The following is a 71,535-nucleotide window of genomic DNA, read 5'->3' as shown; positions in this document are numbered from 1 at the left end:
AGCCCATTTCATATTACTTTCAAGATTTGCAGGCGTCTTGAAAGAGTTGCAGCCCATCAGGGCGTAGAAAAATAAGTAGGCCTGGATTGGGTATTCTTCAGAAAAAATAAACTAGGCTCATTTTCACAAAAGAAAATAGCTGGGCTGGTCATCTGGTGAACATAAAATATAAGCCTAGGCTAGACGGGCCACAGCCTAGTTGAAACCCTGCTCCGTCTCAACAATAACAAAAAAATACTGCTCGAGCAGCTACGTCCCAGGTGTCAGCCGATCTTGTGCTATTCTCTTGTGTATTGACTATATACGCTGACAATGGCGTGGGTCCTAGATGTCAGGAAACCACTAGCAGGAAGCATTTTCTTTTTCCATACGCTGACAATGGAGTATATATATAACAAAAAGGGAGGAACTTCCTTGCGTCCGGCCATGGACATGGTGGGCCCCTACTGTCATCCTCTCCACATACAGTCCTCTGCCGATTCCTCTTGTTTGTTGACCATGTTGAAACCGCGAGAGGGCGGCGCCGCGGCGAGCGCAGCAAAGCGTGCGGAGGACGACGGCGAGGCCTCGGAGGTCGGCGTTAACGATTTAGGAGACGGTGGAGCGGCGATGTGTGCGCTGAGGCGCAGCCAGCCGTGGGAGGCGGAAGCAGGCGGCCCCACCGGCGCTGGTTTGGTTTTGGCGGCTGGAGGAAGACAGGACTGAAGAAACACGACAGACTGTAAAAGCAGCAAGACTACTTAACAACCTTAACTAAAACCAGCAGGGGCAACTAACAACCATAGCTGAAAGCAGTATGAGTACTTATACAGGTTCAACCGTACAAAGCATGCCTCGAACAGTGCTACTTTTCCTACAGTTAACCAAAGGGTGAGGCCGCCAAGCCCCAGGACAGGGCCTAGGCGCCACCCCGCGCATCCACAACCTTCTGAAAGCGGCTTCATCTCGCAATGTGGTCAATAAACAGGGTATTCACTTTAGAGACATGCAAAAGCAGGAACATAATCTTCTGTCCTATTCTCCAAGATGGACGGGCCTTCATTATTTGAGACCACCCATGAATAAGTATCTTTTCACCTCCAAGGGGAATGGAGTAGGTCGACATAAACATCATGTTGTGACCAAGCGCAAATCTAACCCGACCATGGTCAGGCATCTGTATAGGAACAATAGAACTGGGCAGTTCCTGTTTCAAGAAGATCACAACTGTAAAACTGTGCGTAAGCAAGAGTTTGTGAACAACATATATAACAGAAAACAGCTCATACCATAAGTTTCTCAACACAGTTGGACCTGTTCAAGGAGTGCATCAGTAGCACACATATCCCGCGTGGCCTTCCACCATTGAAACGCCCCACAAGGACCTCAAGACGATCAATAAAGTGTAGGAACTTGTGGATGTCGTCCAGGTCAACTTCAGTGCCATGAGTAACAGCCGATTTCTTATAGAATAACAAACGAGTAGCCTGCTTAACTCTGAAAAAACCTACACGTGCCACTAATTATAAGAAAATATTAGTTAGAAGTAGCATCTTCGTGAGAGATTCGTTGCTACTTCTAAAGTTAAATTGTGATTAGTTAGACATAATAGGTGGATTAAGAAGTAATCGAGGCAAGAAGCAAGAACCAGATACAAAACTAACATGGAAGAACAATTGGAACGACGTCGGGGTGGAAGATCACAGTGAAGATGAGACCAGGTTCTGCTATTTCCATCAACATTCGTGCGCCAACTTTCAGTCCGTAACACTTGAGAAAGTTTATCCAAGTTCGGCCATAAAAAAAAGCAGCGATCTTCTTGGTCCATGAACCCAACTCGAAACTTATATCCATGGCTTGTCTTCGCTGTTACCATTAAACTAGTGTATTCAGTTATGGCAAGGCCGAGCATCTTGAGTACATGTGTTCTGGCAGAGCAAGGAATGCACTGCAGGAAAAATAATATGAGAACACAATGTATTCCCTATATCCAAATCTAGAAATAATTTCCTCCTTCACGTGAGTGTTGACCATGGTACTAGTACCTTTTATCCAAATATAGCAATCCAAATTTCCAAATTAGTCGACAACATGTTCAAAAAACCCCACCCTCCCGGATAGAAAAGAGGATTCTAGGAACATACTGTGCGCGTTTTAAAATCCTATGTTAGGATGAGAAGGAGCAAGTGTGGCGTCTCGCCGAGGGCGCAGAAACCTGTAGGGTCCTCGCACTTTGGGCACTGTAAATGAAGCACACTAGATTCAGTAGGAAGGAAAATGCATCAACGGCGGCGGCTGCCATCCTAGGAGTACCCGCGACCAAGGTACTTGGATTTATCGGGGATGGATGAAGAATTCGTACCAGGTTCTCCATGAGAAAACCCTATGCAATCGCCAAGCGGGGGGTTTCCTCTGAACAAGCAGACGAGGGAGAAGGGATTCAGGCCCAGTAAAATATTGCCGCTTCGTCCATCCAGCTTACTGCTAAAGCTGGAAAGGTGGGGGTTTTTGTGATCTGACGGCTCATTGGGCATTAATGCGGCGCTACGACCGGGGTGTGTCTACCATGCAGTTGTGCACTCTAATTTCGTGCATATGGCACGTGGACCCCTTTGCCGGATGCCCCACATATCAGCGCAAGGAAGTAGAAAGACAGGAGTAACTAGTTATTACACATAAATATATGTTTGACAAAGAGATATTCCCTCTGTAAAGAAATATAAAGATCTTTTATATCACAACTTTATACATAAGAAAAATCAAGGGGAATATATATAACATATATAATTATAAAAAATAGAGTTTTTTTAACACGGTATAGACGAGTTGGTGATGATGGTGTGCCTGTCATCCTGCAATATAGGCCGTCCGATTTATATCTGACGGATCGAAAGGAAACTATGGCAATTTTGCAAAAAGGTACCCACACACCTCTCCACATTTGCAATAAGGCCTTCCCTCGTTCATCCTTTTCTCTCACAGGATAAAATACTCATACAAATGCATATTAATGTTACGTGCAACACACGGGCATTATGGGGGTTTAGCTGAGAAATACTCAGACAGGCTCACGGTTCTAGACTTTAGGCCACGGGCCGGTGGGCCTACATGTGTGGGGGCCCATGTGTTCTACCTCAGCACTTTTCATATTGCAAGCGGTCGGTACGGCGCTGGTTTTAGATGTTGTCGCAAGGCGAATACACAAAATTGAATAAAGCACGGCAGCTGTTGGAATGAAATCAAACGACAGTTCCTAACCAGCAATCAGAGTTGCAATTCTATCAACGATACTGTCGTACTACTTATACACACAGGACACTTGTTTCACCATGCCAGAGTATTACATCAAAATCTCTCGGCGGATAGATCAGTTCGGCAGTATTGAAGAATTTCAAAGTTGATTTGGACCAGCTCTCCTTGCCGAGAAAGTTCGATTTTGACATCATCGCCTACCGCAAGATATGATTTAGATTTGAACCTTGGCCATCCTTTAGCATCAATCATCATGCGACCATCCTTTGTACTTACGGTATATTGAGCAGGTTCATTCACACTAAGGTTGCGCATGGTAAGAGAAACTTGGCCACGGTCGCCCGGATTGTTGAACAACTCCCTCGTTGCTCTAGGAATTATCTGTTTGCAAACAAGAAGACATACACAAACAGTTAGATCAACATAGTGAATCATGTGGAACAACATGGAAAGAAAAAAGAACGAAGCACTTGGACGGCCAATGCTTACCAAGAAGGTGGACATGTCAGTTTTTGTAAGGACTTTGGTATATGAAGTGTGAACTGCAGCCCAGTCTATTGCAGGTGCAACTGCTGGTTCCGTTGCCGCTGCATGGGCCGGAGCAGATACAAGTGCAAGTGTTGGTGTAGGTGCCGAAGCCATTGCTGGTGCCTGTGCCGGGGCGACTGGTAGTGCCGCTGCTACTGCCGGAGATGGTGCTCCTTGTAGAGCTGGTGCCGGTGTCGGAGCAGGTGCCGATGTCGATGCCAGATCCTCCGGTAGATCAGCCTAATCCGCTGATGCGGTCGGTGCCTGATACGTCTCTGTCGTATCTATAATTTTTTATTGTTCCATGCCAATATTCTACAACTTTCATATACTTTTGGCAACTTTTTATACTATTTTTGGGACTAACATATTGATCCAGTGCCCAGTGCCAGTTCCTGTTTGTTGCACGTTTTATGTTTCGCAGAAACCCCATATCAAATGGAGTCCAAATGGGATAAAAACGGACAGAGAATTATTTTGGAATATTTGTGATTTTTGGGAAGTAAAATCAACGCGAGACGGTGCCCGAGGTGGCCACGAGGGTGGGGCCCACCCCCACTCCAGGCAGGCGCGCCCCTGACCCTCGTGGGCCACCCGTAAGGCGGTTGATGCCCTTCTTCGGCCGCAAGAAAGCTAATTTTTGGAAAAAGATCTGGGCGAAGGTTTCAATCCAATCGGAGTTACGGATCTCCATATATACACGAAACGGTGAAAGGGCAGCAGACCATAACGCAGAAACAGAGAGAGACAGGGAGACAGATCCAATCTCGGAGGGGCTCTCGCCCCTCCCACGCCATGGAGGCCAAGGACCAGAGGGGAAACCCTTCTCCCATCTAGGGAGAAGGTCAAGGAAGAAGAAGACGAAGGGGCCCCCTCTCCCCTTCTCTTCCGGTGGCGCCGGAACGCTGCCGTGGCCATCATCATCACCGCGATCTTCACCAACACCTACGCCATCTTCACCAACATCTCCCTCACCTTCCTCCATCTATCTACAGCGGTCCACTCTCCCGCAACACGCTGTACCCTCTACTTGAACATGGTGCTTTATGCTTCATATTATTATCCAATGATGTGTTGCCATCCTATGATGTCTGAGTAGATTTTTGTTGTCCTATCAGTGGTTGATGAATTGCTATGATTGATTTAATTTGCTTGTTGTTATGTTGTTGTCCTTTGGTGCCCATCATATGAGTGCGCGCGTGGATCACACCATAGGGTTAGTTGTATGTTGATAGGACTATGTATTGGAGGGCAAGAGTGACAGAAGCTTCAGCCTAGCACAGAAATTGATGCATACGGGATTGAAGGGGGGCCAATATATCTTAATGCTATGGTTGGGTTTTACCTTAATGAACGTTAGTAGTTGCGGATGCTTGCTAATAGTTCCAATCATAAGTGCATGGAATTCCAAGTCAGGGATGACATGCTAGCAGTGGCCTCTCCCACATGAAACTTGCTATCGGTCTAGTAAAGTAGTCAATTGCTTAGGGACAATTTCGCAACTCCTACCACCACTTTTCCACACTCGCTATATTTACTTTAGTTGTTTTTTTATCTAAGCAGCCCCTAGTTTTTATTTACGCGCTCTTTATTATCTTGCAAACCATCCCGTTACACCTACAAAGTACTTCTAGTTTCATACTTGTTTTAGGTAAAGCGAATGTTAAGCGTGCGTAGAGTTGTATCGGTGGTCGATAGAACTTGAGGGAATATTTGTTCTACCTTTAGCTCCTCGTTGGGTTCGACACTCTTACTTGTCGAAAGAGGCTACAATTGATCCCCTATACTTGTGGGTTATCAAGACCTTTTTCTGGCGCCGTTGCCGGGGAGCAATAGCGTGGGGTGAATATTCTCGTGTGTGCTTGTTTGCTTTATCACTAAGTAATTTTTATTTGCTATTCTTAGTTGTTCTTTATCTTTAGTTATGGATATGGAACACGAAATACCAAAAAAATTAGGTGTACTTTCTGCTCATGGAGATGGGGAACCTCCTAAAACCCTCGATGCTGGTTATGTGAAAGATATTATGTACTACTTTAATAATCCTGAGAAAACCCCATTCAATTATGACTGGGGGCATAGATGGAATAATCCCTCACTTTTCCCCATGTGGGGAAAACTGAGCACAACTAAGGAATTGGGGGCACAGATGGAATAATCCCATTATGTAATGGGAGTAACATTGGATCAATGTGAATACTTTAGGGATTACCGCTTGACACAAAAAGGGAAACTATTATGGGATCAAATTCATATATTGAAGTGGTATGCTAGGCAACTATGCTTGAGATATGATTATACTTGTTGCTCTAGGATGAAGGCTCCACACCTTCCCTTTTTATGCGAATTTAATGATAATAAAACATTAGCTTCTTATGCTAATGGTATATTTGTTGCTTTTATGGGTGCTTATGAAATTGAATCTATGTTTAAAGAGTTTGAAGATTTTGATGATTCGGTTTATAGACCTGAAAATTTAGCTATCCTTAAATATTGCTATGGGAATTATGAATACAATTCCGATATTAATGCACTTATTGAGAAAGTCCCCGCTGTCCAAGAAGAGACTAATATTTTGCAGGAATCTATGGAAGAAGAAGTTGATGAAACTGTGAGCTCATTGGATGAAAAAGATGAGGAATAGAGCGAAGAACAAAAGGAGGAAGAGCGTATTGATCACCCGTGCCCACCTTCTAATGAGAGTAACTCTTCAACTCATACATTGTTTAATTCCCCTTCATGCTTACCGAAGGATGGTTGCTATGATGACTGTTATGATCCCTTTGATTCTTTTGAAATATCCCTTTTTGATGATGCTTGCTATGCTTGTGGCCAAGATGCCAATATGAATTATGCTTATGGAGATGAACTTGATATAGTTCCTTATGTTATGAATGAAATTGTTGCTATTGCACCCACGCATGATAGTCCTATTATCTTTTTGAATTCTCCCGACTACACTATATCGGAGAAGCTTGCACTTATTAAGGATTATATTGATGGGTTGCCTTTTTCCATCGCACATGATGATTTTGATGAATATAATATGCATGTGCTTGCTGCTCCTACTTGCAATTATTCTGAGAGAGGAACTATATCTCCACCTCTCTATGTTTCCAACACGATAAAATTGCAAGAAACTGTTTATACTATGCATTGGCCTTTACTATGTGTGCATGAATTGTTCTTTTATGACATGCCGATGCATAGGAAGAGAGTTAGACTTCGTTGTTGCATTTTATATGTTACTTTGTGCTCACTACTAAATTACAAATCATTGTTAATTAAAATTGGCTTTGATATACCTTGGGATCCGGGTGGATCCATTACTTGAGCACAATATGCCTAGCTTAATGGCTTTAAAGAAAGCGCTGCCAGGGAGACAACCCGGAAGTTTTAGAAAGTCATTTATTTCTGTTGTGTGCTTTTATAAAGTTTAAAAACAAAACAAAAATTAAGAGGGGAACCTAAAACTTTTCAAAAAGGATAGTGAAAGTGAGAAAGACAAGCATTGTTGAAGTGGGAGTGCTCCATGAACTTTGTTCATGCTCACGGAAACTTTGTGAATATTAATTACAGAAAATTTTCAATAAAAATAATTATCCCCTTGTACAATTCCATTGTATTATAAAAATAATGTGCCAAGGTTTGCCTTTAGGATGTTTACGATGCTTGTTGGTTTGTACGGTGCAGGACAGAAACTTTGGCTGTAGTGCGCGATTTTTACTTTTTTACTGGAACGTCAAATGGTTCTGATTCTTTTTGCACTGTCTTTCTATACAAATTGTTTATTTTTCCTAATTTTGGCAGAATTTTCAAGTACCAGAAGTATGGTTAATGTTCAGATTATTACAGACTGTTCTGTTTTAGACAGATTCTGTTTTTGATGCATAGTTTGCTAGTTTTGATGAAACTATCGATTTATATCAGTGGATTAAGCCATGGAAAAGCTATATTACAGTAGACACAATGCAAAAACAAAATATGAATTGGTTTGCAACAGTACTTAGAGTAGTGATTTGCTTTATTATACTAACGGATCTTACCAAGTTTTCTGTTGAAGTTTTGTGTGGATGAAGTGTTCGATGATCGAGGAGGTCTTGATGTGAGAAGAAGGAAGAGAGGCAAGAGCTCAAGCTTGGGGATGCCCAAGGCACCCCAAGTAAATATTCAAGGAGACTCAAGCGTCTAAGCTTGGGGATGCCCCGGAAGGCATCCCTTCTTTCTTCAACAAGTATCGGTATGTTTTCGGATTCGTTTTGTTCATGTGATATGTGCAAATCTTGGAGCGTCTTTTGCCTTTAGTTTTCATTTTACTTCTATGCACCATGCTGGTATGAGATAGTCCTTGGTTGATTTATAGAATGCTCTTTGCACTTCACTTATATTCTTTGAGTATGGTTTTATAGAATGCTTCATTTGCTTCACTTATATCATTTGAAGTTTGGATTGCCTGTTTCTCTTCACTTAGACAACCGCCATTTGTAGAATGCTCTTTTGCTTCACTTATATTTGTTAGAGCGTGGGTATATCTTTTGTAGAAAGAATTCAACTCTCTTGCTTCACTTATATCTGTTTAGAGAGATGACAGGAATTGGTCATTCACATGGTTAGTCATAAAATCCTACATAAAACTTGTAGATCACTGAATATGATATGTTTGATTCCTTGCAATAGTTTTGCGATATAAAGGTGGTGATATTAGAGTCGTGCTAGTTGAGTAATTGTGAAATTGGGGAATACTTGCATTGAGGTTTGCAAGTCCCGTAGCATGCACGTATGGTGAACCGTTATGTAACAAAGTCGGAGCATGAGGTGTTCTTTCATTGCTTTCCTTATGAGTGGCGGTCGGGGACGAGCGATGGTCTTTTCCTACCAATCTATCCCCCTAGGGGCAGGCGTAGTAGTACTTTGCTTCGAGGGCTAATAAACTTTTGCAATAAGTATATGAGTTCTATATGACTAATGTGAGTCCATGGATTATACGCACTCTCACCCTTCCATCATTGCTAGCCTCTTCGGTACCGTGCATTGCCCTTTCTCACCTCGAGAGTTGGTGCAAACTTCGCCGGTGCATCCAAACCCCGTGATACGATATGCTCTATCACACATAAGCCCCATTATATCTTCCTCAAAACAGCCACCATACCTACCTATCATGGCATTTCCATATCCATTCCGAGATATATTGCCATGCAACTTCCATCATCATCATATACATGACTTGACCATTTATTGTCATATTGCTTTGCATGATCGTAAGATAGCTAGCATGATGTTTTCATGGCTTGTCCCTTTTTTGATGTCATTGCTACGCTAGATCATTGCACATCCCGGTACACCGCCGGAGGCATTCATATAGAGTCATATCTTTGTTCTAGTATCGAGTTGTAATATTGAGTTGTAAGTAAATAAAAGTGTGATGATCAACATTATTAGAGCATTGCCCCAGTGAGGAAAGGATGATGGAGACTATGATTCCCCCACAAGTCGGGATGAGACTCCGGACGAAAAAAATGCCAAAAAAAGAGAAGGCCCCAAAAAAGAGAGAAAAGAAAGAAAAAAAGAAAAAATGAGAGAAAAAGAGAGAAGGGGCAATGTTACTATCCTTTTACCACACTTGTGCTTCAAAGTAGCACCATGTTCTTCATATAGAGAGTCTCTTGAGTTATCACTTTCATATACTAGTGGGAATTTTCATTATAGAACTGGGCTTGTATATTCCAACGATGGGCTTCTTCAAATGCCCTAGGTCTTCATGAGCAAGCAAGTTGGATGCACACCCACTTAGTTCCAGTTTGAGCTTTCATACACTTATAGCTCTAGTGCATCCGTTGCATGGCAATCCCTACTCCTCACATTGACATCAATTGATGGGCATCTCCATAGCCCGTTGATTAGCCGCGTCGATGTGGGACTTTCTCCTTTTTTGTCTTCTCCACATAACCCTCATCATCATATTCTATTCCACCTATAGTGCTATGTCCATGGCTTGCGCTCATGTATTGTGTGAGGGTTGAAAAAGCTGAAGCGCGTTAAAAAGTATGAACCAATTGCTCGGCTTGTCATCGGGGTTGTGCATGATTTGAATGCTTTGTGTGGTGAAGATGGAGCATAGCCAGACTATATGATTTTGTAGGGATGAGCTTTATTTGGCTATGTTATTTCGATAAGACATAATTGCTTGGTTAGTATGCTTGAAGTATTATTGTTTTTATGTCAAATGATAGACTATTGCTTTGAATCACTCGTGTCTTAATATTCATGCCATGATTAGATACATGATCAAGATTATGCTAGGTAGCATTCCACATCAAAAATTATCTTTTTTTATCATTTACGTACTCGAGGACGAGCAGGAATTAAGCTTGGGGATGCTGATACGTCTCCGTCGTATCTATAATTTTTTATTGTTCCATGCCAATATTCTACAACTTTCATATACTTTTGGCAACTTTTTATACTATTTTTGGGACTAACATATTGATCCAGTGCCCAGTGCCAGTTCATGTTTGTTGCATGTTTTATGATTCACAGAAACCCAACGGAGTCCAAACGGGATAAAAACGGACGGAGAATTATTTTGGAATATTTGTGACTTTTGGGAAGTAAAATCAACGCGAGACGGTGCGTGAGGTGGCCACGAGGGTGGGGCCCACGCCCACTCCAGGCAGGCGCACCCCTGACCCTCGTGGGCCACCCGTAAGGCGGTTGATGCCCTTCTTCGGCCGCAAGAAAGCTAATTTTTGGAAAAAGATCTGGGCGAAGGTTTCAATCCAATCGGAGTTACGGATCTCCACAAATACACGAAACGGTGAAAGGGCAGCAGACCAGAACGCAGAAACAGAGAGAGACAGAGAGACAGATCCAATCTCGGAGGGGCTCTCGCCCCTCCCACGCCATAGAGGCCAAGGACCAGAGGGGAAACCCTTCTCCCATCTAGGAAGGAGGTCAAGGAAGAAGAAGACGAAGGGGCCCCCTCTCCCCTTCTCTTCTGGTGGCGCCGGAACGCTGCCGTGGCCATCATCATCACCGCGATCTTCACCAACACCTACGCCATCTTCACCAACATCTCCATCACCTTCCCCCCTCTATCTACAGCGGTCCACTCTCCCACAAACCGCTCTACCCTCTACTTGAACATGGTGCTTTATGCTTCATATTATTATCCAATGATGTGTTGCCATCCTATGATGTCTGAGTAGATTTTCGTTGTCCTATCAGTGGTTGATGAATTGCTATGATTGATTTAATTTGCTTGTGCTTATGTTGTTGTCCTTTGGTGCCCATCATATGAGTGCGCGCGTGGATCACACCATAGGGTTAGTTGTATGTTGATAGGACTATGTATTGGAGGGCAAGAGTGACAGAAGCTTCAGCCTAGCATAGAAATTGATGCATACGGGATTGAAGGGGACCAATATATCTTAATGCTATGGTTGGGTTTTACCTTAATGAACGTTAGTAGTTGCGGATGCTTGCTAATAGTTCCAATCATAAGTGCATAGAATTCCAAGTCAAGGATGACATGCTAGCAGTGGCCTCTCCCACATGAAACTTGCTATCGGTCTAGTAAAGTAGTCAATTGCTTAGGGACAATTTCGCAACTCCTACCACCACTTTTCCACACTCGCTATATTTACTTTAGTTGTGTTTTTATCTAAGCAGCCCCTACTTTTTATTTATGCGCTCTTTATTATCTTGCAAACCATCCCGTTACACCTACAAAGTACTTCTAGTTTCATACTTGTTTTAGGTAAAGCGAACGTTAAGCGTGCGTAGAGTTGTATCGGTGGTCGATAGAACTTGAGGGAATATTTATTCTACCTTTAGCTCCTCGTTGGGTTCGACACTCTTACTTATCGAAAGAGGCTACAATTGATCCCCTATACTTGTGGGTTATCAGTGCCCAATGCTCAGTTGGATCAGACTAAGCTGCTGCCGCTGTCAGTGCAAGAGCAACTGCCGGTGCTCGATCTATTGCTGAAGGTGGTACCAATGTGCGAGACAGCGGTGATCGTGTCTCGTCTGCTATGATCAGCTTTCTAAAGTGACTAGGCTCCGTGACCATGATCCAGTCTTTTTCTTCATTTCTTCTAAACGCGAGAAGGACTAATTGTGGCGTGTTTGTTAAACCAAACTGCAGTTCATCATAGGGATTCAGCTTGTACTCAGACAACAGACTGATCCAATTTTTTCCAGTAATATAAGTTATGGACAGTGCCTTCGTTACTAACATGACATAAGAAGTGAAACCTGCAAAAATATCCATCGTAGAGCAAACCAAACAGTTTATTCTGTGACGAATGTCACATGGGAAAACCTGCATCGTAAAATTGCAGCAAAAGAAAGAAAACATGACACTAATCAATAAGGTTTAGACAGTAAATCAATAAGATTTACTTGAGGTGACACGAGTGAATCCTTACCAGGAAATCACTATGTTGAAGTACTAAATAGAAGATTGGTCGTCCAACTACGCATGGCATGCAGGGCCCCCGCCTACTCCCACAAGCAGGATAGTCCAAAGGTCGTGACAAATCGTATGGACCGAACATCCATGGGACTGGAAATCCTGGTGGGTGCGATAAACCCTGCAATGCCTACAGATATTGGAGTGTGACCATAATTGATAAACCGTCCTCACAAAAAATTTGATCTGGATACTTCAAAATTTACAGACTAAATTGAGTGGACAGACATTAACATAGACTGTTCTCAGGACTCAGCACACACCAAAAGCGGCAGTACTAAACAATAGATGGTTCACAAACACAAATCAAGTTCTGAACAATAGTACTTACTATAGACAAGCAAAGTTGCACTAATTAAACTCTACAGACTATTTCTTGCCACTGACCTACGGGATGAACCCCGCATAACAGACTAGGCTATGGACTTCGTTAGAGATGTCTACCGGCACCATCACCATCTCCTCAACCTTGGAGAACCTAACAGAGTGGTCTTTCCACTCATAAACATGACGATGAAGACAGGCCGCATCAGATTTGTCGGGAAGCTTTACAAGAACCACACCCTTTGTAATCGAAGGCACAGCCAGGAAATTGTTGTGGTCAAGTACAGCCTCGAGAACACGCCTGACAACAATGCTACAGGAAAACACTAGTTCAGGACACGTGGCGACAAGGACACAATAGCTGGATAGTTTAGCAATAGAACTCATCCTCAGGTCTTCCAGTTCACATGGCATGACTTTGAGAACTTCATCTCCACCGCGGACCTGGTTCTAATTTAAACAGAAACCAAATATTTTATTACTACCTCCGTTCAGAAATATAAGATGATATTCGATATTTTACTCCATATATGACTACATATACGCACAGAAATGAGTGAACAAAGACACTAGAACATGTCTTCAAAGGCATGAGAGCGGAGGGGTTACTTGCAATATCCATAACACAAGTTACTGATGCAAATATACCATCTTCAAAGGTAGCATTGATGTTCATAAAGTATTTGAAAGTAATCTATAAGAAATCAGTGTCAACCTCTAGCATGTTTTGGTCAAAAGAGGAATTTAGAACCGTCATTTGGCACACAAAAATCACATGCAAGGTCACCCAGAAAGTTGTACTACTAGTACTAGTACTGCATGTTAGATGAAAAAACCACACGATCAAGATCGAGAAAAAGATCTTCAAGAAGAGATATTACCTGGACTTGCTTAATGAGGGATCCCGGAGAGGGGGGCTTGGACAGGGCGATGGCTTTGAGCTTGTTTGCGGTAGTCTCGGCGGGGTGCTTGCGCTTCTTCGTACCATGAGCCTCGACGGTTTTGGCCAGAGCCATAGACATCACTTCGGCCGGTGCTCCAGCATCCATCAAGAAACTATCAAATAGAAATAAAAGAAAAGAAACCATAATCACAAACCCAAAAGAAGAACAGAGAGGGAGTTATAGGATCAGTCTCGGGGTTGCAAGACCGGGCCTTGGTCAGAATCAACACCATTGATGCGCTCACCTTTCCTTCTTTGGGAGAGAAGAATAATGGCAGAAGCAGGTCGGGGTTTTCTTGAAGAAATGAGGAACAAGATGAGGGAGAAGCGAGTGGGTGTTTTCTTCAAGACAGGAAGCTGAGAGAGAAGAGTCAAATGATGGTTGCTTCGTCCATCCAACTTACTGCTGGAAAGGAGGGGGTTTTGTGATTTGATGGCTCATTGGGCATTACTGCGGCGCTTCGATCGGGGTAGTCTACCGTGCAGTTGGGTACTCTACTACGGAATAATTTAGTGCATGGCTGGTGGACCCCGATGCTGGTTGTCCCACACGTCGGCGAAAGTGAGTAGCAAGGTTCCCGACGACCGTGGAGGAGGATCCGCATGGTAGAGCGTGTCCACTGTTTTTCTGAAGAAAAAAATGATTACAGCAAGCGTTTCCACTCTTACGACGGAGGAGTGCGAAACACGGCAGCCACTTGAACATACATAGTGCTCCTACTACTAGGATGTGCACTAGTTCATACGTCAGTACTACATAATCTTGTTGCTAGTGTAGTAAGATATGACGATAAAAAATGATGTTGTGCGCATGTCAACTATATGAACAGTAATGTAGTAGCATAGTACCGCTTTTTCGACTATCCGGTCGACAATGAACGGTGAGATCAATGATAACAGAACTAGGTCTACAGCGCACGGAGAGTACGGTGCTACAGTACTCCATGAAACATGAACCATATGGAGCACGAATCAGTGTTAGGCAAGGTGTATGAAGGGTGCACACGATGGGAGCAAAAGTTCCCTTCTCGACCCACTTTTGGGTGATTGGCAGAGTGCATGAAGGGTGCATGAGTCCACACTAGTAGGTTAACACAAATACATGAAGAGGGAACAACTATATTGAGATGAGAATGCAACCAAACACACACACATGCTTTGTGCTACAGTGACTGGTCTGCACCGTCTGAGTTTGATCCAACGGTCATGTTGCGCCGAGACATGGACATACCCATGCAGAGGGCGCCTAAACACCACGGTAGTCCCTCTGCTTCTCGAAGCGCACGACGTTGGTGATGCAGGGTGCAACCGCCCGCAGAGCCCTCTCCCGGTCAACGGGAGTCAGCTCGTCAAAGACGGCGTCCAATGGCACGAATGGATTCCGGTGACGGAGCCCGGAGAGGATTCGCCCGGCAACGGCGACGGCAGCCCGCAACCCCTCCTTGTCCAGCTCCGCCCCCACCATCGCGCGGAGACGGATCAGCTCCTCGGATATATAGGTGAAGAGGAGACCAGGTCAGGAAGCCGCAGCTCGTTGAAGTCGACGGGGTGGTCGAACGGGTTTAGCCCGACGGCCGGCATGATCGCGCTGGCACGACGGTAGGCATCGCGCAGCCGCAACACGTGCGTGGAAACTTGGTCCACCAAGTGGCTGAGGCGATCCTGGACCTCGTCACGATCGGCCCGCTCGCGCTCCAGCCGGCTCCCCTGATGGCCTATCGTATCTCCCACTTTCTGCAGCAACACCGCCGACGCCTCAAGCATCTTTGTGGTGGACGCCTGCCGCTTTTGAAGCTCCATGAACTCCCGCACATAACGGAGGAGCATGGCACTCCTCTCCTCCTTGAGCTCACGGAGCTCCACGTCCTTGACCCTGAGCTCCGCATCCTTGGTCTGGAGCTCCTGTATCAGGCGTCTCACCTCAGACTCCGTGATCTGTTGCGCCGCCATGGCACTAGGTAGAAGCAACGGGGAGAGGAAGCAAAGGGGGCGAAACGGCTGAAAGGCAATGCAATCTATGGGAAGGTGGAGGGAGCCAGCCGAGGAGCAGGGAATCTTTTGGTTTTCACCATGGGAAAACACCAGTCGACGACTTCTCACATCAGGGAGCAGTGGATTTTACAGACGGAGTCATCGTGACTAATTCCTGCCGCGCCTGCTCCCGTCAATCAAAAAATTAAAGTTCCTGCCGCGCCTGCTCCCGTCAATCAAAATATTAAAACTCCTGCCGCACCCAAACACCAGAGCAACACCGCGGTGGATATTTAAATTTACCTTCCGGCAAGGAGATAAAAAAAGGCTGAAAAAACAAATGTGGCGGCGGCCTAGCTAATCGGTCGCACTAGCCCAACTAGCTAGCCACCGTGCTTCACTGATGTACTCGGCGGAAAAGGTGGTCTTTCGTGATTTGACGACTCATTTACTTGCTTCGGCGCTACGACCGAGGAGGACCCAGAAAACGCATGGTAGGGCGTCCCATGTCTCGGCAAGGAAGAATATATGCGTGCACCACCCGGGAGGACCCCGAAACCGCACGGTAGGGTGTGCCACGTCTCGGCACGGAGGAAAAATGTGCGTGTAAAAATATATTGTATCAGACGTAGTACCTATGGTTCAACCTCGGGACCCAGCCAGTCGGTCAAAAACACCCCACTAGCCACACAGCTTCATCATGCTAACGTGGAACGAAGGATAGGTGTGGTTAGCTCCGTCTCGACCAGCCACAACGTCTCTTGTTCTAGGCGGTTCTTCTATTTTCCAAGCTTTTTTTAGTTATAATAACACCACGGCAAGCTAGCGCCGCTCTTCGTTTGTGCCCGTGCGTCTAAAGGTTAGACTATGGAGAGGAGAGAGAGATCGCAGACCTGGGACCCACCAGGAAGTGAGTCAACAGTCATGCACGTGTTGACGAGGCACTCCCTCTACTCTACTCAACGTAATACTATATAAAATCAAGTTATGGGACAAAGCCAACAACCGTTGTTGTTTCAGGCTATCGACTTACGCTCTGTAGTCCAGGTTGCCAGTTCGAATCTCGTCTTTCAGATCTTTTAGTTTTAGGTCCAAATTTGATCAATGACAAGTGGGACCCCCGTGTGTTGTTCCGATACTTCAATGTAGGATGGTTTTTTTGAACAAACACTTTGCGCGGTTAGACAAGTAACGGCACGAGTTACACGTATTTTGCAAGTTTACGAACAAAAATGACAACAACATAGAATATCACATCCACCCCGCAGCTTAGATGATATGGTGATACGAGTTTTTACATCGTTGGAAGTGAGATCCAATGGCTTGGGAGTAGTCTTTGTAATTATGCGCAATTTCCAAACTCTCCAAAGGTTTTTTTGCAAATAAAACATTCAGGCCTAGTGTGTGCCACTGCATCTTGGATCCAACGGCTCCCCATTGCTCATATTAGGTGCTCCCCGTAGCTTAATTAGCCGCCATGGTGATACCAGCATCTAGGTCGTATGATCTGTGATCAGATGGCACATGTGTAGTACTTGTACTTTCTGCGTCCCAAACTCTCCCAGTCGTATATTGCAAAAACATTCAAACTCCTACTGTGGGCCGTTAGATCTTCGTGAACTCGTATCACCATAGAATCTACGGTGCGGGAGCAGCTCATATTCTCCCGTGCGAGAAAACATCAGGTGCTCTTGCAGCTTGGATGCTACGGTGATACGAGCTTCGAGGTTGTTTGATCTGAGATCCAATGGCATCTGAGCAGTCTTTGTGCTTGTAAGCAGTGGTCGAACTCTTTGGGGGCTTTTCTGCAAAAAACCATTCGAACCACCGAGGAGTTGTTGGGTCACAAATCCAACGGCTTCGAAGAGCTTGTATCACCAAAGCATCTAAGGTGTGGTAGCACATGACACTACTGGAATTAGCTTATTTGCTGTCAGCCAAGTCTTTGTCGTCTGCTGGCTGACGGCAAAGAAGGTCTTTGTCGTCCGCTTACAGAAAACGGACGGCAAATTAGCTGATTCCTGTAGTGTGATATTCTTACATACAGGAGAATATGATGTCCTCCTTCATCTTAGATGCTACGGTGATACGAGCTTCGAGGTCGTTGGATATGGGATCCAAGGGCATCTGAGTACTTTTTGTACAAATTGTGTGCAATTCTCAAACTCATTAAGGTTTCCTATAAAAATATTAAGACATCATGTGAGCTGCTATATCTCAGATCTACAAGCTCCAAGCAACTCGTATCAGCATATAGCATCTAAGGTGTGGGGCACATGATATTATCTCGGGGAGGAGGGATGCACAACCAATCGGTGTTTGGGAGCTAGGGTGGGGACAAATATAATCTAAACAATCCTACACAGAGCTTCACAAATTTATCTAAGGTCGAGGGGTTAACCCCCGACAATCTACATAGCTTCGCCTAAACACAACATTTACATATACTGTAGTACTAGACTTAACATTCATGTTTCAGTTTCCTGTTCATTTTAAATATTGAATTGAGGACCATGCATGTCTTACATTTTACTCCCTTCGTTCCTAAATATTAGTCTTTTTAGAGATTTCAAATGGACTGGCACATACGGATGTATATAGACATATTTTAGAGTGTAGATTCACTCATTTTGCTCCGTATGTTGTCACTTGTTGAAATCTCTAAAAGACTAATATTTAGGAACAGAAGGAGTATTTTTGAATTCGTGTCATACATGCATGGTTTGGAAAAATAGATGCACTATACTTATTGGATTGTTGTTGTTGTTGTTGGGTGTGTGTGTGTGCGTGTGTGGATTATTGTTGTTGTTGTTGTTGTTGTGTGTGTGTGTGTGTGTTCATCTTTTAAATTTGAATTTGCAATGAAAAACTTACTAGCGATACCATGAAATGTGAAATCCACGTTGAGATCACTATATCACAAACTCACTCTAATTCAAGAACTCGTCATAAATCAATTACCACGTCGAGATTACTATTTGCAAGGAAAATACGGGCATTGTAATACACATAGATTCGTTCGGCAATTTAAAAGATTCCTTTCGTATTCTCGAATGGTACCCAACAGCGTACCAGCCAGACCTTGGCTCGTGTTGATCCTCAAAAAAAATCGGGCTCGTGTCCTTCTGGTGGTGTGCGTGGTACACACATTAGCCAACCCCAACCAGTCGAGCCTCCACGTTTCGAGTCGAAATATCTGGCGGCCAGAATTCCAGCCCTAGGAAATTCCCCTCATGTCCCCGGTCCATAATGACTACCGATGAACAATGGAGGGATGATTTAGTAACTAGAAAACATTACCTACCGTGCCGAGCACGGTTCAATTCCCTCGGTCGCCGCTCCCCAAGATCACCCGTCAACTGCATTGCCTAGTACTCCCTCCTTTCCGGTTTATAGGGCTTAATTAAAAAATGTCACGAACCAAGGTAGATGGTGAGTGGTGGAATAATTTTTGTAATTTGCAAAAGCACCCAATTAATGCTCTTGTTTTCCTCAAAAATTTATGTTTACGAATGTATTAATTGCAATGCATGCATAAAGTACATGCATTGGTCAATTTTCTCTTAATACTTGCATGCAATTATTTAATGCACCTTGGAATCTGAAATTGTGATGGGGAACAACCAAATTGAGCCTTATAAAATGGAAAAACTAAGATTTTGAGATAAGCCCTATAAACCGGAAAGGAGGGAGTACTACTACTACTACACCAGGATGAGCACAGAATTGAGCCCGTTTGTTCGTGCCTAATACTTGAGTTAATATATCAAGGAGTCCTAAAAAAAAGAGTTAATATATCAGGCAATGCACTGCTACGGACGGATTATCCTTTTACTCTGCATATATAACTTTTCTGAAGTCTAACTAAGCAAAATGTTTGACCAAATCCTTTCTTAAGAAATACAACAGGACAGATGTATCGCTTGAAAATTTATTGCATGATGCAGGTTATGATATTGTTTCGAATCCTAGATTTTAAATTTCAGAAAATCCAAAAGTGACCAGAAATTCATGAAACTGAGCATGGTCACGTGATATGGCACAAATATTCCTTCGTAATTTTTTTCTTCAATTTGAGACAAGCTGCTTATGACAAGTTGCACAAATGAAGAGCCAAGGTATTCTGGAACAAAGACCTGTCACATTAAGGCGAACGCTTTCACTATTGAAACCGTGGGCGTTTACGTGCCGCCACGAGTCCCGCTTCTCATCGGCAGGTGCCGTCCGAGAAAGCGTGTGAGTCGACGAGAGGCGTGCGAGCAGACCGCTGCGCCGGCTGACAGGGAGGCGTGCTTTGCTTGCAACTGCACCAGCTGACTGCCCCACCATTCAAAATATACACGTATCCGGTTTGTGACTTAGAGTCATCCAGATCTGTGTCGAAGCTAGCATCGACGTAACCCTTTACGACGAGCTCTTCGTCACCTCCATAAACGAGAAACATATCCTTAGTCCTTTTCAGGTACTTCAGGATGTTCTTGACCGCTGTCCAGTGTTCCATGTCGGGATTACTTTGGTACCTTCCTACCAAACTTACGGCAAGGTTTACATCAGGTCTGGTACACAGTATGGCATACATAATAGACCCTATGGCCGATGCATAGGGGACGACACCCATCTTTTCTCTATCTTCTGCCGTGGTCGGGCATTGAGCCGTGCTCAATCTCACACCTTGAAATACAGGCAAGAACCCCTTCTTGGACTAATCCATATTGAACTTCTTCAATATCTTGTCAAGGTATGTGCTTTGTGAAAGACCTATGAGGCGTCTCGATCTATCTCTATAGACCTTGATGCCTAATATGTAAGCAGCTTCCCCAAGGTCCTTCATTGAAAAACACTTATTCAAGTAGGCCTTTATACTTTCCAAGAATTCTATATCATTTCCCATCAATAGTATGTCATCCACATATAATAAGAGAAATGCTACAGAGCTCCCACTCACTTTCTTGTAAACACAGGCTTCTCCATAAGTCTGCGTAAACCCAAACGCTTTGATCATCTCATCAAAGCGAATGTTCCAACTCCGAGATGCTTGCACCAGCCCATAGATTGAGCGCTGGAGCTTGCATACTTTGTCAGCATTCTTAGGATCGACAAAACCTTCCGGCTGCATCATATACAATTCTTCCTTAAGGAATGCCGTTTTGACGTCCATTTGCCATATTTCATAATCGTAGAATGCGGCAATTGCTAACATGATTTAGATGGACTTCAGCTTCTCTACGGGTGAGAAGGTCTCATCGTAGTCAACTCCTTGAACTTGTCGATAACCCTTAGCGACAAGTTGAGCTTTATAGATGGTAACATTTCCATCCGCGTCCGTCTTCTTCTTAAAGATCCATTTATTTTCTATCGCTCGCCGATCATCGGGCAAGTCTGTCAAAGTCCATACTTTGTTTTCATACATGGATCCTATCTCGGATTGCATGTCTTCAAGCCATTTGTTGGAATCTGGACCCGCCATTGCTTCTTCATAGTTCGAAGGTTCACCGTTGTCCAACAACATGATTTCCAGGACAGGGTTGCCGTACCACTCTGGTGCGGAACGTGTCCTTGTGGACCTACGAAGTTCAGTGGTAACTTGATCATGATCGTCATCATTAACTTCCTCTCTAGTCGGTGCAGGCACCACAGAAACATTTTCTTGTGCTGCGCTACTTTCTGGTTCGAGAGGGGTCATCTCATCAAGTTCCACTTTCCTCCCACTTACTTCTTTCGAGAGAAACTCTTTCTCCAGAAAGGACCCGTTCTTGGCAACGAAGATCTTGCCTTCGGATCTGAGGTAGAAGGTATACCCAATGGTTTCCTTAGGGTATCCTATGAAGACGCATTTTTCCGACTTGGGTTCGAGCTTTTCAGGTTGAAGTTTCTTGACATAAGCATCGCATCCCCAAACTTTAAGAAACGACAGCTTAGGTTTCTTTCCAAACCATAATTCATACGGTGTCGTCTCAACGGATTTCAACGGAGCCCTATTTAAAGTGAATGCAGCAGTCTCTAAAGCATAACCCCAGAATGATAGCGGTAGATCGGTAAGAGACATCATAGATCGCACCATATCCAATAGAGTGCGATTACGACGTTCGGACACACCATTACGCTGAGGTGTTCCAGGCGGCGTGAGTTGTGAAACAATTCCACATTTCCTTAAGTGTGTGCCAAATTCGTGACTCAAATATTCCCCTCCACGATCTGATCGTAAGAACTTTATTTTCCTGTCACGTTGATTCTCAACCTCACTCTGAAATTCCTTGAACTTTTCAAAGGTCTTAGACGTGTGTTTCATTAAGTAGACATACCCATATCTACTCAAGTCATCAGTGAGGGTGAGAACATAACGATAGACACCGCGAGCCTCAACGCTCATTGGACCGCACACATCAGTATGTATGATTTCCAATAAGTTGGTTGCTCGCTCAACTGTTCCAGAGAACGGAGTCTTGGTCATTTTTCCCATGAGGCATGGTTCGCACGTGTCAAATGATTCATAATCAAGAGACTCCAAAAGTCCATCTGCATGGAGTTTCTTCATGCGTTTGACACCAATGTGACCAAGGCGGCAGTGCCACAAGTATGTGGGACTATCATTATCAACCTTACATTTCTTGGCATTCACACTATGAATATGTGTAACATCACGTTCGAGATTCATTAAGAATAAACCATTGACCAGCGGGGCATGACCATAAAACATATCTCTCATATAAATAGAACAACCATTATTCTCGGATTTAAATGAGTAGCCATCTCGCATTAAACGAGATCCAGATACAATTTCATGCTCAAAGCTGGCACTAAATAACAATTATTGAGGTTTAAAACTAGTCCCGTAGGTAAATGTAGAGGTAGCGTGCCGACGGCGATCACATCGACCTTGGAACCATTCCTGACGTGCATCGTCACCTCGTCCTTCGCCAGTCTCCGCTTATTCCGCAGCTCCTGCTTTGAGTTACAAATATGAGCAACCGCACCGGTATCAAATACCCAGGAGCTACTACGAGCGCTGGTCAGGTACACATCTATAACATGTATATCACATATACCTTTGGTATTGCCGGCCTTCTTATCCGCTAAGTACTTGGGGCAGTTCCGCTTCCAGTGACTGTTTCCCTTACAATAAAAGCACTCAGTCTCAGGCTTGGGTCCATTCTTTGTCTTCTTCCCGGCAGCTTGCTTACCGGGCGCGGCAACTCCCTTGCTGTCTTTCTTGACGTTCTTCTTACCCTTGCCTTTCTTGAACTTAGTGGTTTTATTCACCATCAACACTTGATGTTCCTTTTTGATCTCCACCTCCGCTGATTTCAGCATTGAATATACCTCAGGAATGGTCTTTTCCATCCCCTGCATATTGAAGTTCATCACAAAACTCTTGTAGCTAGGTGGGAGCGACTGAAGGATTTTGTCAACGACCGCGTCATCCGGGAGATTAACTCCCAGCTGAGACAAGCGGTTGTGCAACCCAGACATTTTGAGTATGTGTTCGCTGACGGAACTATTCTCCTCCATCTTACAACTGTAGAACTTGTCAGAGACTTCATATCTCTCGACCCGGGCATGAGCTTGAAAACCATTTTCAGCTCTTGGAACATCTCATATGCTCCGTGCTGCTCAAAACGCTTTTGGAGCCCCGGTTCTAAGCTGTAAAGCATGCCGCACTGAACCAGGGAGTAATCATCACTGCATGACTGCCAGGCGTTCAGAACGTCTTGAGTTGCTGGGAAAACAGGTGCATCACCTAGCGGTGCTTCAAGGACATATGCTTTCTTGGCAGCTATGAGGATAATCCTCAGGTTATGGACCCAGTCCGTGTAGTTGCTACCATCATCTTTCAGCTTGGTTTTCTCTAGGAATGCATTGAAGTTGAGGGCAACATTAGCGTGGGCCATTTGATCTACAAGACATATTGTAAAGGTTTTTTTAGACTAAGTTCATGATAATTAAGTTCATCTAATCAAATTATTAACAAACTCCCACTCAGACAGACATCCCTCTAGTCATCTAAGTGATACATGATCCGAGTCAACTAGGCCGTGTCCGATCATCACGTGAGACGGACTAGTCATCATCGGTGAACATCTTCATGTTGATCGTATCTGCTATACGACTCATGTTTGACCTTTCGGTCTCTTGTGTTCCGAGGCCATGTCTGTACATGCTAGGCTCGTCAAGTCAACCTAAGTGTATTGCGTGTGTAAATCTGGCTTACACCCGTTGTATGCGAACGTTAGAACCTATCACACCCGATCATCACGTGGTGCTTCGGAACAACGAACCTTCGCAACGGTGCATAGTTAGGGGGAACACTTTCTTGAAATTTTAGCCAGGGATCATCTTATTTATGCTACCGTCGTTCTAAGCAAATAAGATGTAAAACATGATAAACATCACATGCAATCAAATAGTGACATGATATGGCCAATATCATTTTGCTCCTTTTGATCTCCATCTTCGGGGCGCCATGTTCATCATCGTCACCGGCATGACACCATGATCTCCATCATCATGATCTCCATCATCGTGTCTTCATGATGTTGTCTCGCCAACTATTACTTCTACTACTATGGCTAACGGTTAGCAATAAAGTAAAGTAATTACATGACGTTCCAGTTGACACGCATGTCATAAATAAATTAAGACAACTCCTATGGCTCCTGCCGGTTGTCATACTCATCGACATGCAAGTCGTGATTCCTATTACAAGAACATGATCAATCTCATACATCACATATATCATTCATCACATCCTTCTGGCCATATCACATCACATGACACTTGCTGCAAAAAAAAGTTAGACGTCCTCTAATTGTTGTTGCAAACTTTTACGTGGCTGCTATAGGTTTCTAGCAAGAACGATTCTTACCTACGCCAAAACCACAATGTGATATGCCAATTTCTATTTACCCTTCATAAGGACCCTTTTCATCGAATCCGATCCAACTAAAGTGGGAGAGACAGACACCCGCTAGCCACCTTATGCAACTAGTGCATGTCAGTCGGTGGAACCTGTCTCACGTAAGCATACGTGTAAGGTCGGTCCGGGCCGCTTCATCCCACGATGCCGCCGAATCAAGATAAGACTAGTAACGGCAAGTAAATTGACAAAATCGACGCCCACAACAACTTGTGTTCTACTCGTGCATAGAAACTACGCATAGACATAGCTCATGATGCCACTGTTGGGGATCGTAGCAGAAATTAAAATTTTCTACGCATCACCAAGATCAATCTATGGAGTTTACTAGCAACGAGAGGGGAGGAGTGCATCTACATACCCTTGTAGATCGTGAGCGGAAGCGTTCAAGAGAACGGGGTTGATGGAGTCGTACTCGTCGTGATCCAAATCACCGATGATCCAAGCGCCAAACGGACGGCACCTCCGCGTTCAACACACGTACGGAGCGGTGACGTCTCCCACGCCTTGATCCAGCAAGGAGGAGGGAGAGGTTGAGGAAGAAGGCTCCAACAGCAGCACGACGGCGTGGTGGTGGTGGAGTGACAGTTCTCCGGCAGGGCTTCGCCAAGCACACGCGGAGGAGGAGAGGTGTTGGGGAGGGGAGGGGCTGCGCCTTGGATGTGGTACTGCAGCCCTCCCCTCACCCCTCTATTTATAGGGAGAAGGGGGAAGGGGGCCGGCCCCTCTAGATGAGATCTAGAGGGGGGGCCAAGGGGGGAGGGAGCTTGCTCCCCAAGCAAGGGGGGCGCCCCCCCTTTAGGGTTCCCCCCAAACCCTAGGCGCATGGGCCCTAGGGGGGTTGGCGCCCAGCCCACTAAGGGCTGGTTCCCTTCCACCTACAGCCCATAAGGCCCTCCGGGGCAGGTGGACCCTCCCGGTGGACCCCCGGAACCCCTCCGGTGGTCCCGGTACAATACATGTATACCCCCGAATATTTCCGGTGACCGTATGGTGACTTCCCATATATAAATCTTTACCTCCGGACCATTCCGGAACTCCTCGTGACGTCCGGGATCTCATCCGGGACTCCGAACAACATTCGGTAATCACATACAAACCTTCCTTATAACCCTAGCGTCATCGAACCTTAAGTGTGTAGACCCTACGGGTTCGGGAATCATGCAGACATGACCGAGACACCTCTCTAGCCAATAACCAACAGCGGGATCTGGATACCCATGTTGGCTCCCACATGTTCCACGATGATCTCATCGGATGAACCACGATGTCGAGGATTCAAGCAATCCCGCATACAATTCCCTTTGTCAATCGGTACTTTACTTGCCCGAGATTCGATCGTCGGTATCCCAATACCTCGTTCAATCTCGTTACCGGCAAGTCACTTTACTCGTTCCGTAATGCATGATCCCGTGACTAACTACTTAGTCACATTGAGCTCATTATGATGATGCAATACCGAGTGGGCCCAGAGATACCTCTCCGTCATACGGAGTGACAAATCCCAGTCTCGATCCGAGCCAACCCAACAGACACTTTCGGAGATACCTGTAGTGCACCTTTATAGCCACCCAGTTACGTTGTGATGTTTGGTACACCCAAAGCATTCCTACGGTATCCGGGAGTTGCACGATCTCATGGTCTAAGGAAATGATACTTGACATTAGAAAAGCTTTATCAAACGAACTACACGATCTAGTGCTATGCTTAGGATTGGGTCTTGTCCATCACATCATTCTCCTAATGATGTGATCCCGTTATCAATGACATCCAATGTCCATGGTCAGGAAACCGTAACCATCTATTGATCAACGAGCTAGTCAACTAGAGGCTCACTAGGGACCACTAGTAGAAAAAGAGGCTTCCATACGCCCCCATTAGTCCCCAAAATAATCGAACCGCGACCAAAGGGGTCTTTAGTCGCGGTTCGAGAGGAGACCCGCGACCAACTATCTGGGCCCAGCGCGCTCGGTCGACAACTGGCGGACGGGAGGGGCTTTAGTCCCGGTTGGCCTGGCCAACCGGGACTAAAGGTCCTCAGGCTGGCCCGAAGGCCTTTAGTCGCGGTTGGCCAGACCAACCGGGACTAAAGGTTTAGACCTTTAGTCCCGGTTCGTCTGGCCAACCGCGACTAAAGGGATTTGAGGCCTCATTTTCAAACTCTACCCCCCCCCTGTGGATCGCCTTTTCAGTTCTAAACAAAAGAAAATGATGGAAATGTCAAAAAAATAAAATAAAATAAGTTTCTCATGTGATATGTGGTCTAGTTGTTTGGAAAATTAACAAATATGAATTTCCACTTTATTTGCAAAATCTCTCTGGAAATTCTTAAAATGGGCATAACTTTTGCATACGAACTCGGATGAAAAAGTTTTTTATATGAAAAATCATCTACTCGAAAAGATACATCCGAATTTAACGGGGGGAACCCCGTTAAACATTTTTAGAATCCTCAAAAACCTAACAGAAAAAAGATACGGGGCTTTTAAGATCTGGAGAGGCAAAAAAATTCAAAAAAATTCAAATTGTGGTCAAACTGTGGTCAAACAATGGTCAAACTAATTATTCTAGAATATTAGTGTTACTAAATAATTATTGTTTTTTAAAAACAATAGTTTCAAACTCAAACAGTGAAATGTGTCACTTCAAAAAATTCAAACTGTGGTCAAACTAATTATTCCAGAAATATTAGTGTTACTAAATAATTATTGTTTTTTAAAACAATAGTTTCAAACTCAAACAGTGAAATGTGTCACTTCATGCTCAAGCTAAATTCCTGAGGGTTAATAGAATTGACATCCTACTATTGTCAGGAAAACAACAAGTGCAGACTTGGAAACGAGGGAGAATAGAACCCGGAAGTTAAGCGTGCTCAGGCTGGAGTAGTGAGAGGATGGGTGACCGTCCGGGAAGTTAGATGATTTGGAATGATGAGGGGTGATTAGAGATTAGAGGATAAATTGAGCAGTGATGAGGGTGGTGATTAGAGATTAGAGGTTAAAATAATTCAGAAATTTGAAAATAAAAAAATAAAAAAAATTCGCAAAAAAACCAGGTTTAAACCTGCGGAGGAGGCCTTTAGTCCCGGTTAGCCACCAGAACCGGGACTAAAGGACGGGCCTTTAGTCCCGGTTAGCCACGAGAACCGGGACTAAAGCCTTTAGTCGCGGTTCGTAAGAGGCACGACTAAAGGGGGGGGGGTCTTTAGTCGCGCATATTTAGTCCCGGTTGCACAGCCGGGACTAAAGGCCTTTGCGAACCGGGACTAAAGGCCTTTTTTCTACCAGTGGACATGTTATGGTCTATGTATTCACACATGTATTATGATTTCCGAATAACACAATTAAAACATGAACAATAGACAATTATCATGAACAAGGAAATATAATAATAACCATTTTATTATTGCCTCTAGGGCATATTTCCAACAGATGTGTGGAGTAATAGTAGTAGATGCAGGCAGGAGTCGGTCTACTAATCTTGGACGTGATGCCTATATAATGATCATTGCCAGGATATCATCATGATTATTTGAAGTTTTATCAATTGCCCAACAGTAATTCATTTACCCACCTTTTGCTATTTTTCTCGAGAGAAGCCATGAGTGAAATCTACGGCCCCCGGGTCTCTTCTTTATTATATTTTCCTTTGCGATCTATTTTTATTTGCCTTTATTTTTAGATATATTAAACCAAAAATACAAAAATACCTTGTTGCACTTTATTTTATTTGAGATCTGTTTATCCCATCTATCAAATTTTTATCCTGTCTACTTGCCAATTTCTGGCGCCGTTGCCCGAAAGGGATTGACAACCCTTTAATACGTCAGGTTGCGAGTATTTGTTATTTGTGTGCAGGTGTCGTTCACGTAGTGTTGCGTGGTTCTCCTACTGGTTCGATAACCTTGGTCTCATCACTGAGGGAAATACCTACCGTTGATGTGCTGCATCATCCCTTCCTCTTTGGGGAAATACCGACGTAGTTCTAGCAGACATCAAAAGGAATTTCTGGCGCCGTTGCCGAGGAGACATCATCAACATCTACCAGGTTCCTAATCACAAATCTCAACTCCTTTCAATTTACATTATTTGTCATTTTCCTCTTGTTTTCTTCTCCCCCACTTCACAAAAATTTTCCGTTTTATTCACCTTCTTTTTCGTTTGCCGTTTTCTCGTCAAATCTATCCTTTGTTTGCAATCATGAGTGACTTTGGTATGGCAGAAACAGATGATGGACTTACTCCTAAAATTGGATGATCTGGCAATCTGGATGCTAAAACTTATGTTTTGGGGCAAGGGAATGTTATGGGAAAAGAACGTATCCAAGAATTTTTCAATTATGTTGGAAATTTAAGTCTTGATGATGCTTCGATACTTAGAAGGACTAGATCCTATGCGGAAGCTATTTCAGCATTAGTTCTGATACTTGAAAGTAAATTTATCCATACTCATCCTACTTTGCAAAGATTGTTTTTTAAGCTACCCGTTATAAACAATCCTATAGCTAAAAAGTTGGCCACTCTCGTTCTTATGAATGAATTTGACTACATAATACGGGAAGCTAGGGAAATCTTTGTTTTTTATGGTATGAATTGTGCAAAGCCCGTGATAGATGAAATTCTTTACAATAGTGATTATGCGTTAAGAAATTTGCTTGGGGATAATAAAATCTTTGATGAGAATCTTAAAAAGGAATTTCCTGTTTTAGATATAATCCAACAAATTTTCAATAATGTTAGTCAACATTATTCTTGGATTGTTGCCGGAAATCAAAGGGGTTATGATGATAAGCAACTTAATAGTGCTAAAGTTTCTATGGATAATATGTTTAACGTTGTTTTTACAAAACCTCCCAAAAAAACAACCTCAAGGAAAATAATAACAAAGATGACAATACTTAGATCCTTGCTATATGCCTAGCTAGGGGCATAAAACGATAGCTCTTGTTGGGAGGCAACCCAATGAATGCAATTCATTTTTTGTCTTTTGCTTTCTGTTATTGAGTGTTTGCACAATTATGCTACTGTTATGATTGTGTTTTTTGTGTTTTAATTAGTGTTTGTGCCAAGCAAAGCCTTTAGGATCATGTTGGGTGATAGTTGATTTGATCTTTCTGAAAAACAGAAACTTTTGTGCTCAGAAAAATAATTCTCATTTTTAACAGAAGCGTGATAAAATACCAATTCTTTTTGCAGAAGATTAATATACAAATTGCTCACGTGGTCCTAATTTTTCAGTATTGTTGGAGTTACATAAGTATTCAAAATATCCAGATTGCTACAGACTATTATGTTTTTGACAGATTCTGTTTTCTTTGTGTTGTGTGCTTGTTTTGATGATTCTATGGTTTTATTTGAAGAGTTTTTGCCATAGAAAAGTTGGAATATAGTAGATATAATTCAATAATAAAGTATTAATGGGTTTGCAACAGTACTTACAGTAGTGATTTGCTTCCTTATACTAATAGATCTCACCAAGGTTTGTTGAGTTTTGTGTGATTGAAGTTTTCAAGTTTTGGGTGATGTTACGATGGATGAAGGAATAAGGAGTAAGAAGAGCCTAAGCTTGGGGATGCCCATGGCATTCCAAGCTAATATCCAAAGAGAAGCAAGCAACTAAGCTTGGGGATGCCCGAGTGGCATCCCCTCTTTCTTCTAACGACCATCGGTATTTTACTTGAAACTATATTTTTATTCGTCACATACTATGAGTTTTGCTTGGAGCGTCTTGTATGATATGAGTATTTGCTTGTTTTGCTTTTTATTTTAAGTCATGAATCCTTGCTGGACACACCTATTTGAGAGAGCCAAAATTATGCCATGACTTGTTAGAATTGCTCTATATGCGTCACTTAAATCTTTATGAGCTATGGAATTGCTCTAGTTCTTCACTTATATCTTTTTGAGCACGGTGTGCTTTAGTATTTTTAAAGAAATTCTCTCATGCTTCACTTAGACTTATTTGAGAGTTCGTAAATTTTTTTGAACAAATTCTCTCTTGCTTCACTTAAATTAATTTGAGAGAAAGAAATATTATGCTCATGATCTTCACTTATATTTGTTTGAGCTTATAAAAAGCAACACATGAAAATTAGTCCCAAAGTGATAGATATCCAAGAAGGATACAATAAAAACTTTCATGAAGATGGACAAAATAAACTTGATCCTTGGTAATAGTTTTGAGACATGATGATGCGATATGTGAGTCATGTTGATGAGTAATTATGCTTTAGTAAGAATTTTGGTATTAAGGTTTGTGATTCCCTATGCAAGCACGAAAGTCAATAGTTATGCAATGAAATTACATCCTACTTGTGGTGCATTATTCGGTGATAGTTATGCTTAATACTCGCTTATGAGATTTTTCGTTTATTGGTTGGTCACTTCTCAATCTTTTGCTAGCCTTCATTTTGCACTAAGTATGATCACTACTTGTGCATCCAAAATCCTTTAAACCAGTTTTGCCACATGAGTCCACTATACCTACCTATATGCGGTATTCTTTCACCGTTCTAAGAAAATTTGTATGTGCCATCTCTAATTTTCAAAATAAATTTTTCTTTTGTGTGCTCGTACCGCTCATGAAACGGTAGGGGGTGGCTAATATATTTCTATGCTAGATATGTTATTCTGAAGATGAGTGTTTATTCACTTGTCATTGCACACGAGTATGGCAAAGGTATTAGGGATGCCCAGTCCCGAAATGAAAAATGAATTTACTTTATGTTGTCAAATAATAAATTGCTTGAAAACTGTTGGTATGGAAGGCGCCCGTGGATACAGCTAGCCATGGAAAGTGAAAGTATGGTTGAAAAAGGAATAAACTTTAATTTTTGTTTGGGAACCGCCTATGATATATCTAGCATGGAAAGTATTGGGAACTACTCTGTCGTTTTCGTTGACAGGAAAAGCATGCCTCCCAAAATGTTTTATCTCTATCTTTTTCGCTTTGAGCTCTGGCACCTCTACAAATCCCTACTTCCCTCCATGAAGGGCCTTTATTTTACTTTATGCAATTTTTACTTTTCATTTGAGTCTCCATCTTCTCTTATAAAGCATTGGGTGTAGGTAATATGCGAGTGTGTTTCATGAATGGATCAATGATTGAGCATAATGGGCTAGGGATAACTTATTTAGCGTTGATATTTTGAAAGACATGGTTGCTTGTTGATATGCTTGAGTATTGAAATCCTCATGTCAAAACTAGACTATTGCTTTGAACCATATAAAAGTCCAATTGTCCATGCTACAAAGAAAGAATATGTGATGAGCATGTTAGGCAGCATTCCACATCAAAAATTCTGTTTTTATCATTTGCCTACTCGAGGACGAGCAGGAATTAAGCTTGGGAATGCTGATACGTCTCCAACGTATCTATAATTTTTTATTGTTCCATGCTATTATATTATCATTCTTGGATGTTTTACAATCATTATATCATTTTTTGGTACTAACCTATTGCCATAGTGCCCAGTGCCAGTTGTTTTTTTCTGCATGTTTTTTACATTGCAGGAAATCAATACCAAACATAGTCCAAACGCAGCGAAACTTTGTGTGGATTTTTTTGGACCAGACATCTAGTGGGCCAAAGAAGTACTGAAGAGGGAGCCCGAGGTGAGCACAAGACACCAGGGCGCGCCTGGAGGCCCAGGCGCGCCCTGGTGGGTTGTACCCGCCTCGGTGGCCTCCCGCACCGCCTCTTTGCTCTATAAATACCCCAATATTCCGGAAACCCAAGCGGACTCAACGAAAATCAATTACAACCGCCACAAGTTCCAGAACCACCAGATCCAATCAAGACACCATCACGGAGGGGTTCATCATGTCCATTGGTGCCCCTCCGATGATGCGTGAGTAGTTCATTGTAGACCTGCGGGTCCATAGTTAGTAGCTAGATGGCTTCCTCTCTCTTTTGATTCTCAATACAATGGTCTCTTGGAGATCCATATGATGTAACTCTTTTTGCGATGTGTTTATTGGGATCCGATGAACTTTGAGTTTATGATCAGATCTATCTTTTTATCCATGAAAGTTATTTGAGTCTTCTTTGATCTCTTATATGCATGATTGCTTATAGCATCGTATTTCTTCTTCGATATTTGGGTTTTGTTTTGCCAACTTGATCTATTTATCTTGCAATGGGAAGAGGTGCTTTGTGATGGGTTCGATCTTACGGTGCTTGATCCCAGTGACAGAAGGGGAATCGACACGTATGTATCGTTACTATTAAGGATAACAAGATGGGGTCTATTTCTACATAAATAGATCTTGTCTACATCATGTGATCGTTCTTATTGCATTACTCCGTTTCTCCATGAACTTAATACACTAGATGCATGTTGGATAGCGGTCGATGTGTGGAGTAATAGTAGTAGATGCAGGCTGGAGTCGGTCTACTAATCTTGTACGTGATGCCTACATAATGATCATTGCCTGGATATCGTCATGATTATTTGAAGTTTTATCAATTGCCCAACAGTAATTCATTTACCCACCGTTTGCTATTTTTCTCAAGAGAAGCCACTAGTTTATCAATTACCCAATAGTAATTCGTTTATCAATTGCCCCGGGTCTCTTCTTTACTATATTTGCCTTTGCGATCTATTCTTATTTGCCTTTATTTTCAGATCTATTAAACCAAAAATACAAAAATACCTTGTTGCACTTTATTTTATTTGAGATCTATTTATCCCATCTATCATATTTTTATCCCGTCTACTTGCCAATTTCTGGCGCCGTTACCCGAAAGGGATTGACAACCCCTTTAATACGTCGGGTTGCGAGTATTTGTTATTTGTGTGCAGGTGTCGTTCATGTAGTGTTGCATGGTTCTCCTACTGGTTCGATAACCTTGGTCTCATCACTGAGGGAAATACCTACCATTGTTGTGCTGGATCATCCCTTCCTCTTTGGGGAAATACCGACGTAGTTCTAGCAGATATCAGTGGTGGCCACCTCCTTCACCTTCTGGTCCCCCCCCCCCACGGAGCTTCTAGTTCCTCTTTTGTTCAAAAAATCGTCAAAAAGTTTCAGCTCACTTGGAGAACTTTCATTTCTGCACAAAAAACAACACCACGGTAGTTCTGCTGAAAACAGCGTCAGTCTGGGTTAGTTCCATTCAAATCATACCAAAACCATATAAAATTGTTGTAAATATGGCATGAATACTTCATAAATTATAGATACGTTGGAGACGTATCAATGTCTCTTGTCTTGTCCATGATCTTCACCCCTGCAGGTACCCAGGATCATCGAGATCGAGCACCGGTGAGGCTAGGAGCAAGGAGACCGTGAATTGTTATACTAGACACCGGTGCCAGTACGGTTCAGTAGGGTAACATGGATCATATCCTTGGGGATAAATGAGGTGTGGCCATTAAATGCCCAAAGCTCTTGTCTGATTTCATTATCTTAATTATCGAGGCAACCCCATGTGATGGATAGGGCCCGCGGTAGGACAACTGATTCTTGATGCAGGACTTGTGCCGGCCAAGATGTTATTTGGACACATCCCCCACTTCGATCAGTAACAAGCACATCATCGATGGGTGACTTCCAACACACAAATTAATATCCTATGTGATCCCCGCGGAAATACAAGGTTGTAAGCATAAGACCTCATACCCGTACCTCTTTTTATTATAAGTGTTTGAATCATAATATTTTTGTCGATCCAGTCAAAAGCTGGATTTGAAACTTTGACAAAAGCTTGCTAGAGACCATCATTTCAAGGGAGTCTTCCTCTCGTGGGTTTGATAACCCAGGGTCACCTCTGGGGAAATAGGTGTGGGATACTCTTTTTTGTTCCCATATCGGATCAATAAAAGGAGGTATCATGAACCTTTGGTTATCATAGGATCTTACCTTTGCTTCGCGATACTTCACAAAGCCCGGAATGCATTGGTATCCTCTTGGGTCATCACATGCTCACTATACCGTTATCCTCGCTGCCAGTTTTGTTCTTATTTCCCGTTGTCGTGTTCCGGCATCCCCGTAACGTAGTCACCTGTGCCTAGCCAGACGATGATAGATGCCGTCACACCGAGAAGGCCCCAAGAATACCTCTACATCGTGAGAGGAGCAAATCTCACTCTCGAGCTATCTAGTATCTTGTCAAACTTTCCGATGAGCCTGTAAGTTGTCGTTATGATCATCATGTTATAGATGATATTTGAGCAACCCCAAACTTCACTGTACAGTAAGAAGTGGCTATGATACTCTCATGGTCTAAGGAGCAAAGTCACATGTTAACACTCTGTATTATTACAATTGAATACAGACGATATAAACTCAATTCATAACAGAAAAGTTTTGAGTCGATTCAATATGATCGTTCTTCCAACGTCATAATCTCAATGTTGTTTTAGGACTATTGTTTACACTTAAGATATCCTAAGATCCAGAAAAACGTGATCACCAACAGCACTTGAGCTAGTCCCAGAGGCAATACTAGGAACCTTTTATTTAACTGTTTATCATTCCACACGTGCATATGAGTTTTCCACTAAATCGCATATTCCAGGATCATAACAGTTATAACATAGAGTATGAACTCTTTAATTATGAATATGGAAATATAATAATATAAATATTATTGTTTGTAGGCCGTATTTCCAACACATTCATCCTAACCCATTGTTGGCCGATCATCAAAGATTGCCCCAAGTTTAAAGAGCAATATATTTCCCAAAAGATGAATGGAGGTCCGGCGCCCGTTGTTGAGCATGAAGAAGGAGAGAAGCGGCCGAGGGGCAAGACCAACTCCAAGGTGGACGAGAAGCGTGAGGAGATATCGTTCGCTTTTGCAAGAAACTTTGCAAGGCATGATGATCTAAAAGGAGGCAAGGGACGAGAAGAAGCGCCAAGAAAAAGAGGAGCAAATGAAGGTCTACAAGGAGCTCTAAACGAAGAAGCTCGAGATGAAGGAGGCCGTCAAAAGAAGGAAGCCCGAGATTGAGAAGGCTGTCCAAACGAAGAAGCTCGAGATTGAGGCGACCAACGCGAACACCAAAGCAAAAGAAGTGGCGCTAGCTTTCATTGCGAAGGACAGAGATGAAGCTGCCTTGTAGGCATTTGGGTCAATTGATCCCAATGAACTTAGAAAATCCTTCATTAATTTAGTACTAAACATTATGTATTTATTGAAGATGACCCCATTGCCATAGACATTACCCCAACAAATATATTTTTCTAGCTTCGTCCTTGGCGAAGGAGTGGAGATCATGACGGTGGACTTGAGCAAGATATCCCCGAAGAGAAGAGGTTGGTCCAAGAAGAAGCAAAAGGTGATGCTCGAGCTAGAATACGGCCATGAGCGATATCATTTTGTATGCCGGCTTGTGTGCCGACATGAACTAGGGGCCGCGAGACATGAACTAGGGCCTTTTTTTATGCGCTAACAAATGTGCCGGCGTGAACCTTGGGTGATTTTTTTTAGGCAGGCATGGGCATCTACGCTGGCCGCTAACGCTCCGACCAACATGAACTATTTTTTTTGCGAGGAGAAAGAGAATTTATTAATCAAGCGGCGGCCAAGTCTGCATTACAAAGATCAGGCACCTCGACCAACATGAACTATGGACGTTGGCATGGTGGCTATGGGCGCGGGGGCTATTTCAGTTTTCACGGCGGCCGGGCGAAATGCGTCCATAGCGGCCAGATTTGGCCAGGCTCGACCGGACAATATCCTCTGACCGACCCAAACGAATAAAATCAGGATGTCAGAATCGGGACTGGACGGACGTCCGATTAGAGTGATGCGTTGGAGTTGGTGTTGCCCTTGTCCATCACCCTCTCCTTGTTAACCGAGCGACAAGTCATCGCCAAACCACATAAAAAATAAAAAGATCCTAAAATCAGAACGCTCGATGGAAACAATGCACAAACCAAGCTCCTGCCTCCTCCTCCGAAAAAAAATCTGAGAAAACGATCCGAAAAGCTCCAGGCGGCAATCCAATCCAATCCAACGGCGGGGACCGCCGCAGAATGGGAAGGAAAAAATCGGCGCGGGGCCCCTGGAGGGGCACCCCTGTCATTCCACCCCCTGCCTCCGCCTGCGCCTCCTCCCTTTTATCTCTCTGCCCACCTCCCCACGTTTCGCCCCCCATTTCGAAGCCCACCGAATTCCTCGCGATTCCTCTCCCCTCGCCTCCTCGTCCTCCCCCTCCTAGGGTTAGTACCCCTACCCTCCCCCCCGGATTCCGCCACGGGTCGCCCTCTCCCCCGGATCCGTCTCCAGATTTAGGGCTCCGGCTCGGCCGATCCGGGCTCGTTTCCCCCCATAACTTTTCGTCGCTGATGATTTTTGTTGGGTCTCTCTGCAGGGATCGCCGGAGAGGAATCGCGACGAGGGCTTCCTCCTATCAGGTTCGTGGCTCGGGGACCCTCTGTTCCCGGTGACAATCATCTGTCTTTCTTATGACGTTCTGTGGTAGCCTGCGTGCCTGTATTTCTCCTGGTCAAAAGTCCTGATTTTATCTGTGGCCGTTGATTCCTCCGGCCGCCATAGAAGCCGCCGGCCCGCTCCGATTTGTTGGTCTGCTGTCCAATTCTGTAGAACGGCGACGAGCCGTGGCCAAATTCGGCGCTCCGATGTGTAGTAGTAAAGGCGGCCGGCCGGCCTCCTTTACACGTATCCGTCCGGTGTGTTCGCTGCGGCACCCGGTTGTTGATGCGGCCGCTTTCGCAAAAGTTAGTGCGCGGATACGGTTTGCTACTTTACGGATTTGTTGCCGCTGTTGCGTAAAGCGTCGTAAAGTCGGGGCCTTTCTTTAGAATTAATTTCCCCTGCCCTGCTCTGCTCTGATGCCGGTAGGTGATTAGGCCGCTGTTGGCTAATTATAAGGCAGGCAGGCTGCATCGTTTAGTGGTAGTACCTTCAGCTCGGTGTTTTGACCAAGCAGCCACCACTATCCTTTTGTAAGATAAGATGCTTTGCAGAGCAACTTGCTTTACCACTTACCAGAGTTGGATTCAGTAGGCCAAAACGTGTATGTGAAGATTATACCATGTTCATCTGTAAATTGCCAATACTGCAGCGATTGTCTGAAATACAGTTTGTGCCTGTGCTGTTTATAATAACCCTTGTCAAGTGTTTGTCTTGACCGTGTTGTGTCTGATTTCCAGTTAAATCAAAGCCATGGAGCACAAGGAGACCGGCTGCCAGTCTCGGGAGGGTCCCATCCTTTGCGTCAATAACTGCGGATTCTTTGGCAGTGCGGCGACCATGAACATGTGCTCCAAGTGCCACAAGGAGATGGCGATGAAGCAGGAGCAGGCCAAGCTGGCTGCCTCCTCTTTCGACAGCATCGTCAACGGTGGCGATGCCGCGAAAGAACACCTTGCTGCTGGCAGCACGGCGGTGGCAGTTGCTCACGTTGAGGCGAAGACGCTTATTACCGCACAGCCTGCTGATATCGCCGGTCCCAGCGAGGCGGCGATGGAGAACCCCAAAGGCCCAAGCCGGTGCAGCACCTGCAGAAAGAGGGTTGGGCTGACCGGATTCAACTGCCGGTGCGGGAACTTGTACTGCGCGACGCACCGTTACTCGGACAAGCACGAGTGCAAGTTTGACTACCGCGCCGCGGCCATGGACGCCATCGCCAAGGCCAACCCGGTGGTGAAGGCGGAGAAGCTCGACAAGATCTAGGAAGGGGCCTCCCTACGGTCGGCAGAACATAAGGTCCCAAATCAAATCTGCGCTACCTCGTCATCGTGCGTCTTTGCTGCATTATCCTTTCATCATGTTGGCTTCTGCAATCCTAGTTGTTGGGCAATCGTGATGCATGGCACACGCGCCACGGCGGCAGCCCCAGGTCCGAACGGTCTCCTTGTTGGCTATGTTGTGTAAGCTTTATTTATGGTCGTCTCTCTGCGCGGCGGAACGGTAACGGTATTGTGGCTTTCGCATTTTGGCTAGCACTCTGTAATGTACTGCTCTTTCCTCCTGATGTTTGTCTGTCTGTCTTACAGTCGCAACCGGTAATGGTATCGAGTAAGCGTCGTCGTCTGTTATTATGGTACCCATGGTCATTCGCCCTTGTCAGTAGTTTCTTTCTTCCTGATGATAGTCAGACCAGTTGGCCCCTGAGAAAATTTACATCACACCTGTGCAGCTGGGCTATCTCCACCATAAGATAGAAGTTCAGTGTCAGGTGAGATGTTGGTGGAATTCTTCTGTGAGGTTGGTTGTGAGATGGTGTCTGATATTATCTGGAGAATTCTGGCATGTCATGCTCGTCTTGTGTAGGAGCTTTTGGCTGGCTAGGTTGGAACACGGAACCAGGACCAAATGCAGTGGCGGCGGTCTGCGTTTGGCCGCTGGGATGGGTTTCTAGGCGCAGTCGTCCGCTGCGTCGTCTTTGCCCGTTTGGCTTCTACGATCATGGTCTGCATTCTGCCAAGAATTTCTTGCCTAGATTTCTACTGCTCTATGCGCATTGTTTTCCGTTCTCCGTTGGCGGCACGGTCTCTCTCTCTCTCTCTTGCCCTCACTCTTGGATCTGCCATTGAACGTTTCGACGGGCTCATCGCTGTCACCAGCCCGTACCACTTGGTCTCTTAAATTATTTCTGGAATTCTGGTGAAGCTTCCCTGAGATCAGACTATTTTTTTTCGTCTGCCAAAACTTCATTCGCAGAATCAGAAGATTCTTATCCGTTCATACAAATGAAGAACAACTGAATTTTTCAGTTTCCTACTGACGAATTATTCGGTACACCAGACTAGACTAGTTCATTTGTCAGGCGCCGAAGTTGAAATAGACGGTGTAGAACTCGTCCCTCAAGGTGAACAATGGCTCCAGGAGGAAGCCCCTCCTCGCCCCCTTGGCGGCGAAGCTGATCGGATGGTACCGCCGCAGCGGCTCGGCCCTGATGAAGCTCGCCGCCTGCGGGGAAAACCCCGTGCCGCCGCCACAGCCGCCCTGAACATTCGCCTTAGCGCCGGCGGTGACAAGGAAGCACCCCGGCCTGGCCGCGAGCTCAAGGGAGACAGAACCGGGCGCCCCGTCGAGCCCGGGAACGACGTTGAATAGAGAGCTCGGGCCCTTCTCCGCCGACAGCGTCAGGTTGTTGGTGATTGCCATTCCCGGCATGTCAAACGGCTCGATCAGCGCGGAGGCGGGCGTCGCCGTGGCGGCGGTGCCATTGGTGGTGTGGCGCCGCTCGCCCATCGGCGGGGCGCCCTGCCCCTGGGGGACCAGACGGAACGTGGCGTGCACGGCGGCGTCGGTCCCGCCGCCCTCGGGCCGCGGCTGCATCGTCAGGGAGGTGGCTTTGGCGGTCGACAGGAGGGAGAGGACCAAGGTGCTGCCGCCGGATTCCTGCGTCAGCGTCACCAGCTGGGAGTTGTACGATGCCGGGACAGGGGTGATCCATTCCGAGACGGCGGCGCCGCCGGCCTTCGCGTCCCAGTCTCCGGTCGTGAGGCCGGCGAGGAGGAATGGCCCAAAGAGGACTGCTTGGAGAGTCGCATACTCCGGCCGATCATCTGCAGATGTCAGAGTGAGTTCGATAACTGTGGACGCATGAAGTTGCAAGTTCCTCCGTTCAAGCTGAAATACATTGATGCATAGTAGGTAAAAAAGAAGGTGAAAATTTTCAGACCTTTTATAGCTTCTGTCCTCAGGCTAATAGGCAGCTGGAGTGTGAGGTGATCACCACTACCCCACTGCTTGGTGACTGAGAGGAAGGTTCCTGATAAAGCAGAGATTGAGTTAGAACTTGGAACAATCAAGCCTCTTTTTCATCAAACATTTGCCAAATCTTAGTGGCCTGTGAACGTACCTGGAGATGCCATCTGCAAATCTTTGTCATTCAAAGTTGCTTTCGCACCATTCGGAGATGCCCACGACGGAATTCTCACATTCACCGTCGCGTACTGACCGTTCGTCTGCGCGGCATAAAGCAGATTGACTAAACCCCTATCCTTTCCAACGAATCATCATCGAAAAAGTCTTCTGCTTTACCTTCGCCGATATGGACAGCGAAACCTGAAGATTCTGATCAGAGGAGCTGAGGGGCTTCACTTGCTGAGTGACAGTAAGGCCTACAGATCTCCAGTTGAACGTGCTCGGTATGTACTGAACGATATATAGCGCCGGTTTGCCGCCTTTCTCCTCAAAGTAGATGGAGTCCCCAAGCTTGGAAAATGACTCTATCCCTGCAGATAACAGATCAGACAATTCAGTGCCATCTCTGTTTCCAGTTCTGAAACTAGGAGATATGCCTGCTGCTTACCAGTCCCATAGCAGCACCAGAACGAATCATACTGCGTCCCCCAGCCATGGTAGCTCACTGCCTTCGATCTTCCGGGGCCCTGGGGCAGCATGTAGATCATGACACCCGGGTCCCTCCCTCTCTGGATGCTCAGGACGCCGTTTATCAGCGCGCGCTCGTAGTAGTCCGCGTACGCGATCTCTTTCGTCCATCTGAAGAGGTGACGAGATACCTGCATAATTTCTTTAGCAGAGATTCTTGGGATGATGAGTTATTTTTGTGATCAGAAGATGAGGATGTAGATCACCTTGAGCATGTTGTATGTAGTACACGATTCCTCGTTCTCAGTGGTCAGAGTCTCGGCTAAACGCTTCGGGTCGAACCTGGCAAAATCATTTCAGACATGAAACTCCTGACAGAAGACAAAGTGTAAACTTCTGCCATCATTCTGGAATCAGTTACATACCAGAATTCACTGACGGACGTGCCGCCGGTTGCGTAGGTGTGAGAAGAGTTTACTACGTCCATGAAGAATGTTGCGATTTCCTGTTTAGTGAATGTTACTGTCAGTCTCACTCTCACCCGAATCAACTCATGCCGAAACAAATTCATACTTTAAACTCCAGAAATGCAGACTTGGAGGAACTTTTTTTTTTACCTTGTAGAGAGGATCGCCGGTAACCTCGTATCTCATTTGTCCGCCGACGACGATTGGAATATGCGTGTTGGCGTGGAAATCCGAAAGACTGTCAGCCTGGAGAGGAAACGCGAAGAACACACACCATTCAGAACATGTAGCTCATGCTTCGAGTGTGTTTAGTAAACCATGAACAAAATGCAGAGCAAGTGTCAGAAAGCCACAGGGCAAAAGGAAGCTCATCAGACCTGAACTGCGAGCAATCCCAGGAAGCACGGCTTGTCGAAAAGGTGGGCGAGCACCAGATGCCTCTGGTCATTCTGGCGAACGGAGCAAACATATATCAGCATCAGGGGCAGAGGCAGCATGAAGCCATCAACACGCGTAGCGAAAGAGACGGTGACGGGGCAAGATTACCGTGATGGCGTAGAGCTGGTAGAGCACGTCGTTCATGCCCCCGGTCTCCTCGTTGAGGGATGTCCAGTGCCGCTCGATGCTGTGCCGCTGTATCACGCTCCTCACGCGCTCGCCGAAGTAGCCGGCCATGGCGACCACCATGGCCAGGGCCTTGCCGTTGCCGGCCACCATGTACTGGTCCAGGAGGCCCTGCATGATCTGACCTCCCCGGTTGCCAGGAAGAAACACAGCGAGAAGGTCAGTCCTCACTCCTCGGTGACGAAGCAGAGTTTCGCAGCAGAGTACGCGATGGCTGCTTGTATTTGTATGATGTGTGTACCTTGTGGATGGTGTAGTAGGGAGCCCAGACGGGCTGGATGGCCTCGAAGCGGTCGAAGAACTCGGCGGGGAAGGCGGAGAGGTAGCCGGTGCCGCCGTTGGCCGGCGCCTGCTGGCACGCGTGGAGGGCGTCCACCACGGCCGACATCTTGCCGGCGAGCGTGCCGTTGTGCGTGCTCGCCCACATCTTGGCCGCCGCGCTCAGGTAGTGCCCTGCATTGCGCACAAAACTCAGGTGCCGCTCCATTTTGGTTCGATTATTATTACTCGGGTGGATATTTTTTGTAGTAACTTCTAAAAAATCCTGGGCCTAATTTGTATGGTTTACTTAAAATCTTGAGTTAGAGACACGTATGATATGTCTTGTTTGAGCCCAAGTTCACCCTGCGATTTTTTAAAAAAATACAGTCACCCTGCCAAAATCTCTACTACTATAGTACATCAATTTTTGAACATGGATTACCCGTCCATCGTGTTGCAGAAGCAAAACTCTTAGCCGTTGATTTGTTACACTGGGTGAATCTCTACCGTTTATCAATACCAGACTTAATTGATCCAACGGCTAATGTTTTCCGGATTCGCGCTGTACGGACGCGCGCCAAAACGCTGCCAATCTGGAGCTTCCAGACTTGTCAGGGACGAGTTGTTCGCCTGCAACTAGAGCGGTCTACTGAAGTGAAGAATTAAATATTCCACCAACGAGTATTTACATAGACTGGAACAATCTAGACAAGTGCATGTAGAGGCTAGCAACATATAGTACTACAGTATCAGTTTACTTCTCACGGAGTGCTACTGCTACATGCATGGAAGCATTTCTTACTTTTCTCAAAAGTAGTGTGCTGTCTGCTGTAGAAAAGAGTGTACATATATTTTTCTTTTTGCACGTGAAGAAAAGAACAGCAGTGCTATGTGGACGACAGAATTCAGACGATTCACACACAACACATAAATCCAATCGGACATGCGCATGAATGAGCAGGGTACCGGCCGCTGGATTTTCACGTCGTGCATAGATCGGGCAGAAACATCGTTTGTGGAGCAGTTTCGAGAAAAGAATGTACACATGGCAATACTGTTGGTCGCTGAGAGAAATATTCAAAAAACCAGTACACATTTTTTATTTAGATTTTACTTCATTTTTCTTAACATGATGTTAAGTTATTTAACACGCTATGAGGTAAGGATACACAAATGAAATAGATTTTATAAGAAACCTCTGACTAGAAGAAGTGAAAATTGCCGCATCAAACTAATTTGCTCTATATTTCAAATTTGAATTTAAAAAATAAATGATTTCACAAACATGCCACCAACAATAACATTTCTCTTGACAAAAATGTATGCTTTATCTAAAGCATTCTTTTTATAGGAATTCATTGTGCTACCGTTGTTTAATGTGAAGAGCAAAAGAAATATCACGAGTTCCCACACGAAAATACAAATTTACTTTTGAAAATTGCATGATATTTTAAACATAAGATAGGAAATTTAGTTTTGCTTTAAATGATTTAGTATTTTGATTACTCATGATAATCTAACGTGCAAAGCACGTACAAATTACTAGTATAGCTAAAATTGTGCGTGCCCATTTAATGTTGAAAATGAACTGGTGTATGCAAGTTGCCACAAACATAACAAATATTCCAGAACCATCCAAACAAATAGCAATGGCTATGACAAATAAATGAACTACATTTTTTTTGCGGGTAAATAAATGAACTACATTAAGCAAGTTGGCACCAACATAAGTAAATTCCAAAACCATCCAAACAAATAGCAAAGGCTAGACTAATAAATTGATTTGTTTTTAGCAAACAACTAAATTGATAACCAAACAAACATACTCCTCAAGTGTTGCTATCAAAGAATTGGGGTTAGACAAGCCAGCCGATCTTATCTTCATGGGCCAAAACTCTACCCAACCCTGAACCCCGCGGCCCATCTATCACAATCGGACAGAATTGAGCTTTCTTTCCGGGCCTGATATATAGGCCGTAGCCATGAACCGCCTCGTCCTCCATCCAATCCAAACAATCATGCACGGTAGTTAGGGAACATCTTGAATCCTTCTGCTGCTTTACGAGAACCAGCGCAGGAATCTCATGGGAATTTCACAGAGAATTAACGGCCGGGTTAATAAATCCCCACGATCGACCTCCACGAATGGCGAGTGCGAGCCACATAGAGAATTGGTTGGATATTGTATACCACGGTTATGTGATGGACTACGTACCGACGAAGTGGCCCCGGAGCTCGACGACGGCGCCCTCCCAGCCGCCGTAGGGCGCGCCGGGCGCCGGCAGCCCGGCCTGCCTCCGGAAGCTCCAGACCAGCCGGTCCACGTCCAGGAGCAGCAGGTACTCGAGGTTGGTCTGCTGCGCCCGCCCGTACACCTCGTCGCCGGGGTCCAGCCGCACGTCGTGCAGCGACGCCTCCACCAGGAACGACGACGACGAGGGCGTTGCCCCGGCCTGCGCCGCCGAGGAGCCGACGCCGCCCTTGAGCGTCCGGTACAGCATCGCCCAGTCGAACTCCTCCGCCGCCGCCGCCGCCGTTGTGCTGCCGGCGAGGGGGAGGAGGTCCATCCACGCGGACTCGTCGGTGGGGTTGAGGTGGTCGTGGAACAGCTCCCGCCACCGCCACTCCTCCGCCCCCGGCGTGCTCTGCAACCGCGCCCGCACCGTGTGCGACGACAGCTGCGTCGGCACGTTCGTGCACTCCTTGGCCACCACCGTCACCACCGCCACGGACGACAACAGCAGCACCAATGCCACCGCCGTCGCCGTCGCCATGGCCGGCGGCGGCGCCGAGGCCATTGCCAGGATAAGGCACCCCCCTGGCTCAGCGACCACCAGTCCACTCCACAACCACTACCCAAACAAGCACACACGCAGACGCAAACGGAGCGGCGGTGTGGCTGTGGGCAGAAACCTCAAGAGTCCCGGAGGCTTTTATCGCCGCGCCCGTGCGAGAGCGACCACGGTCCACAGGAAAAAGACAGCGTTTAAGTCTCAAGAAATTCAATGTGCTATTACGAACAAGCGAACGAATGGACGGACGACGCACAGTCAAACACGGGAGGAGTAAACGAGGCCTCTACTGCTGCTGGCTTATCGGTTTTCCTCGGCGATCCATCACGTGACGCACACACGGCGCCTTGTCACATTGCGTCCCCTTTGTCACGTTGCATTCCCGTGATGTAAGTAGCGGCGGGCCAGTACAAAGCAAGCTAGCTTAGCCCGCGGTAGAAAACGATTTGAATATGATGGCCGCCATTTTCACTTCTTCTCTTCATTGTTACTACTCGTATTTATCTGTGGCTGGGGGTTGAAGATTCTTGCTTGGGTGAGGTGAGCCGTGGCGGCCAAAAGCTCTCGTGTCGTGACCACACCTACACACTCTGTGCATCACGGCACGCTATGCCATATGCCTACGTATCGAGGATTGTACCACACGCCCACATGAACAATAATGCTGCCATATATGTGCACCTAACAGGACGACACTTATGGTGGCCCGGCATGAATGTAAGGTGCATGGATCAAGATCTTGGCCAACCTCGAGAAATCTCAACCACATCACACACGGGCCGCTCTTACACCGAGATCGATGCATGCAACAAACACTGTTTTCACTCGAGGAACATGCAACAGCATTACTATTGTTTTGGTGATGGGAGGTGCTACTCCAACAGTACATGTAGTAATTGTGTGGCCGTGGCACATGTCTCTGCCACTGCCACTGCCACTGCCAGAGCCAGACTGCAGCCGCTCTCTGAACTGAAGCTCTGGTCTGTCGGCCCTCCCAGTTTCACATGGAGGGTCAGCGCTTCAGCGGCGCGTTTCTTTCAGCTGTCGGCGGCGGCGGTGACCAGGTTGAAGTAGACGGTGTAGAACTCGTCCTGGAGGCTGCGCAGCGGCTCCAGCACGAAGCTCCTCTCCGTGCCCTTGGCCACGAAGCTCAGCGGGTGGTAGCGCCGCAGCGGCGCCGCCTGCGTGAAGCTCGCCGCCTTCCGGAACGCCGCGTCGTCGCCGCCGCTCGTCCGGCAGCCGACCTGGGCCTTGTCGCCGGCGCGGTAGCCCCTTGCGCCGCCGGGGGCCGTCACGAAGCACCCTGGCCTGGTGCCGAGCTCCAGGGACACCGAGCCGGGGAGCCCGTCCAGCCCGGGCACGGCGTTGAACAGGGCCTCCGGCCCTGGATGCAGCTTGACCTCGAAGCCGTTGGTGATCGCCATGCCCGGCCTGTCGAACGGCGCGATCGTCACGTTCGGCCCATGCAGAACAGGAGCGGCGGCGCCGTGCTCAGCGGCGGTGCTGTCAACCACGTACGTGTCGACCACGATCGTGGCGCGCACGCACGCGTCGCTGCCGGCGGCGGGCATCTCGTCCATTGTCAGCGTGCCGTCGGTGGCCGACACCGACAGGACGAAGGTCTGCGCGCCGGACTGCTGCGTCAGGGTGACGAGCTGCGAGTTGATCGCCTGATGAGGGAGCGCGGCGATCCAGTCGGCCGTGGAGGTGGCGTTCCTGGCGTCCACCTCCCACATGCCCGGGGTCAGGCCGTCGTTGGAGTGCTCGGTCGCGTTAATGGTCTTGTTGCCGTGTGTCAGGCCGGCGAGGAGGTGCGGCCCGAACAGCACTGCCTGGATGGATGCATACTCCGGCCGGTCATCTGAAAAAGAAAACTACAGTTTCAGACTCTTTTTGAGTTCAGAAGACGCCTAACGTTCTTCCCAGAAAGATTCAGAGTTTCAGACACTGTCTGAGATTTCATACCTTTGATTGCCTCGGTTCTCAAGTTAATGGGAAATTGGAGCACTAAGGTATCATCGCCCCAGAGTTTTGTCAAGGTGAGGAAATCACCTGCGAGAGAACGATAAGCTTTAAGCAGGGGATTTCTCATAGTTGTACACATATGAAATATCAGTAGTTCATCAGTGAAGCTACCTGCAGAAGTCAGGTTGAGTTTTTGGCCATTCAGAGTTGCCGTTGCGTCAACTGTGGATGTCCATGAAGGGATCCTCACGCTCACCTTTGCTGGCTGGGCATCTCCCTGTGTGCATTAGAAAGCAAAACAGATGAAAAATGTCATACTAATTCTTGCTTGGGTCAAAGAGGCTGCAGGCCTAGCTAAGCACCATGGCTGAGAGTGTCATTCAGAAGCTACCTTGGCAGAAATGGAGATTGTAACCTCAAAGTAAGAATCCGTTGACAACAGTGGCTTGGCCTGCTGCACGACGGTGAGGCCTGCCGCCTTCCAGTCGAAGGTGCTCGGTATGTGCTGAGCGATGTAGAGCCCCGGCACTTCACCCTCCTCCAGGAAGTATATGGTGTCCCCCAACTTTGAGAACGACTCTATCCCTGTCAATTGTCAATTCAATCTTTGATTTAGAAACAACAGCAGCAGTAGCAGCAACAAGATCACTTCTGCGGGTACTGAAGAATTTACCTGTCCCGTAGCAGCACCAGAAGGTGTCATTTGGACCTCCCCACCCTCCTGGGTTCTTGGGAGGGAGGCCGGAAGGGGGCCCGCCGCTGATGCTCTTGGATCGCCCAGGACCCATGGGAAGGAAGTAGATCATGACACCAGGCTGCGTTCCCCTCTGGTTGCCCATGATCCCGTTGATGAGCAGCCTCTCGTAGTGATCGGCGTACTTGACTTCCTTCGTCCACCTGAACAGGTTTCGGGACACCTGCAATGGATATAGCACAGCAAAAGGCAGGTTCAGAATCTGTCTTTTTGGAGAATTGTTAACACCTGTGATGGTAGATTGAGTGCAACACTTGACCTTAAGCAAGTTGTAGGTGGTGCAAGTCTCCTCGTTCGAGCTGATTTTGATCTCGTCTACTAGTCGCTTCGGGTCATGCCTGACATTTGCAAAGAACTTGAGCGGGAAAAAATCCTAAGGCGGAAATATGGTGATAGGTAAGTATTATCGCTCACCAGTGTTCCATGGTAGATGTGCCTCCTGTCGCAAATGTGTGGGAGGAGTTTACAACGTCAAAGAAGAATGTTGCAATGTCCTGTTCCATGGGTTAGTTCAGTATTCAGTTCACCAAATTTTTGAAAAATGGATGGTACTGTGACATGATAGTTGCACAGTTACAAGTTGATGAAGACTATGACGTTGTCCATCAAGGTGGAGGTCTTTGCCAACGATTCTAAGAGAAATTTCAATTTACCTTGTAAAGATGGTCACCGACGACTTCATATCTCTTCTGCGCACCGATTAGGACAGGAATATGAGTATTGACATGCAGCCCTGCTATATCATCACCCTGAAAAGAAAAAGGCCGGCATCACCGAACCGTTGCTTAAAAATTGTGAAACCTCCGAAATCAAAATGAAACCCAAAGTTCTCCTGACATGAAGGCTGAGGGGGCCGAGGAAGCACGGTTTGTCGAAAAGATGGGCCATCGTCAGGTGCTTCTGTTCTTTCTGCAGAGATAGAAAACAACTCATAAGGATTTGATACATACACCACAAGCTCACAACCGGAACGAAGATCACAAAACACTACTAGTTGCAATGATAGTACGATATTACCGTCAGAGTGTACAGCTGATACATGACATCGTTCAGTCCGCCGGTCTCCTCGTTCATCGCCTCCCAGTGCCTCTGAATCGAGTGCGTCTGTATCAGGTTCTTCACACGTTCGCTGAAGTAATCCGTCATCCACACCACCATGCCAAGGCCTTTTCTGTTCCCGGCCAACGTGTACTGGTCCAGAAGGCCTTGCATGATCTGTCAGAAAACAGCAAGCAAAGTGACATGACATGAATGATGTGAGTTTTTCTCAGTAACTGGAACCAAATCACACTAAAAGTTGGATGGTGTTTTTTGTTTTGATGCGGGGATCGACCTTGTGGATGGTGTAGTAGGGCGACCAGGCCTCGGAGAGCTCCTCGTACATGTCGAACGCCTCGTCGGGGTAAGCCGAGAGGTAGCCTGTGCCCATCTTCCTCTGGCAGTCGTCGAGGATGTCCACCACCCTGGCCATCTTCTCCCGGAGGGTGTCGTTGTGCGTGCTCGCCCACATGTGCGCGCTCGCGCTCAGGTAGTGCCCTGCGGACGAACACGAACACCTTGCTCAGATGAAATGCAAGAAATGTACTGTGGCCGGAACGGAGAGATGAGGAGACGGGCGGAGGTGGCGGCGGCGACTGACCTACGAAATGGCCGCGGAGCTGGCCGTCGGGCGCCTCCCACCCGCCGTAGGGCTCCCCGACGGTGGGCAGGCCGGCCTGCTGGCGGAAGCTCCAGGTGAGGCGGTCGGGGTCGAGGTAGAGGAGGTACTCCAGGTTGGTCTGCTGGCCCTGCCAGTACATGGAGCCGGGGCCGAGGCGGATGTCGTGCAGGGACGCCTGGGAGAGGAACTCCGCTGGGGCGCCGCCGCCGCCGGCGTGGCGCGTGAGGCTCCGGTAGAGCGCGAGCCAGTCGAACTCGGCCTTGGCGCCGAGCTTGCGCGGCAGGAGCGCCATCCAGGTCGCCTCCTCCGTCGGGTTCAGGTGGGGCAGGCCGTCGTCGTGCTTGCCCTGCGTGCTGTCGTACAGCCGGTCCACGCACAGGTGCAGCGCCGCCGCGCCCTCCATGGCCGCGGCCATGCACAGAAGCAGCAGCGGCACCATGCTTCGCGCCATTGATTCTCGGTGGACTACAGTCTACGACGCTCCAGCTTGCACGGGTCACGGAGAAATGGAGAAGGACGTATATATAGGCACGAGGCGTGCTACATGTACGGGATAAATGGCGCGAAAAAAGCTTTGCGCGGCTGACGTGGAAAGCGGTCGGTTGACATCACGGGGGATTAGATTAGTAACAGGGGAGAAAACTAAGGAGCGCGCTAGGCGCCATTTTTTTCCCAGGATTTAACATCAGGTGAGAAAAACTCTAAAAAAAATCAGGTGAGAAACTAAGGAAGAAGATTTGTCAGTAGAATTCCGTAGTCGGTTATTCGCGTAGGTGTAGCATTTCCGTACTGGCATTAAGGAAAACACGGTAGGCATCATGTCACATGAAAGCTTCCATGGCAGATGTCTCTTCCAGTATCTCTAAACACTACCAAAGGTGAGGTGTATAGGAATTACAGCACATTTCTTTAGCGTGTGTGAAGGAATTACCTTTAGCGGCCAGAGAATGAATGAGGAAAGGGCCGAGGCCCAACCACAGGCCGACCTTGTTGGAGAGAAGTACAACCTCTAGCTGCCCTCCTTTTGTTTTGTATGCAACTTTAGACAGTGGAAGAAAAGAATCTGCAATCTGCATTCTATGATGCACAAAGCAACAAGTTTATTACAATATCATGTCAAAACAAAATACTACTCCCTCCGTTCCATAATTGTTGTCCTGGTTTCAGTTCAACGATAATCATGTTCTCCTCAGGGCCTGCTCGGCGTGCCCCAGCCCTCCTCCTTCCTCTCCGCCTCCTAATCAACGCCCTCCTCAAACTCCGCTGTTGACCTGCCCCCTTCTCTCCCTGCCCGTGGCCGATGGTGATGCCTCGCTGTTCCGCCTGAGTATGGCCTGCCCAATCCACTTTTTAGTTACCCATCTACGGTTTCGTCTAATGGAGTAAATGGCTTGCGTGTGATAGAATGCATAACATGATAATTGTATATGGCATTGCTGTCCCATAGTTAAATTGTTAAACGGAATGTACATTATAAAGTTATTTGTATGCAGTATTACTATAAGTACCGGGTAACATAATGGACCGCAAAAATGAAGTTTTTAACAGTGCCTCAAACTCTCCGGATAATACCAAATCCTGAAATAGTTCCTCAAAGTAAAGGTAGTCCCAGGTTGTCTTCAAGATTTTGTCTGTTTGCCCAGCTGAACTTTACAGTCTTGCAGGGATGCAACCAACGAGCCCATCTCTTTGCACTCTTTTGCTATTCATGGCAAGGTAGTACATGTGCAACAGGTACCATGATGGCTGAATGCCAGCCATGTTAGCCTATCTCAAAATTTGGCTTCTTGCTAGTTCATGAACAAACACCAAGAATCAGTCCCTGCTAGTGTATTAGGTCCTCAATATGGGAACCTTTTTTCAAAACCTCAGGATTTTTCTTAATTCCAAGGGGACTGAGATAAGGTAAGGAAGCAGTTGAAGCTATATGCACAAAAGGTTCCACAATAGCTAATCAATTATGATATTTTTTATTGCTACAAGAACAAAAGCTTCCACAATAGCTAATGCCAACAATGGTCTTGTCAAGATTGTAGTTCCGTGATCAGACAAACAATAGGAATCAATTATAGCTACAAGCAAACAAGTTTCTACAATAGACACTATTAGCCCAGATAATTCGAATGACCTTGGGCATTATTGTTTCATTACAAGGCAAACAATAGAAACCATGCAGTTGCATGAATAATAGCTTCAGTTGTAGCAGCTACTAACCTTAGTACGTCTTTTTTTGTGGGACCTGCCATATGAGACCATGATGCAACCTAAAACTCTGAAGTGCCCTTGGCGCAACGACCAGTGATAATGAGAGAGCGCAAGCTTCCTGTAACCAAAGGTGAGGTGTGAAGGAATTGCTGTATTTTCTTTTAGCATGCGTGTGAAGTAATTACCTCTAGCGGTCAAAGAATGAATGAGGAAACGCGCCGAGGCCCAACCACAGGCCGGCCTCCTTGTTGAAGAGAAGTAAAACCTCTAGTTGCCCTTTTTTATTTTGTACTTCAGACAGTGCAAGAGAACACACTGCAGTCTGCATAGTATGATGGGCAGAGCTTCAAGTTTATTACAGTATATAATGTCAAAACAAAACAGTGATAGGCCTCCATTTCTCCTCAGGAGCTGCTCGGCGTGCCCCAGCCCTTCTCCGTCCTCCCTGCCTCCTAACCGCAGGGAATCAATGCCCTCCTGAAACTCCGCTGTTGACCCGCCTTCTCTCCCTGCCCGTGGCCAATGGTGATGCCTCACTGTTCCGCCTGAGTATGGCCTGCCCAATCCACTTGTTAATTACCCATTTAGGGTTGCCTCTAATGGAGTAATGGCGTGCGCGTGATAGAATGCATAACATGATAATTGTATATGGCATTGCTGTCACAATGTTAAATTGTTAAATGGAATGTACATTATAAAGTAATTTGTATCCAGTATTACTATAAGTAGCGGGTAACCTACAGAAACGCTAAAATGAAGTTTCTCACAGTGCCTCAAACTCTCCGGATAAAACCAAATCCCAAAATAGTTCCTCAAAGTAAAGGTAGTCCCAGATTATCTTCAAGATCTTGTCTGTTTGCCCTGCTGAACTTTACAGTCCTGCAGGGATGCAACTAACCAGCCCATCTCTTACACGCTTCTGCTATTCATGGCAAGGTAGTACATGTGCAACAGGTACCGTGATGGCTGGATGCCAGCCATGGTAGCCTTTCTCAAAATTTGGCTTCTTGCTAGTTCACGAACAAACACCAAGAATCAGTCGCTGCTACTGTATTAGTTCCTCAATATGGGAACTTTTTTAAACGTCAGGACTTCTCTTAATTTGGAGATAAGAGACTGAGATAAGTTAAGGATGCAGTTGTAGCTACATGCACAAAAGCTCCCACAATAGCTAATCAATCATGATATTGTTTATAGCTACATGTACAAAAGCTTCCACAATGGCTAATGCCAACCATGGTCTTGTCAGCATTGTAGTTCCATGATCAGACAAACATCAGGAATCAATTATAGCTACAAGCAAACAAGTTTCTACAATAGACACTGTCAGCCCAGATAATTTGAAGGACTTTGGCATTATTATTTCATTACGAGACAAGCAATAGAAACCGTGCAGTTGCATGAATAATAGCTTCAGTTGTAGCGGCTACTAACCTTAGTACGTCTTTTTGGTGGGACCTGCCATATGAGCCCATGACACAACCTAAAACTCTGAATTGCCCTTGGCGCAATGACCAATGATAATTGAGAGAGAGTGCAAGCTTCCTGTAATCAAAATGGTAACGTAAAAAATCTCCATCATAGTGCACAACAGTCAAAGCACGGTTTGTTCGCACAAAAGGTGTGGAAATTCTGGAGGGAAGTGATGTTTTAGCTGTGAGATTTATATCTTGGCCACATACAGCTTTCACTGCCCTGTCTATGCTATACACTGTTCTATGTCCATGAAGGCAATTTGATTCACTTTTCTAATGCCGACTGTTTGTGAAACACAGCTTAAATGGCTAACTTTTTTATCTCATTTGTCAACTAAATATTTCACTGTCGAATCTACAGTGAGCAGCAACTGAAGATAGCCTGAAATTATGTCTGCACACAAACCATCTGGAAACATAATGAATAGCTGGATCACAGTACCAGCTGGAGTTCTCCAATGGTTTGTGCATGTAAATGTGCTATCTTCATGTTTCTCCGAAGTCCAGCTAAATAGGTTAACAACGAATATGTTTATTTTCCTTATTAAAAATGGACCATTTCGGGAGATGTTTGTAATAACGCAAATGATTAACTTAAACATGTAATAGGTGATTGGCCTCATTAGTGAGCCATGGTAGCCTTTCTCAAAATTTGGCTTCTTGCTAGTTCATGAACAAACACCATTGGGTCCTCAATATGGGAACCTTTCTTCTCAAAACCTCAGGATTTTTCTTAATTTCAAGATAAGAGAATGAGATAAGGTAATGAAGCAGTTGAAGCTACATGGCACATGCACACAAGCTTCCACAATAGCTAACCAATAATGGTATTTTTTATAGCTACATGCACAAAAGCTTCCACAATAGCTAATGCGAACCATGGTCTTGTCAGCATTGTAGTTCCATGATCAGGAAAACAATAGGAATCAATTATAGCTACAAGCAAACACGCTTCTACAAAAGGCACTGTCAGCCAGACAAACAATAGAAACATTTGAAGGACCTTGGCATTATTATTTCATTCCAAGACAAACAATAGAAACCTTGCAGTTACATGAATAATAGCTTCAGTTGTAGCAGCTACTAACCTTAGTACATCTTTTTTGTGGGACCTGCCATATGAACCCATGATACAACCTAAACCTCTGAATTGCCCTTGGTGCAACGATCAATGATAATTGAGAGAAAGAGGGTGCAAGCTTCCTGTAATCAAAATGGTAACATAAAAAATCTCCATCATAGTGAACAACAGTCAAGAGAGCATCCTGTAATTAAAGCAGCGCTTTCACTGCCCTGTCTATGGTATACACTATACTATGTCCGTGAAGGCAATTTGACTCGTTTTCTAATACCGACTGTTTGTGAAACATAGCTTAAATGGCTCACTTATTATTTCATTTGTCAACAAAATATGCACTGTCGAGTCTACAGTGAGCATAGAAGATGTCTTTTTCAGGTACGCAGCCTACAGGAAGTTACGCTACAATTTTGAAGTATAGTATTTCCCTTTAATGTATGAATAAAGTAAAGCGAATTGAAGAAAAAACATCTGTTAGCAGCCACAAGCTTACAAGTATGGAGTGCTAAGAAGAACCAACTGTGGCTCTTCGTAGCAAATCTTTGGTAATCTCTCTGATAACTGAACTCGGAATGAACAGAGCATTTCTCTTTCACTGCTCTCATATTCAGCATTACATTGCTTATCCTGTAAGCAGTATTACCTGGACAAAAATAGCTCTGCTGATCAGCAAAGCTATATGGTAACACATCAATGTTTCTTTCACCAGTAGTCTCCACAAGTGCAAGCTCCATCTGTAAGTAGATGAAATCGATTTTTATCCCTGAGAGATATCTCCCTTCCATAAATTTTTGAAACAAACTTCGCAAAATTATGGCAGTCAACACAGATACGAAGATTCTTCATAACCCGGATAGTCAAGCCTGGAGGGGTGTTCATCAGTCCAAAAGTTACTGCCAGCTTCTCACTGTGACCAAGAAGCATGCGTTCTTTCTGCTCATCGTCAACATCATGCAGAACACAGCTCAGGTTCGGAACAAAGCCAGCTGCTTTAATATCAACATATATCTCCTTTATCTTAGCATCTATATCTTTCTTCCTGGGATGGAAACGATCACTTGAGCGGAAGGTGTGGATAACCTTGTCAAGAATTATCCAGCTCTGCCCTGGTTCCTTGGTCACCGTCTTCTCCAGCATTAAGTTCCTAACTCTGAAAACATCTTTCCACATTCCAGCAGCAGCATAAATGTTAGAAAGGATCACATAGTTTCCAGCATTTCCTGGCTCCATGTCCAGAAGTTTCTGAGCAACAACCTCACCAACACTAACGTTAACATGAACTCTGCAAGCACCAAGCAATGAACCCCAAATTGCTGGAGTCGGCTCAAATGGCATATCCTGTATCAAATCTAAAGCCTTCTGTAGTCGTCCAGAGCGTCCAAGAAGATCAATAACACACCCATAATGCCCAATGCTGAGAACTGCATTTTGTTCTTTTACTATAAGATCGAATATGTCAAGGCCCTCATCAACCAGCCCACCGTGACTACAACCAGATAAAACAGCCAACAGGGTAACGCTGTCAGGCTTCACTTCTTCAGTCATAGTTCTAAAGAGCTGAACAACTTCATGCCCTATGCCATGTCTACCATATCCCATAAGCATTGCATTCCAACTGATGGTTGATCTCTGTGGCATGTGATCAAATACCCTCCTTGAGTATAACAACTTGCCGCACTTGGAGTACATATCAATCAAAGAATTCTGTAGAACAACGAAAAATGGTAACTCTTTACGAAGTATTAGTCCATGAACTTGCTTGCCATAATCCAGGGAGGCCAGCCCAGATAATGAAGTGAGAAGGGTCGTAAAAGTAACATAATTGCATTGCATCCCTGCACTGTACAACTGCCTGAACAAGTCCAAGGCTTCATCATCAAGGCCCAGCTGAGCATAGCCAGATATAATGGCGGTACAGGAAACAGTGTCTCTTTCTGGAAGCATGTCGAACACCCTCCGAGCTTCTTGGATATTCCCTGCCTTGGCGTACATGTCAAGAAGGGAGCTCCCAACAAACATGTGCGACTCAAAATTTGTTTTGGCAACAAGAGAATGGACTTGCTTGACCTGGTGTATGCTTTGAGGGCCAGAACATGATGTAAGAACAGTTGCGAAAGTGAATTCATTAGGCTTGCATCCTGCCAGTTAAAAGTATAATAGATTACACATGTGATACATTTGAGCATGCATGGAAACAAACACCCAAAGTGGAGGACCATGTACACAATTCAGTTGACTAACAATGACCATGCACACCCTCCGAGCATGGACACATTAGGCTTGCTCTCTTTCTGGACGTCATCTTGAAGTGGAAATCAAGAGGCACATAACAGGTTGTTGGTAGAATTGCGGTGGCAAAATGATTAAGTTCTGTTAAAGGGCTTCAAATGCAGGACAAATGATAACACCGATAATGAAGGTGGATCTACTGGCTCCTATTGTATGCACGACACCCATATAGCAGTATCAAGGTCTTCAACCATGTGTTAAATCAAAAGAAATATTCCAACTCCAGCACTACAGATAACTCGCTGAACATAAGGTTTGAATACCAAATGAGGGATAATGCTACAACAAAACCTATTGAATACCAGAAATCATGCTACAAAAAGTGGGCCGAGTTTCATTTCAATCTAGCCTATTGTGCACCAAAACAAATGACATCTCTAGATTCCTATGCATGCGCTTGTGTACATGGTCATTGTTATTCAACTGGTTAACAAAGACGTCAGAAGACGGGACGATCAAGATGATTTACCAGCTCTAAGCATCCGGGTGAATAGCTCCAACGCCTCGGCGTGCCGGCCGCTCTGCGAATACCCCGAGATCATGGCCGTCCAGGACACCACATTCCGTTCCGGCATCCCGTCGAGCACGTTGCGCGCGTCGTCCAGCGCGCCGCACCTCGCGTACATGATGACCAGCCGCGTGGCCAGGTACACGGGCGGGCGGTACCTCGCCGTGACCATGTGCGCGTGCACCTGCCTTCCTTGCTTGAGCGCCCGCCTCTCGACGCACGCCGTGATGGCGGCGTCGTAGTCGTGGAAGCTCGCTCCGCCCCCGGCCACCGCCACCAAACCCGACGCTGTGGTGCGCCGAGCCGCCGCACCACACATGTCGCGGCGCGCTAGGCGGGGCACGGCGGCACGCCGGAACCCGAGCGTCACGAGCATGTTCCTGCTGCCTCCAGAGAGCGCCGGGTTCGCACGGGCATTTCCTCGAGCACCTCTTGCGCGCCGCCGTCGAGGTCCCCGCTTATGTTCCTAGCCCAGCACTAAGCCTAAGGGAAGGGGGGCGCCTTGTACCGTCCGATCATCGATGGACGTATCAGATGACGAGACCCAAGATATCAGTACTGTCGCTCAGCGAACGCTTTGCTTCTAGTCTTCCACAACGTTCACCAGATGTTAAGAGCATCTACAGCCGGACTTGCCAAATCCGACTCCTTAAACGCCCGCGGACATGCCCGGACTAGTCCGCGGACAGTGACCGGTCACTCCTCAAAAAACACATTTCACATCCGAATACCTCAAATTCATATTACTCCCTTCGTTTCAAAATAGATGACTCAACTTTTGTACTTAGTACAAAAGTTGAGTCATCTATTTTGGAACGGAGAGAGTATTCACCCTGAATCTCGGCATCATGGATAGGCCTCAACCGCTCCGAGCTTGAGAGACCTTTTTTCGAGGACGAGCTATGGAATGCCATCAAGCAGCTCCCCATGGGCAAATCGCCGTGCCCGGACGGATTCTCCTCGGAGTTCCTACGCTCATGTTGGCCAATCATCAAGGACGACTTTTGCGAGGCCTTTGATAAGCTATTCACTGGCAATGGGCGAGGCTTCCAGAAGCTCAATGAAGCCCTAATTGTTCTCCTGCCGAAAAAAGCTGACGCCTCCACACTCTTCGACTACCGGCCGATCAGCCTTATTCACCTCGTTGCCAAGCTATTTGCTAAGGTGCTTTCGCTTCGTCTCGCTCCTAGGCTCGGTGAGCTTGTCTCCACGAACCAGAGCGCGTTTGTGGCTGGATGCTCGGTTCATGACAACTTCCTGCTGGTGCAACAGACAGCTCGATACCTTCATCAGATTCGCGCCCCGCGAGCTATGCTCAAGTTGGACATTGCTAGAGCTTTCGACTCTGTCTCTTGGGCTTTCCTGCTCGAGACCATGCAACACCTCGGTTTTGGGCCACGTTGGTGTGAGTGGATCTCCATTCTTCTCTCTACAACCAAGACTCGAGTCCTCATCAATGGGAAACCAGGCCCACCGGTCCTCCACAAGAAGGGGCTGCGCCAGGGCGATCCCGTTTCCCCTATGTTGTTCGTCTTGGTCATTGACGCGCTTAACACCCTCATGCAGCACACGGTCAGTATGGGAGTTCTTCGTCGGCTTACCTCCAGGCGGATTGCCTCGAGCATTTCACTATTCGTAGATGACGTTGTCTTGTTTTGCCACCCGGACGAGGACGAGCTGACCTCCGTCAAGGCCATCCCGCACACCTTTGGGGCGGCATCTGGCTTACACACTAACTATGCCAAATGCTCAGTCACCCCCATTCAGTGCTCTGATGAGGCTACGTCTGCGATGGGCGCAACTCTTGAAGGAAATATGCCCTAGAGGCAATAATAAAGTTATTATTTATTTCCTCATATCATGATAAATGTTTATTATTCATGCTAGAATTGTATTAACCGGAAACATAATACATGTGTGAATACATAGACAAACATAGTGTCACTAGTATGCCTCTACTTGACTAGCTCGTTGATCATAGATGGTTGAGTTTCCTAGCCATAGACATGAGTTGTCATTTGATTAACGGATACATGTTCCTATGACTATGAGATTATGCAACTCCCGATTACGGAGGAACACTTTGTGTGCTACCAAACGTCAGAACGTAACTGGGTGATTATAAAGGTGCTCTACAGGTGTCTCCGATGGTACTTGTTGAGTTGGCATAGATCGAGATTAGAATTTGTCACTCCGATTGTCGGAGAGGTATCTCTGGGCCCTCTCGGTAATGCACATCATTATAAGCCTTGCAAGCAATGTGACTAATGAGTTAGTTGCGGGATGATGCATTACGGAACGAGTAAAGAGACTTGTCGGTAACGAGATTGAGCTAGGTATTGAGATACCGACGATCGAATCTCGGGCAAGTAACATACTGATGACAAAGGGAACAACGTATGTTGTTATGCGGTTTGACCTATAAAGATCTTTGTAGAATATGTAGGAACCAATATGAGCATCCAGATTCCGCTATTGGCTATTGACCGGAGACGTGTCTCGGTCATGTCTACATAGTTCTCGAACCCGTAGGGTCCGCACCCCTTAAAGTTCTGTGACGATCGGTATTATGAGTTTATATGTTTTGATGTACCGAAGGTAGTTCGAAGTCCCGGATATGATCACGGACATGATGAGGAGTCTCGAAATGGTTGAGACATAAAGATTGATATATTGGAAGCCTATATTTGGACGTCGGAAGAGATCCGGGTGAAATCGGGATTTTACCAGAGTGCCGGAGGGGTTACCGGAACCCCCCAGGGGTTAATGGGCCTAGTTGGGCCCTAGTGGAGAGAGAGAGAGGGGCCGCCAGGGCAGGCCGCGCGCGCCCTCCCCCTCTGGTCCGAATTGGACTAGGAAGGGGGGGCGCCCCCCTTTCCTTCTCCTTCTCCCCCTTCCTTTCCCCCTCCTAGTAGGAGTAGGAAAGAGGGGAGTCCTACTCCTACTAGGAGGAGGACTCCTCCTCCTGGCGCGCCTTACAGGGCCGGCCGGCCTCCCCCCTTGCTCCTTTATATACGGGGTAGGGGGGCACCCTAGAACACACAAGTTGATCATTGATCTCTCCCAGCCGTGTGCGGTGCCCCCTCCACCATAATCCACCTCGGTCATATCATAGCGGTGCTTAGGCGAAGCCCTACGACGGTAGCTTCATCAACATCGCCACCATGCCGTCGTGCTGAAGAAACTCTCCCTCGAGCTCTACTGGATCGTGAGTTCGCGGGACGTCACCGAGCTGAACATGTGCTAAACGCGGAGGTGCCGTACGTTCGGTACTGAGGATCGGTCGATCGTGAAGACGTATGACTACATCAACCGCGTTGTCATAATGCTTCCGCTTAACGGTCTACAAGGGTATGTGGACGACACTCTCCCCTCTCGTTGCTATGCATCACCATGATCTTGCGTGTGCGTAGGAATTTTTTTGAAATTACTACGTTCCCCAACAGTGGCATCCAAACCAGGTTTATGCGTACATGTTATATGCACGAGTAGAACACAAGTGAGTTGTGCAAGTCATACTGCTTACCAGCATGTCATACTTTGGTTCGGCGGTATTGTTGGATGAAGTGGCCCGGACCGACATTACGCGTACGCGAGACTGGTTCTACCGACGTGCTTTGCACACAGGTGGCTGGCGGGTGTCAGTTTCTCCAACTTTAGTTGAACCGAGTGTGGCTACGCCCGGTCCTTGAGAACGTTAAAACAACACTAACTTGACGAACTATCGTTGTGGTTTTGATGCGTAGGTAAGAACGGTTCTTGCTCAGCCCGTAGCAGCCACGTAAAACTTGCAACAACAAAGTAGAGGACGTCTAACTTGTTTTTGCAGGGCATATTGTGATGTGATATGGTCAAGACATGATGCTATATTTTATTGTATGAGGTGGTCATGTTTTGTAACGGAGTTATCGGCAACTGGCAGGAGCCATATGGTTGTCGCTTTATTGTATGCAATGCAATCGCCCTGTAATTGCTTTACTTTATCACTAAGCAGTAGTGATAGTCGTAGAAGCAATAGTTGGCGAGACGACAACGATGCTACGATGGAGATCAAGGTGTCGCACCGGTGACGATGGTGATCATGACGGTGCTTTGGAGATGGAGATCAAAGGCACAAGATGATGATGGCCATATCATATCACTTATATTGATTGCATGTGATGTTTATCCTTTATGCATCTTATTCTGCTTTGATTGACGGTAGCATTATAAGATGATCTCTCACTAAATTTCAAGGTATAAGTGTTCTCCCTAAGTATGCACCGTTGCGAAAGTTCGTCGTGCCGAGACACCACGTGATGATCGGGTGTGATAAGCTCTATGTTCAAATACAACGGGTGTAAGCCAGTTTTGCACACGCAGAATACTCGGGTTAAACTTGACGAGCCTAGCATATGCAGATATGGCCTCGGAACACTGAGACCGAAAGGTCGAGCGTGAATCATATAGTAGATATGATCAACATAGTGATGTTCACCATTGAAAACTACTCCATCCCACGTGATGATCAGACATGGTTTAGTTGAGATGGATCATGTGATCACTTAGATGATTCAAGGGATGTCTATCTAAGTGGGAGTTCTTAAGTAATATGATTAATTGAACTTTAATTTATCATGAACTTAGTACCTGATAGTATTTTGCTTGTCTATTTTGTTGTAGATAGATGGCCCGTGCTGTTGTTCCGTTGAATTTTAATGCGTTCCTTGAGAAAGCAAAGTTGAAAGATGATGGTAGCAATTTCACGGACTGGCTCTGTAACTTGAGGATTATCCTCATTGCTGCACAGAAGAATTACGTCTTGGAAGCACCGCTGGGTGCCAGGCCTGCTGCAGATGCAACTGGCGACATTAAGAACGTCTGGCAGAGCAAAGCCGATGACTACTCGATAGTTCAGTGTGCCATGCTTTACGGCTTAGAACCGGGACTTCAACGGCGTTTTGAACGTCATGGAGCATATGAGATGTTCCAGGAGTTGAAGTTAATATTTCAAGCAAATGCCCGGATTGAGAGATATGAAGTCTCCAATAAGTTCTACAGCTGCAAGATGGAGGAGAATAGTTCTGTCAGTGAACACATACTCAAAATGTCTGGGTATAATAATCACTTGATTCAACTGGGAGTTAATCTTCCGGATGATAGTGTCATTGACAGAATTCTTCAATCACTGCCACCAAGCTACAAGAGCTTTGTGATGAACTATAATATGCAAGGGATGGATAAGACAATTCCCGAGCTCTTCGCAATGCTAAAGGCTGCGGAGGTAGAAATCAAGAAGGAGCATCAAGTGTTGATGGTCAACAAGACCACCAGTTTCAAGAAAAAGGGTAAAGGGAAGAAGAAGGGCAACTTGAAGAAGAACAGCAAAAAAGTTGCTGCTCAGGAGAAGAAACCCAAGTCTTGACCTAAGCCTGAGACTGAGTGCTTCTACTGCAAACAGACTGGTCACTGGAAGCGGAACTGCCCCAAGTATTTGGCGGATAAGAAGGATGGCAAGGTGAACAAAGGTATATGTGATATACATGTTATTGATGTGTACCTTACTAATGCTCGCAGTAGCACCTGGGTATTTGATACTTGTTCTGTTGCTAATATTTGCAACTCGAAACAGGGATTATGGATTAAGCGAAGATTGGCTAAGGACGAGGTGACGATGCGCGTGGGAAATGGTTCCAACGTCGATGTGATCGCGGTCGGCACGCTACCTCTACATCTACCTTCGGGATTAGTTTTAGACCTGAATAATTGTTATTTGGTGCCAACGTTAAGAATGAACATTATATCAGGATCTTGTTTGATGCGAGACGGTTATTCATTTAAATCAGAGAATAATGGTTGTTCTATTTATATGAGTAATATCTTTTATGGTCATGCACCCTTGAAGAGTGGTCTATTTTTATTAAATCTCGATAGTAGTGATACACATATTCATAATATTGAAGCCAAAAGATGCAGAGTTGATAATGATAGTGCAACTTATTTGTGGCACTGCCGTGTAGGTCATATTGGTGTAAAGCGCATGAAGAAACTCCATACTGATGGACTTTTGGAATCACTTGGTACTTGCGAACCATGCCTCATGGGCAAGATGACTAAAACGCCGTTCTCCGGAACAATGGAGCAAGCAACAGATTTGTTGGAGATCATACATACTGATGTATGTGGTCCGATGAATATTGAGGCTCGCGGCGGGTATCGTTATTTTCTCACCTTCACAGATGATTTGAGCAGATATGGGTATATCTACTTAATGAAACATAAGTCTGAGACATTTGAAAAGTTCAAAGAATTTCAGAGTGAAGTGGAAAATCATCGAAACAAGAAAATAAAGTTTCTACGATCTGATCATGGAGGAGAATATTTGAGTTACGAGTTTGGTCTACATTTGAAACAATGCAGAATATTTTCGCAACTCACGCCACCCGGAACACCACAGCGAAATGGTGTGTCCGAATGTCGTAATCGTACTTTACTAGATATGGTGCGATCTATGATGTCTCTTACTGATTTACCGCTATCGTTTTGGGGTTATGCTTTAGAGACGGCTGCATTCACGTTAAATAGGGCACCATCAAAATCCGTTGAGACGACGCCTTATGAACTGTGGTTTGGCAAGAAACCAAAGTTGTCGTTTCTTAAAGTTTGGGGCTGCGATGCTTATGTGAAAAAGCTTCAACCTGATAAGTTCGAAACCAAATCGGAGAAATGTGTCTTCATAGGATACCCAAAGGAAACTGTTGGGTACACCTTCTATCACAGATCCGAAGGCAAGACATTTGTTGCTAAGAATGGATCCTTTCTAGAGAAGGAGTTTCTCTCGAAAGCTGTGAGTGGGAGGAAAGTAGAACTTGATGAGGTAACTGTACCTGCTCCCTTATTGGAAAGTAGTTCATCACAGAAACTGGTTTCTGTGACACCTACACCAATCAGTGAAGAAGCTAATGATATTGATCATGAAACTTCAGATCAAGTTACTACCGAACCTCGTAGGTCAACCATAGTAAGATCCGCACCAGAGTGGTACGGTAATCCTATTCTGGAGGTCATGTTACTTGACCAAGGCGAACCTACAAACTATGAAGAAGCGATGGTGATCCCAGATTCCGCAAAATGGCTTGAGGCCATGAAATCTGAGATGGGATCCATGTATGCACTACAAAAAAACACTTCCGTGATGATACGTGTTTGTCATAGTAGGTCACGTTTTCTGTCATGCATGTACATCCATGACAATTTTATGACAGAATCAAGATAGTCATACCTGTGATGTCGTAGAAGTGTTCCATGACATTACTAAAATTATCATCATGGAAGTGTCCACTTCCATGACGATAAATCGCACGTCACAGAAGTGCTTTCGTCAAGGGTGACCAACACGTGGCATCCACCGTAACGAAACACCGTTAAGCTATCGGGTCCGGTTTTGGATCCGATTACCCGTTAATAGCCCCGACCAATGGGGATTTTCCACGTGTAAAATCATCATTGGCTGGAGGGAACACGTGTCGGCTCGCCGTTGGGACAGATGTCATCCACTCATTGGACCCAAAGCGCCTATGATAGTCGACACGTGGCACGACCCAACAGAGGCCCATTCCTGTGAAAAGGCTGGCCCGTTTGACTTGGTCAAAAGGTGGCGGGCCGGCCCACGACAAGCCTGTTAACGGCCTGTTCGCATATAGCCCATTTACAGCCCGCTAACCCAGGGCCCGTTTACGGCCTATCCGAATTAGGCCCAGTAGCGTCATCTGGGCCGTCCAATATAATTCCAGCCCATTTTAACTTCCGGCCCATGACGTCTTTCGGCCCATATGAGGCCCTTAGTAACCCTCGGCCCATTAACGGCCCGTGGTAAAACTGGCCCGTAATGAACAGTGTATCACTTTATACCCATTAACGGCCCATTATTCCCGCCATTTCCAGCCCATGTTATCTTTCGGCCTTCTCAGGGCCCATTTATTCTTGGGCTCATTTCCAGCATTCGTTTACTTTCGGCCCGTTACTGTCATTTTCTGCTTGTGGGCCAAATTCAGCCCGTGGTTACAGTCGGCCCGTTTGTGGCCCGTTAATACGTTGGGCCGTTTTCATAGCGTCATCAAATACGGCCGATTAACAACAGCCCGTTATGGTCGGCCCATGAACGGACGATTTCAACTCTAGCCCATTTACGGCCAAATGTGTCTGTTATTGGCCCATGTTTAGCCAACCGACCATACCGCCCGTAGAAGGCCCATTGATTGTACGGCCCGTAGAAGGCCCATTGTGTCTACGGCCCGTATAAGGCCCATTGTTTCTACGCCCCGTAGAAGGCCCATTGTTTCTACGGCCCTTAGAAGGCCCATTGTTTCTACGGCCCGTAGGAGGCCCATGTTAACTACAGTAAATATGTAGCCCATGGTTAATGTGTCCTAGTTTTAAAAAATAGGTTATTGCGGCCACTAGCAAACCGCGGAAAAAGAACTGCACTGACTACAAGAAAACAAATAAACAAGACAATAAGGAAATAAATAGGCAAGCAACTTACGCTAGGCTATCACGGCTATTACACATATTACATCCACTCGGCATCAAAGTTCGCCACCAGTGCAAATATAGGGAACAAAGCAGCATATAAACGCCGCAGCAAAACAAGTCCAGAACTAAAACCACTTCAGAAGAGCTCAAGAAACAATATCCTGGGTACCCATAATGCTGGCAAGATGCTTAGCAAGCTTATTAACTTTCTCTTGTTTGGCACTTAAATCCTCCAGCACTTGCTGTTGCACCAGAAAGTATGCATCTGAATTCTGCAGGGACCTCCTCAGTCCTTCGGCTTCCTGTCACATAACATCTGATCGATGTCTTTCAACTTGAAGTTGAGACTCAAGAAGCCGAACTGATTCAGGCAGCGAGTTCGAAGAGCTGGTGCCAACAGTAGTAGCCAGTAACTCGAACACTACATGAAGACGGGACTTTGGGGTTGTCTCAGTGTCTTCAATATAGTTTTTATCAGCTTTCTTGGAGACCAACAGGGATGTCTCACTATCTTGAACCTTATCTGCATTACTTCCTGTACCATTGCATAATGGGGTACTCTTCTCCAATATTTTATCCGCATTCTAAAAGAGAAACAAACAAACACATCACAGGTTTACAATGTAGTATATGAAACTCATTTTGGTAAACCAGTTCAGTAGTAAGGTGGACAGGATAACAACATGAAACAAACATATATCTATCTAGTATGGTCACTGTATGGTCTATATCATTCTAGTTTATGTTGCCAAATCAAGATAGATACAGTTCGAATCATATCTATTTAAGACAAAGCAGCTTAGACAGAATATAAGTGTGGGAAACTACACAGCAAGAAAAACACTTGTAAGGTGCATGGCATGAGAATATTAACTGTTTATTCAATTGAAACTGAAATCAACATAGAGCAAGTTACAACAGCAAACATGTTAAAGAAACAGGTTTAAAACATACCTGTTGCGCCATTGGAGTTTCAATTGCATCCTTCAAATTTCAAATTAGTTGGTATGAGTAAATACAGTGATGCAAGAGCAAAGTAGTATGAACCATAGCTACGGAACTTGACCTGAGAACAATTCTTCTTCTGCTTTAAGTGTTGACTTGGGGTTCGGAGTGGTGGTCCTCGTGCTTTGGGCACTGCAGTTGCCTTACTAACCGCTCGTGTTTGTGTGCTCTGTGGTGGAGACAGTGCTGTGTCAACGGGAACTGGGTTACTATCTGCTGGGGTTGGGGTTAGAAGGGGTGTAGCTGGTTCTTTGTCCAACTGGGTAGGGGTACAATCTGCGTGAGTCTGGGTTATGTGTGGTGGGGCTGGTTCTTGGGCAAGTACAACCGTGGTTCTATCTCCATCGACAGGTAGCACGATCTTTTCTGAAGACCGTGTTTTTACTCCCACAGATACTGCCATCACCCCCTCCAATTGAAATGGCTGATAAACAAGAAAAGTAATTGAATGTACAGACATTGTAAGATAGACAGGTGCAATGGATAGTAGGGAAGAAAACAGGGCATGAAATAATTCACATTTATGTTGTCTAACCAAATAGAATAGCAGGACATAATTTCACATATATGATGGCTAATTAAATAGGATAGCACGACACAATTTCACATGTATGATGGCTAACTAAACAGGATAGAATGACATACTTCAAAATATGATGACTACGTAAACATGATGACATGATATAACTATACGATGTGTGTATTAAAGTGGTTGGTATGCCATAAATCACAAACATGCCGTCGATGGAAACATGATGGCATGATATAATTCACGGATAGAATGACATAATTCAAAATATGATGACTATGTGAACAGGATGAGATGATATAACTATATTATGTCTTTAGAAAATGGGTTGGCATGCCATAATTCAGATACATGCTGTCTATGTAAACATCATGGCATGATATAATTCAAATATATGATTTATATACTAAGGAAGTGAGCAGAGGGCAATCGCATATATGATGTGTCAACTAAGGAGATGGCATTCAATATCGTGTATATGATGTAAAAACTAAGCATTGCAATACAACATATGCATGATATGAGTAATATAACCCTGCCAAGTTTGAGCATACACCTCAGGGGGATAATAGGACTGGCCATCTGCCTCTGAATCCTCCTCTGAAGAGCTATCTGTAACCAGCAAGATATCTGCTTCACCAGGTAGCATTGTCTGCTCTGAAGACCTTGTTTTCACTCCAGATTTCTCCATCACCAATTCAAATGGCTGATGCACAGGAAGAGCAGTTGAATATACAAACATTGTCGACAAAAGCAATGAGAAATACAAACAAAGGATGACATGATATAATTCACATATATGACGCTTGGCTAAACAACATGGCATTGCATAATTCACATATATAATGCCTTGCAACAAGATAGCATTGCATAATTCACATATATAATGTCTTGCAACAAGATGGCATTGCATAATTCACATATATGGTAATTAGACACTAAACAGGTGGAATTCACACAAAGCATGTCTAAACTAAGCAAATGACATAGCAATGCAAGATATCATACGCATGATATGAGCAACATAACCCTGCCAAGTTAGAGCATGCACCTCGGGGGGAGGGGGGCAATAGGACTGGTCATCTGTCTCTGAATCCTCCTCTGAGGAGCTATCTGTAACCAGCAAGACATGCGCTTCGTCAGATAGCATTGTCTGCTCTGAAGACCTTGTTTGCACTCCAGATTTTTCCATGACCGTGCCGAATGGCTGATGCACAGGAAGAGTAATTGAATGTACTAAAATTGTTGACAAATTTAACACGTAATAAAAAAAATGATGTGATGATATAATTCACATATAAGATGACTGGCTAACCAGGGTGGCATTGCAAAATTCACATATATGATGCCTGGCTAAACAAGATGGCATTGCATGATTCACATATACGATAAAGAAACTAAACAGATGGAATTGACACAAAGCATGTCTAAACTAAGCAGTTGACATCTTTGATGTATACAGTAAGCAATGCAAGGCACCATATGCATGATATTACCAACATCAGCATGCCAAGTTAGAGCGAAGACCTCATGGGGTAAATAGGAGTGGTCTTCTACTTCTGAATCCCCCTCAGAACAGTTATCTTCCTCTTGATTACGATCCGAAATGGGTGGAGGGGGGGGGGCTACCTTTGCGCCCACCATGGAGCGACGTCTGCATGAAATTTTATTGCCACGCAAGGCTCGTCTCTTTTGCTCTACATGTTCAGTTCCATTGTGTACAATAACTGACTGCATAGGAATAAAACATAGTGAGATTATGTAAGGAGTGCATGCACAAATCCAGAGTGATGGTAGCAAACTGTGGATAGACCCATAACAATTGATAGCAGGCAGATAATAGCTTTAGTTAAAAAAATACAGATAATGGCTCCTTTAATGTTTGTTTGCACCCAACATGAAACTCATAGTAGACACATTGCTTCCCCAATATGTACCCCACAACCATTTAAAAACTCAAGTTTCAGCATAAGTTTGGACCTGAGTCGGAGTCTAATAGGTGAACACGACGATAAAGTAGCATGTCATCATATTAAGCGATGCATAACGTAAGCAGACACGGAAGAGTGCGACCTCTCTTGCGGACCCGTGTAGTCCTCAAGGTCATCTACTCAGTTGATGATGGTAATGCAGTTGTCGTGGCTACCGGCGACGGGGAAGAAGATCTGAGGCGGCGAAAGACAGTCTGGAGAGCGGATCCCTACTGTGGTGAACCCTTCCGTCGTTGGAGCAACTGAGCTGGGGTGGAACACAGCACTGCAGGAGCAGGACAAACCACACAAGGTTTTCTTTGACACAATCTGTAACAGAAGTAATTGTGTAAGGGCTTGTTTGAATTTGAGGATTCTAACAATGCAGGGATAGGGAATAGACAGGAATAGGATAGGAATGCACGTGCAAAACAGAGAATTTAAAAACACAGGATTTCTGCCAATCTGGTGTTTGGTTCACAAGAATTGGAAGATCACAGGATGCAAAGAAGCATGGTGAGATTAAGTCAAACCACAAGAAGTGTACAACCTCTTTGGCGAAGCCATGTCGATCTTAGCGTGATTGGGTTGGCCGGTGAGGATGCTCCGGCTGACTTGGCTGTCGGAGGAGGGGAAGAAGATCTTAGGCGTCTAGAGATGGAGCCCGAGGCACTGCTCCGCTGTGATGGAGGGTTTTGTCGTTGGAGCAGCTTCGGTGAGTTGTACGACGCCGAGGCTGAAGCAGGACAAGAGAGACAACGTTAACCTGAGTGGAATTCTAATAGCATCTCCAATAGATGACGTAAAATACATAACCACAAAGTGCTAGATGTATACATCAGCCGCTAATCTCTGAACTTAACTATCGAAACTGAATTTAGCTGTCGAAACTGAACTTAACTGTCGAAACTGAATTTTGTTGTCAAAATTGAATTTTACTGTCGAAACTGAACGCACTAGAGGTGAGGCTACATGTCAGTCGACTGACTTTTTCATCTCTGGTCAGTCGATTTTGCAGCCGTTGGATATGAAATCAAGGGCCTGCAGTTCATCTTCAACCTCCACCCCCCCTGAGCCGCCAGCCACCACCGGCCAAACAGCCGGCCCCCGCCGCCCGCGGCCGGCGGTGCGCCACCCCACCCGCCCCGAAAACACTCCCCACCGCCAGTCCGCCGCCGCCCCGGCCATCCCTCTAGGCCCCCCTTGCTTAGCTTTTTCTCCGGCGATCCCCACGCCACCGCCCCACCACCGCCGGCGACCACCGCCCCCACCCTGAACCCTAAGATAGATAGTGGGGTACCTCTCCGGCGAGCCCCCCTCCCCGCTGCGGCTGGTTCTTCCTTAACTCCGGCGAGCCCCCCCACCCCCTGAAAATCGACTGACCCAAAAGTCGATTCAGTCGACTGAAGTGTAGCTAAATCGGAGCAGCATCGCAAGCAAGAGCAAGAGCGAGAGCAGCAGCGCGAGCAAGAGCAGACCAGGCAGGGGACCGAGAGCAAGAGCAGAGCAGCAGCGCGAGCGAGAGCTAAAGCAGCAGCAGCTCCTACTGATGTGGACGTCGCCGCCGAGGGAGCGACGCCGTGGAGGAAGTGGCCGGCGACGCCGCCGTGGATGGAGCCGCGCCGTGTCGGCTCGGGACCGAGCGCCGGCAGCACCGTGAGATCGAATCAAGAAGAAAATGCGGCGATTAGTGTACAACCTCTTTGGTGGCGCCGATTAGGCCGCAGCTTCATCCGAGGAAACGGTGATGATGATGCTCTTCCGGTGGTGCAGGTGAAGACGGCGGTGTGGGAATGGAGGTGGCGCGAAAGACGAGGGGAACGTCGGGGCAGCTCCTTGGAGGTGGAGGACGGGGTGGCTGAACCGGCGGGACGACCAGATCGACGACGGATCCTCATCCGGTACGGTGGATGAGGGACGTCGAGGTGTTGCTGTGGACGACGTCGTCGGGGAAGAGGCTCCGGCTGGGTGGCGGACGGAGGAGGGTGTGGGGCTTCGCGGGTTTTCCCGGCCTCGGTGTACGAATGGGTGGGCGGATGGGATGGGAGTGGGGAACCATGGCTTAGGGACGCGCTTGTCCGAAATGTGGGGTAAGTTACGAAAGTACCCCCACCGATTTGAGGCGGTTCTTTCGGTTCAGGGGTATCACGGGCATTTCGCGTGTCGGGATTTCACAGGAGGTGGGAGTTTTCGCGCGCGTTGTAATTTTGGAATAGCAAGGCGCGGGTTGAGATGGAGGGAGTTGTCGGAGCACAACGAGACAAAGATTTATCTTAAATATTTCGGGGTAACAAGGCGCGGGTTGAAGAGGCGGGAGTTTCGCAGCACGATAGACAGAGACGCTAGCTTGAAATTTCGGCATAACAAGGCGCGGCTTGAAATTTCGGGAGAACAAGCTTAACGTGTACCCAAAAAAAAGACAATTTAGACTAGTATGATATACTACGTACAATGTGTTTAACACGCACAACACACACACAGACACCATTTAGACTAGTAAGGTACACGTGCATTGCACGCATGAGATTTGGCAACCAAATTATGAATAAATACCACATTATAGCATGTAAGCTTTGAGTCATATATGCATGATGTAGATGTTCGTTTAATTCTTATAGTTCATTTCATTCAAAATCATCTAGTTTTTATAAGAAAGCTAATCTATTTTAAGATTCATGGAATTGTGCGTTGTAAGGCATAAAGTAAAAACAAATCATGTAGAAAAACATTTGGGCAATTCTGATACGGAAGATTCTAGAACAAAGAAGAAGTGCTTGTGTTTTGAGGTTTGTGCATTAT

General features: G+C 45.7%; 3 protein-coding genes and 1 pseudogene across 5 annotated transcripts; 1 reads left to right on the top strand and 3 right to left on the bottom strand.

Moving 5' to 3' along the window:
* The first annotated feature begins 35,262 nt into the window (after positions 1-35,262).
* LOC123164957 (zinc finger A20 and AN1 domain-containing stress-associated protein 8-like) lies at positions 35,263-38,328 on the top strand (annotated as a pseudogene). Its single transcript, XR_006482725.1, has 3 exons — positions 35,263-35,502; positions 36,706-36,748; positions 37,519-38,328. The product of XR_006482725.1 is annotated as a zinc finger A20 and AN1 domain-containing stress-associated protein 8-like (transcript).
* A 621-nt stretch (positions 38,329-38,949) lies between these two features.
* LOC123164956 (uncharacterized) lies at positions 38,950-44,923 on the bottom strand. Its single transcript, XM_044582576.1, has 12 exons — positions 44,208-44,923; positions 41,973-42,184; positions 41,654-41,851; positions 41,485-41,556; positions 41,258-41,353; positions 41,066-41,145; positions 40,907-40,982; positions 40,621-40,831; positions 40,350-40,543; positions 40,168-40,273; positions 39,988-40,077; positions 38,950-39,871 (listed from the first exon to the last, which is right to left on the bottom strand). Exons 1-12 carry the CDS (start codon positions 44,788-44,790, stop codon positions 39,123-39,125), a joined length of 2,667 nt encoding a protein of 888 aa, XP_044438511.1. The 5' UTR covers positions 44,791-44,923; the 3' UTR covers positions 38,950-39,122.
* Positions 44,924-45,602: 679 nt separating this feature from the next.
* LOC123166372 (uncharacterized) lies at positions 45,603-49,904 on the bottom strand. Its single transcript, XM_044584165.1, has 12 exons — positions 49,143-49,904; positions 48,837-49,039; positions 48,521-48,718; positions 48,341-48,412; positions 48,157-48,252; positions 47,918-47,997; positions 47,763-47,841; positions 47,423-47,666; positions 47,141-47,334; positions 46,921-47,026; positions 46,750-46,836; positions 45,603-46,645 (listed from the first exon to the last, which is right to left on the bottom strand). The coding sequence occupies exons 1-12, from the start codon at positions 49,612-49,614 to the stop codon at positions 45,822-45,824; spliced, it is 2,655 nt and encodes an 884-aa protein (XP_044440100.1). The 5' UTR covers positions 49,615-49,904; the 3' UTR covers positions 45,603-45,821.
* Positions 49,905-50,212: 308 nt separating this feature from the next.
* Positions 50,213-57,225, bottom strand: LOC123166373 (putative pentatricopeptide repeat-containing protein At3g13770, mitochondrial). Of its 2 annotated transcripts, none has more exons than XM_044584167.1 (7): positions 56,680-57,225; positions 54,415-56,059; positions 53,932-54,046; positions 52,803-52,913; positions 51,554-51,924; positions 51,378-51,486; positions 50,213-50,497 (listed from the first exon to the last, which is right to left on the bottom strand). In XM_044584167.1, the coding sequence occupies exons 1-2, from the start codon at positions 57,092-57,094 to the stop codon at positions 54,624-54,626; spliced, it is 1,851 nt and encodes a 616-aa protein (XP_044440102.1). In that variant the 5' UTR covers positions 57,095-57,225; the 3' UTR covers positions 50,213-50,497; positions 51,378-51,486; positions 51,554-51,924; positions 52,803-52,913; positions 53,932-54,046; positions 54,415-54,623. The 2 variants fall into 2 exon arrangements, with proteins under 2 accessions (XP_044440102.1, XP_044440101.1); XM_044584166.1 differs by having other exon boundaries at positions 54,565-56,059.
* Between the last annotated feature and the right edge of the window lie 14,310 nt (positions 57,226-71,535).

The sequence above is a fragment of the Triticum aestivum genome, chromosome 7D, assembly GCF_018294505.1.
Source record: "Triticum aestivum cultivar Chinese Spring chromosome 7D, IWGSC CS RefSeq v2.1, whole genome shotgun sequence".
NCBI classification, from domain to species: Eukaryota; Viridiplantae; Streptophyta; class Magnoliopsida; order Poales; family Poaceae; genus Triticum; species Triticum aestivum.
Note: the sequence above shows the minus strand (reverse complement) of the source record. Positions and strands in the feature narration are given on the sequence as shown.

Bases quoted from the DNA above. Each gene is read 5' to 3' on its own strand.
- LOC123166372 (XM_044584165.1), bottom strand. From the start codon at position 49,614: ATGGCGCGAAGCATGGTGCCGCTGCTGCTTCTGTGCATGGCCGCGGCC. The intron at 49,040-49,142 runs GTCAGTCGCCGC...GTTCGTCCGCAG, and splicing joins GCTCCGCGGCCATTTCGTAG to GGCACTACCTGAGCGCGAGC. The intron at 47,667-47,762 runs GTCAAGTGTTGC...TATCCATTGCAG, and splicing joins CCACCTACAACTTGCTTAAG to GTGTCCCGAAACCTGTTCAG.
- LOC123164956 (XM_044582576.1), bottom strand. From the start codon at position 44,790: ATGGCCTCGGCGCCGCCGCCGGCCATGGCGACGGCGACGGCGGTGGCA. The intron at 41,354-41,484 runs GTCTGATGAGCT...TTTCCTCTCCAG, and splicing joins TGGGATTGCTCGCAGTTCAG to GCTGACAGTCTTTCGGATTT. The intron at 40,078-40,167 runs GTACGTTCACAG...CTGCTTTATCAG, and splicing joins TTTGCAGATGGCATCTCCAG to GAACCTTCCTCTCAGTCACC.
- LOC123166373 (XM_044584167.1), bottom strand. From the start codon at position 57,094: ATGCTCGTGACGCTCGGGTTCCGGCGTGCCGCCGTGCCCCGCCTAGCG. The intron at 56,060-56,679 runs GTAAATCATCTT...TTTAACTGGCAG, and splicing joins CACCCGGATGCTTAGAGCTG to GATGCAAGCCTAATGAATTC.